Source organism: Mauremys reevesii, linkage group 24, assembly GCF_016161935.1.
Source record: "Mauremys reevesii isolate NIE-2019 linkage group 24, ASM1616193v1, whole genome shotgun sequence".
NCBI classification, from domain to species: Eukaryota; Metazoa; Chordata; order Testudines; family Geoemydidae; genus Mauremys; species Mauremys reevesii.
In genome coordinates this window covers 14739874-14800821 of record NC_052646.1, presented here as the reverse complement: position 1 = coordinate 14800821, position 60948 = coordinate 14739874, and the positions used below count along the sequence as shown (strand labels likewise).

The 60948-nt window shown below is 58.7% G+C and overlaps 3 protein-coding genes and 2 non-coding genes across 8 annotated transcripts; 1 reads left to right on the top strand and 4 right to left on the bottom strand.

The window, feature by feature from the left end:
- Positions 1-237: 237 nt before the first annotated feature.
- LOC120390043 (retroviral integration site protein Fli-1 homolog) lies at positions 238-15380 on the bottom strand. 4 transcript variants are annotated; one of them, XM_039512275.1, is made up of 9 exons: positions 15235-15380; positions 5736-5935; positions 5059-5207; positions 4497-4700; positions 3809-3892; positions 3378-3440; positions 3147-3206; positions 2655-2702; positions 238-2196 (listed from the first exon to the last, which is right to left on the bottom strand). In XM_039512275.1, the coding sequence occupies exons 1-9, from the start codon at positions 15250-15252 to the stop codon at positions 1682-1684; spliced, it is 1341 nt and encodes a 446-aa protein (XP_039368209.1). In that variant the 5' UTR covers positions 15253-15380; the 3' UTR covers positions 238-1681. The 4 variants fall into 4 exon arrangements, with proteins under 4 accessions (XP_039368209.1, XP_039368211.1, XP_039368210.1 ...); XM_039512277.1 differs by lacking the exon at positions 15235-15380 and adding an exon at positions 14727-15030; XM_039512276.1 differs by lacking the exon at positions 2655-2702.
- Positions 15381-19991: 4611 nt separating this feature from the next.
- On the top strand, positions 19992-20182 carry LOC120390776. The gene has a single exon (XR_005591139.1). It is a non-coding gene; the product is annotated as a U2 spliceosomal RNA (small nuclear RNA).
- A 3099-nt stretch (positions 20183-23281) lies between these two features.
- LOC120390773 lies at positions 23282-23472 on the bottom strand. The gene has a single exon (XR_005591136.1). It is a non-coding gene; the product is annotated as a U2 spliceosomal RNA (small nuclear RNA).
- A 4823-nt stretch (positions 23473-28295) lies between these two features.
- On the bottom strand, positions 28296-37545 carry LOC120390040 (HAUS augmin-like complex subunit 5). The gene is made up of 19 exons (XM_039512265.1): positions 37322-37545; positions 36745-36807; positions 36451-36483; positions 36144-36168; positions 35493-35625; positions 34814-34973; positions 34410-34485; positions 33843-33922; positions 33694-33754; positions 33231-33358; positions 32894-32972; positions 32485-32630; positions 31935-32097; positions 31475-31555; positions 30940-31085; positions 29957-30071; positions 29600-29735; positions 29265-29397; positions 28296-28886 (listed from the first exon to the last, which is right to left on the bottom strand). The coding sequence occupies exons 1-19, from the start codon at positions 37417-37419 to the stop codon at positions 28760-28762; spliced, it is 1983 nt and encodes a 660-aa protein (XP_039368199.1). The 5' UTR covers positions 37420-37545; the 3' UTR covers positions 28296-28759.
- A 4759-nt stretch (positions 37546-42304) lies between these two features.
- Positions 42305-54365, bottom strand: LOC120390541 (B-cell receptor CD22-like). The gene is made up of 10 exons (XM_039513270.1): positions 54291-54365; positions 50247-50409; positions 50034-50102; positions 48688-49029; positions 47876-48142; positions 47438-47713; positions 46791-47051; positions 45009-45155; positions 44523-44572; positions 42305-43894 (listed from the first exon to the last, which is right to left on the bottom strand). Exons 2-10 carry the CDS (start codon positions 50269-50271, stop codon positions 43811-43813), a joined length of 1521 nt encoding a protein of 506 aa, XP_039369204.1. The 5' UTR covers positions 50272-50409; positions 54291-54365; the 3' UTR covers positions 42305-43810.
- Between the last annotated feature and the right edge of the window lie 6583 nt (positions 54366-60948).

The window sequence follows — 60948 nt, the reverse complement described above, 5'->3', positions numbered from 1 at the left end:
GAGATTCTCCTGGAGCTTGGGTGTGCAGCAGAGCGAGCCCCTCCTACTCTGCCCCCCCTCCCCACCCTTTGCTAGGCCTCCTCAGCCCCCCCCAACTGCCAGCCCCCCAGGGCCTCCTCAGGCCCCTCCCCACTGCTAGTCCCTTCCCCTACCCCCTGTTAGGCCTCCCCAACATCCCAGAGCCTCGCCTACCTGCCAGCCCCCTCCCCCGGAATCACCCTGCATGCACAAGCAGTGTCACGCGAAACAACACAACCTTTAATACATGGGGTGAGGGAGGAGGCATATTACAGTCGCTGTCAGCCCCACGGAACTGGGGGTGTCACGGATACAATCCCCCACAGAGCAGCGGCGCTACAGTGTATCCGCACACCATTCCCCCAGGGTGGGGGGCTGCTACCATGAGACCCACGGGCCCCGCCTACAGAGGGGAGGTTGGGATGAGGGGATGGATGGGGGAGGCACTAGCTGATTTCCACCCCTCCATAGGCACCCCCCCCCCCCACAACAGCCGGCCTCACCCAACAGGCGCCCCCTAGTGTCTAGAGGTAACAGCTGGCACCAGTTACAACAGGCGTCCACACTCAGTGGGCTCCCCCTGCTGTGTCCAAAGCAACAACCAGCCTCCACTCCTGACAGATGCCCACGCTCACAGCCAGCAGCCTCACCCAAAAGGTGTCTCAGCCCACCCGCCTGCCCCACCCCCCAACAGGCGTCCCACAGTGTTTAACGAGCACCTGTTGTGGGAGCCACGCTGGGAGGGGAGGCATCGGCTCAAGGCAGGATTGGGGGTGGGGGGGTCTTCTGCCTTCTGGGAGGGACAACTGCAGGTTAAAAAACCCTGCACCCTATGGGCTGTCCCCCAGGGCCCTGCCCAGTCCAGAGCACAAGGAGTCTAGCCAGAATGGGGAGCCCCTGGCCCCCCAAAAACCTCAGGTGGGGGGGCACCTCACTATCGGGGGAAGGGAGGAGCGGTCTTTCCAGGCACTGGTTGGGCTGGAGGCAGCAACAGGGCTGGGGACAGGCAGCAGAAGGATCCCACATGGCTCTCCATGTTTGGGGGGATCCCACCTGTGGCTAGTAGGTGTTTAGGGAGCCCCTATGTGCTGTGGCACCCCCTTCCTCCCCATAGCTAGTAGAAGGAGTTCAGGTGGCTGCTGGCAGGCTGGGGCACCCCTGTGGCTAACAGAAGGGGTTCAGGTGGCCAGCAGCAGGCCAAGCGCCCCCTGTGGCTAGCAGAAGGGGTTCAGGTGGCCAGCAGCAGGCCAAGCGCCCCCTGTGGCTAGCAGAAGGGGTTCAGGTGGCCAGCAGCGGGCCAAGTGCCTGCTGTGGCTAGCAGAAGGAGTTTAGGTGGCCAGCAGTGGGCCAAGCACCCCCCAGGGCTAGTAGAAGGAGTTCAGGTGGCCGGCGGGAGGCCAAGTGCCCCCATGGCTAGTAGAAGGAGTCCAGGTGGCCGCTGGCAGGCCAGGCACCCCCCACGGCTAGTAGAAGGAGTCCAGGTGGCCGCCAGCAGGCCGGGCGCCCCCTGTGGCTGGTAGAAGGAGTTCAGGTGGCCACCAGCAGGCCAGGCGCCCCCCGTGGCTAATAGAAGGAGTTCATGTGGCCGGCGGCGGGCCGGGCACCCCCCATGGCTAGTAGAAGGAGTTCAGGTGGCCGCCAGCAGGCTGGGTGCCCCCTGTGGCTAATAGAAGGAGTTCAGGTGGCCGGCAGCGGGCCGGGGCACGGGCGAGCTCTGGTAGAGGTTCCCGGAGCCGGCGTTCCAGTAGGGCGAGGGGGCCCCGAAGAAGCCGGCGGAGGAGACGGGCAGCTGGGCGGCGTGGCTGAGGCCAAAGCCCACCTTCTGCTGGTGGTAGGAAGGCAGGTAGGACAGGTCGGCCGGGTGGTACTTGTAGAGGGGCCCCTCGCCCGGGTGGTTCTGCTGGGCCTGGCTGATGCCCTGGAAGTCGAACTTGTAGGCGTAACGTTTCCCGTGCACCTTGGTCATGATGCTCTTGTCGTAGTAATAGCGCAGGGCCCGGCTCAGCTTGTCATAGTTCATGTTGGGCTTGCTCTTGCGCTCGCCCCAGCGCCGGGCGACCTCGTCCGGGTCCGTCATCTTGAACTCCCCGTTGGTGCCCTCCCACGTGATGCACCCGGCGTTGCTGCTGTCCGACAGCAGCTCCAGCAGGAACTGCCACAGCTGGATCTGGCCGCTGCCTGCCGGGCGGGGAGACGGGTTTGTTACCGGCGGGGCTCTGCTTTGCCCCCTGGTTTGTTATCTTTTCTGGCTGGTTATTGTAGGGTCTGCTGGGTGCACTGGTTTGTTAACGGAGGGGCTCTGCTTTGCCCCAGGAAGGAGGGCCTTGGTTTGTTTTTGTAGGCCCTACTGTGTGCACTGGCTTGTTATCTGAGGGTCTTTCCTGGTTTGTTATTGTAAGGTCTCTAACCCCCTAGATCCCACTCCCCTCCCAGAGCCAGGGCCAGAACGTAGGCATCCTAACTCCCGCCCCTCTCCCTTCCCCCAGCCCCCTGCTGCTCTAACCCCCTAGCTCCCACTCTCCTGCTAGAGCCAGGGACAGAACCCAGGAGTCTTGGCTCCCAGCCCCCCACGTCTCTCGCCATTACCTAGAACCTCACCCCGCCCGTCCCAAGCTGTAAAAGGTGCCCAGACCCACCTGGGTTTGCCAAGCGGCTGCTGGTGGGTCCCAGGACCTGGTATGGATCTGGGGGTTGAAAAGGGAGTCGGGGGGGTTAGTTTTGGGGGGGCGTCAGAGACACCCCCCTTGCTCCCCGCTGGGACCCATTCCACCCCAACCCCCACCATGGAACCCAGGAGTCCTGACTCCCTGTCCCTCATCTAACCTTCTGACCCCCCAGGTCCTTGTGACCATCATTCCCAAATGGACTTCACACCAAATCCTCAGTTGTCCCCAATCCAGTCAGACCCCCCCCCCCCCGGGCCCAACCCAAAACTCTCCATGAGTGGGAGATCTACGCACCCCTAAACCTCGCCCTGTTTGGGGGCCGACGTACCCCTCAAAAGGAATTCAGTGTCCCCCTCCATGGCTTTGTGGCACTCCCTGGCCTAGTGGTGTGGGGCAGGGGGCCATCCATGGGGCAGAGCTACGGAGGCGATCTCCCCCCACTCCCCAAGCAGAGGCACCCACCTGTTACGATCCGTGGGGAGTCACTCGTCCGATTCACCCCCTGGATCTGGGGGGGGGACCCTGGTGGGTGGGGGGAGAAATGTGGGGGGAGAGCATTAGGGGAGGGGAGGGGAAGGAGCCCCGGGATTCACCCCCACGTGGGAACCACGCCCCGGGTTGGATTCGGGGGTTGTTAGCCAGCCATGGGGCGGGGCCCTTCAGGGAGACGCGGGCGGGGGGACATGATGGTACCTTTGGGGCCTCCGCTGAGGGAGCCGCTCCAGCTGCTTCGCCTGATTTCCTCATAGGGGGACTCTGCCAATAGCGGGGGGAGGGAAACAGCCCATTAGTAGTGGCAGGGAGGACCACTGATGGAGGGGACAAGCCCTGCTCTGTGTCTGGTCCCAGACCCCCTCCTTTCTAACCACTAGACCTCACTCCCTGCCCAGAGCTGGGACAGAACCCAGGAGTCCAGGCTCCCAGCCCCCTCCCCTTTCTAACTGCTAGATCCCACTCCTCTTCCACAACTGGGGAGCAAATCCAGCAGTCCTGACTCCCAGCCCCCCCAGCCCCCAACCACTAGTTCCCATTCCCGCCCTCGCTCCCCCCAAGCTGGGATAGAACCCAGGAGTCCTGGCTCCCAGCCCATGGGGGAGGGGCAGGGCTGGTGTTCACAGACTCACCTGTTTTCACTTGCACACGTGGTGGGGGCGCGGGAGGCTGGGGGGTCACAGCTGGGGCAGCCGGGTAGGTGAAGGTCGGGCTGCCTGTTGGGGGAGACAGGAGAACCCTGGTCAGAGCTGGGGGTCTGCCCACAGCTCCACAGGGTGGGGCAGAGGGCCCCACCGATGGGCGGGGCTCCTGCAATAGGGGGCGTGGTTTATGGTGATGGGTGGGGCTCCCAGGGGGTGGGGCTCCCATGTCTGGGTCCTGTGTCTGAGGATGGGGTTCCCAGCCAGGTATGGACATCCCGGTACTATGGGGCTCCCCGTCTGTGGGGAGGCAGGGCTCCCTATCTGTGGGCAGGGCTCCCTGTCAGTGGGTGGGTTCCTTGGTGGGAAGGCGAGACACCCTCTCAGTGGGCGGGGCTCCCTGCCGATGGGTGGGTTCCTTGTTGGCGGAAAGGCGGGGCCCCTTGTTGTGGGTGGGGCACCCTGTTGGTAGGCAGGGCTCCCTATCAATGGGTGGGGCTCCCTGTCAGTGGGTGGGGCACCCTGTCGGTGGGCGGGGCACCCTGTTGGTAGGAAGGGCTCCCTATCGGTGGGTGGGGCTCCCTGTCGGTGGGCGGGGCACTCTGTTGGTAAGCGGGGCTCCCTGTTGGTGGGAGGGGCTCCCTGTCAGTGGGCGGGGCTCCGTGGGGCATGGCCATACTCTGCCGCAGGTAGGCCAGGTGGGACAGCAGCACGTCGGCGTTGTAGGGTGAGGTGAGGCGCAGGAAATCCTCCTTGCCCATCTTGCACAGCTCCTTGCCGTCCACGTGCTGGAACAGGCCCACGTCCACCTCCTCCAGCCCGTACTCCTTCACCGCCCAGTCCAGCCACTGGCGCACGTGGTCCTGGGTCCACACACCAGGGTCTGCAGGAGACAGACAGACACGGGGAGTCCCGCCGGCCCGGACGCCTGGGTTCCCAGAGTACAGCTACCCATAGGGGGGAGTCCCACCGGCCCGAACTCCTGGGTTCCAGAGGAACAGCAACCCACTCTGAGCCTCGCTGGCCCTGGACGCCTGGGTTCTTGGGCTGCAGCTACTTGCCCAGAAACGTGCCATGGTGAGGAGCCCGCCAGCCCGGACGTTTGGGTTCCTGGGAGCCATTTACCAACCCTGCCCCAAACTAGGAAATAAGAGACCCCTGGCACTGGGCCATGGAGCAGGGGAGGGGGCAGGGGCTGCACCACAGCGAAGGGCCATGCGGGGAAGGGAGGGTGCACTCACCTGCTGGGACGATAACCCTCTTCTCCTCGCTGGGGGGGTTGGCTGGGGGGCTGCTCCGCTGGTCGCTGTAGCTGGCTGGGTAGGGGATGGGGTGTGGGTCGCTCCCGGATTTGCTGCGTCTGGATACACTGCAGTCCACGGGGGACTGTCTGCAGGGCGACGGGGGGAGGAGGGGGGGTGAGGACTGGATCTGATCACAAGAGGACTGAGTTTGGCCGGTCTCAGACCCGCTGTGTGGGGGGAGCTCGGGGCTGGGCTAGCAGGGGCTGCGGGTTGGGAGTGAGGGGCACCAGCAGGGTGCGGGGGAGCTCGGGGCTGGGCTAGCAGGGGCTGCGGGTTGGGAGTGAGGGGCACCAGCAGGGCTGTGTGTTCGCCTGTCCCACCCTGCCCTGTGGCGCTGAGGCCGGCTGGGCTCGTAGCGCAGCCCCTGGCGCTGACCGAGGTTTCCTGGGGATGGGACGAGGGAAGTGAGTCATATCCTGCGGGCGCCGGTGGAGCCCAGCTGTGGGCCCAGGGGTGTGGGGGCTGGGTCGTGTCCTTCTGCTGGGCCACGGGCGCAAGATCCTCCCCCTCTGCAGCCTGGCTCCATGGGCCAGTTCCCACAGCCCCAGTGGCAGGGAGTCCCGCAGGTTAACCCCACTAATCCCTGGTAGCAGGGAGTCCCGCAGCCACCTGACCTGGAGCAGTTGACATTCTCATTCTCCCTCTTCACAGAGTGCCCCCTGCTGGTCTGACTGGACCAGTCCGGCTCCCCCAGCGCCGGCCTCTCCTTGCCGTTGTACTCCTCGGCAGGGGGCACCTCTGTCTTCATGAGGTGGGGAGGGCCGTAGGGGGGGTCGAATATGGACTGGTCCTCACTCACCACAGAAAGTGCCTCCTGCAGGGGGGGGACATGGTGGGGTTAGAGGGCCCCACCCTGCTCCCTGCAGCATGGCGCCCCCTGCTGAGCCCCCACCCTGCTCCCTGCAGCCCGGCGCCCGCTGCTGAGCCCCCCACCCCGCTCCCTGCAGCCCGGCGCCCCCTGCTGAGCCCCCACCCTGCTCCCTGCAGCACAGCGCCCCCTGCTGAGCCCCCACCCTGCTCCCTGCAGCACAGCGCCCCCTGCTGGCCCACCCCACCCCTCCCTGCAGCCCAGCGCCCCCTGCTGAGCCCCCACCCTGCTCCCTGCAGCCCAGCGCCCCTGCTGAGCCCACCCCACCCTGCTCCCTGCAGCACGGCGCCCCCTACTGAGCCCCCACCCTGCTTCCTGCAGCACCGCGCCCCCTGCTGAGCCCCACCCTGCTCCCTGCAGCCCGGCGCCCCCTACTGAGCCCCCACCCTGCTCCCTGCAGCATGGCGCCCCCTGCTGAGCCCCCACCCTGCTCCCTGCAGCCCGGCGCCCGCTGCTGAGCCCCCCACCCCGCTCCCTGCAGCCCGGCGCCCCCTGCTGAGCCCCCACCCTGCGCCCAGCAGCCCCGCGCCTCCGGCTGAGCCCCCACCCCGCGCCCTGCTGCCCGGCGCCCCCTGCTGAGCCCCCCCCCCCTGCTCCCTGCAGCACGGCACCACCTGCTGAGCCCCCACCCTGCTCCCTGCAGCACGGCACCACCTGCTGAGCCCCCCCCCTGCTCCCTGCAGCACGGCACCACCTGCTGAGCCCCCACCCTGCTCCCTGCAGCACGGCGCCCCCTTCTGAGCCCCCACTCTGCTCCCTGCAGCACAGCGCCTCCTGCTGAGCCCCTCACCCCGCTACCTGCAGGATGGTGTCCCCTGCTGAGGCCCCCCACCCCACTCCCTGCAACCCAGCGCCCCTTGCTGAACCCCCCACCTTGCTTCCTGCAGCAGAGCACCCCCTGCTGAGCCCCCACCCCCCCCGTCCTGCAGCACAGCGCCCCCTGCTGAGCCCCCACCCTGCTCCCTGCAGCACAGCGCCCCCTGCTGAGCCCCCACCCTGCTTCCTGCAGCACGGCACCCCCTGCTGAGCCCCCGCCCTGCTGCCTGCAGCACAGCGCCCCCTGCTGAGCCCCCACCCTGCTCCCCACAGCATGGCTATGCTGCGCTGGGGCATCAGGGCCAGCCCTGACTGCCAGGGTGCCCTGGTGTTATTCTGCCCCCAGCAGGGTGGTGTCTGTCCCCGGCCGTTAGTCCTGGGGGGAGGGGACGTTTCCTGTTTGCCGGCACCCGAGTGTGGTTGCCGCAGGTGACAGTTCAGTGGCCCTGTGCAGCTTCCTGCCTGGCCTGGCCCTGCCTGGGCTGCAAACCCCACCCCCACCCCAGGCCCGGGCCGAAGGAACCTCCTCTGCCCTGGGGCAGCTGCAGCTGAGCTCGGCTGTGTGACACACCAAGGCCAGCTACAGTTACATGGACACACATGCTGCACTCACACACACGCCAATGCACAGCTGGACACCCGCACTGCACAGCCTGACGCATGCACCGAAACAATCCCAGAGACAATCACACACAGACACAGACACACACACACTGACACACATACAATCCCAGACACACACACACAATCCCAGACACAGAGAAACACACACAGAGAAACAATCACACACACACCCCGAAACCCAGAGAGACAATCACACACACATACACACAAAATCCCAGACACACACACATACAATCACACACAGTGACAATCCCCCCCCAACACCCCCCCCCCACACACATGCACTTGTGCAGGCCTAGACAGCTATAACTGGTCCGTACACATATCATAGAATCCTAGAATCTCAGGGTTGGAAGGGACCTCAGGAGGTAGCTAGTCCAATCCCCAGCTCAAAGCAGGACCAAGCCCCAACATTTGCCAATATCCAGGCTGACACACTTGCACAGTGCATGCAAAACCATGTCCAAGATGTACAGTCGGCCACATCCAATGCGCTTGTGAAAATGTACAGAGACACACACATACATAAGGCACCCTAATGCGTGTGGGGGTACAGTTGGCTGCACCTGCTGGCTATGTCCCATTGTATCTATTTGACTGATGGAGAAACTGAGACATGGGGTGGGGGGAGGTAACTTGCCCAAAGTCACCTAGACTGTGGCAGATTCGGGAACAGGACCCAGGAGTCCCAGGTCCCAGCCCCCTCCACAACCCACTGCCCTCCCAGAGATGGGGATAGCTAGAACCCAGGAGTCCTGGCTTCCAGCCCCCTCGCTAAGCACAAGACCCCACTCCCTTCCCCAAGCTGGGGATAGAACCCAGGAGTCCTGGCTCCCAGCCTCCCCCCACTCGGCAGGGGGTTTGAGCAGGGCTGTGACATTGGGATTCCTGGGCAGTCAGAAGTGGAGACAGCCCAGGCAGGGAGGGGCTCTGCCAAGGGAGGAGAAGGATGAAGGCTGGCCCGAGGTCAGAGAAGGAGTCTGCAGGTAGCCCCCGGGGAAAGCAGAAGTACAGGCAAAAAACACAGGCAGGGAAAGTGCTAATGCCCATGGAGGTACAGACAGGGCATCACAGGGACAGGCAGAGGTGCAGCAGCAAACAGGGAGGGCATCTCAGGCTCGAGCATAAAATACAAGCAGAGAGTCACAGCTAAAGGCAGGGAATCACAGGCAGAGCAGCAGTGGTACAGGCAGAAGGCACAGGCCAGGAGTCACAGCTACAGGCAGGGAATCAGAGGCAGAGCAGCAGTGGTACAGGCAGAAGGCACAGGCCGGGAGTCACAGCTACAGGCAGGGAATCACAGGCAGAGCAGCAGTGGTACAGGCAGAAGGCACAGGCCGGGAGTCACAGCTACAGGCAGGGAATCACAGGCAGAGCAGCAGTGGTACAGGCAGGAGGCACAGGCAGGGAATCACAGCTACAGGCAGAAAAGAGCAGGCAGGGAGTCCTGGGTACAGGCAGGGAAGCAGAGGAGTGGAGGTCCCACACAGGTTCATAGCTCAAACTCCCCACTCCCCCTGCCTTGGGTTATATGCACCATCTGTAGCTAGCAAAGCCCCAAGCTGCAAGGTCCCCACCCCACACACCCCACTTGCAGCACCCCCTGCTGGAGGATGATAGAACTGGGCCTGCAAGCTCCCCCCTGTTTGCAGCGCCCCCTGTTGGCAAGGGCAGTGGGAGCTGCAGGAATCTCAGTATGACCCAGGCACCAGGGGGACCCCTCCCAAGCCCAGCCTGACTGACCTGACCCCACCTCCCCTGCTAAGTGCACCCCTTCTGCGGGGCTGGGGGGGCTCAGAGCTGAGCTGCCGCTAGGTTTCCCCCCCTCCCCCCCCCGCACACACGGCTGCACACTGGGTGTGGGCTCTTTGCACAGAAAGCAGAAGTCTCCGGGGAGCTGGGCTGATCTCTCTTTGCAGCTGGAGCTGCTGCTCTAGAGATGTTATCGGGCGCCCAAGCATGGGGGTGGGGGGGGCTGGCTGCGGTTACTCCCTTGCCGTGCCTGCCCGCCCCCGAGGCTGCTGCTCTGCACAGGGCTTGCATGCAGCATTCCTTCTTGCAAAGGCGGGGAGGAGCCCTGAGGGGCAAGGGGGGGCTCCAGGGAAGGGAGGAGCACCCCCCCCAGAGGAGGCACGATGGAGGGTACGCCACGCGGGGCGAGGTGCGCGGCACCGACGAGGTTGCATGAGCTGCACAAGGCCCACGCGCTGTGGCGTGGACGTGCCAGCATGGCACCAGATGCGGTGCCCAAGGGTGGTGCCAGCTTAATGTCAGCCCTGCAGTGCTGAACAGAGGGGCTGCAGTACATTGCAGGGTGGCATCCCATGTGGCACAAGCCATTCATGGTGCCACGGAGGGGCCACCGCTGATTCCTGAGCTGCGCAGGAATCCAGAAGGCCACCGGGGCACATGGTACCATGCAGCTGGCCCATGGGGCACAGGCCGCATGGCATGGCATGTGCATGAATGGCATAAAGCACACGTAGGGGGCTCCATGCAAGGCCTGCTTGCATACCAGCTGGCACAGGGCACAGCAGAGGTGCCGGAGTGGCACACAAAGGGCAGGTGGGGTACGTTGCACAAGCTTTGATGCCCATCTGGGGTGAGGCGGCCTGAGGACGCAGATGCCCATGTGTGGAACCATCTGCCTGTGCCCAAAGCAGGGGCCATGTCGTGCAGCACGGAGCATGACGGAGGGGCCCCATATTGTGCACACACAAGCAGTGGAATCTTGGCCCCCGCACTGCATGACGGATGTGCCATGTGCCCCACAAGCCCTTGTGTCACCATCAGTGTGTGCACAAAGACAGCCCTCCCAGCAACAGAGGCGCCATGCACATCATAACCTGTGTGTACCCAAGCAGTGCAAACTCCACGTGCACCACAACCAATGCAAATGTGGCCCCATTGCACGAGGGATGTGCCAGCTGCATCACAGTTAGTGTATGCCCAAGGATGTACCGCATGTATCACAAGCGGAACGTGCACAATCCATGCAATTGCACACTGATTGCAAGGCCATACCACATGCATCACAATCAGAGCATTGCATGATCAGCGCAATTGTCAACCATTGCACGATGGATGTGCCAGTTGCTTCACAATCAGAGCATGCACGAGTGTACTTGCACAGTCATTGCACGGCAGCTGTGCCATGTGCATCAAAATCAGAACATGCACCATCAGTGCAATTGCACACCCAGTGCATGATGGGTGTGGCACGCACATCACAATCAGAACATGCACAAGCAGTGCAATTGCATAAGAGCTGTGCTGCGTGCATCACAAATGCAGCATGCACAATCAGTGCAATTGCACACCGATTGACCGATGCATGAGCAACCCTAATAATCTATGATTCTATGATTCTATAAGCTGCATGCTTTACATTCAGAGCATGTACAATCAGTGCAACTGCACGACAGCTGCGCTACAGTCAGCGCATGATGACCAGTGCAATCACAGCCCCGTGGCACCAGGTAGATGCAATGTTGGAAACCTCACGCACAATGGAGGGTCTCATGTGACTCAAACCACCGGGGAAGAGGCACTGTGGTGCCTGGTGAGGGGTGCAAATACCTTGTGGGCTACACACCGTGCCCATGTAATTAAGGGAGACACAAGCACGGCAAGGGGACACGGGTTACCCTGTACCATGTGTGCCCGGGAGTGGGGAGCCAGGTACCACACCCTGAGCAGCGGGCACAAGCCAACTGGCTCGGCACAAGGTGCTGGGGACGCTTTGCATCACCACCCTAACCCCGTACAGCATGGAGTGACCGGATGCTATAGATCCATCCCCATATGAACCCCTCTATCCATCTCTATGGGCTGGATCGGCCCAGGGCTCTGATATGGGGGGCAGGGAGGGGATGGGATACCTGAGTAGATGGGCCCATGGGTCTGATCCAGGGCAAGATACCAGGGTAGATGGGCCTGTGGGTCTGACCCGGGGCGGGATACCGGGGTAGAGGGGCCCACGGATGTGACCCAGGGCGGGATACTGGGGTAGAGGGGCCCGTGGGTCTGACCCAGGGGAGGACACTGGGATAGATGGGCCCAGGGATCTAATTGGGGTGGGATACCAGGGTAGATGGGCCCGTGGGTCTGACCCAGGGCGGGATACTGGGGTAGATGGGCCCAGGGGTCTGATTGGGGTGGGATACCAGGGTAGATGGGCCCGTGGCTGTGACCCAAGGCGGAATACTGGGGTAGAGGGGCCCGTGGATGTGACCCAGGGGAGGACACTGGGATTGGGATAGATGGGCCCCGGGGTCTGATTGAGGCAGGATACCGGGGTAGATGGGCCCAGGGGTCTGATTGGGGTGGGATACCGGAGTAGAGGGGCCCGTGGATGTGACCCAGGGCGGGATACCGGGGTAGAGGGGCCCAGGGGTCTGATTGGGGCGGGATACCGGGGTAGAGGGGCCCGTGGATGTGACCCAGGGCGGGATACCGGGGTAGAGGGGCCCGTGGGTCTGATCTGGCAGGGGGTGGGGGTGGGGCTGTGTGCAGTGCGCAGGGCTGTGTTGGGCAGCAGCACAGGAAGCTGAGGCAGGAAGCCTGAGGCTACGAAGCCGGAAGCCTCTTGGGCTCCTGATAAGGCCACCTGATGGGGAGTGAGGCTCTGAGCTGCGCTGGCCTGGGCTGCTTTAAATAGCTTCCCATCCGGCCAGACAATGGGCTGGGGGCTGGGGCACCGGTTTGCACCGGGGGGGGCACCCTCCTGCACACACAGCTATTCACTCCCCTCTAGCTCCCACCCAGAGCCAGGGCAGAACCCAGGAATCCTGGCTCCCAACTCGCCCTCCCCCTGCTCCAACCAGTAGACCCCACTCCCCTCCCACAGCCATCGAGATAACCCAGGATCCTGGCTCCCAGGCCCCTGCTCCAGGACACTGTGTGGGAGGAAGGCAGGTCTTGTGGGGAAGGTGCTGAATTCAGGCCACCGGGTTCTATGCCCAGCTCTCCCACAGATTCCCTAGCAACCTTGTGCCTGTTGCTGCATCACTCTGTGCCTCAGTTTCTCCCCATACACTGAGAATGACCCTCCCTTTGTGGCTGTACGGAGTACACAGCAGGCCGCACCCTCCTGCAAATGAAACACCCAACCTTTTCACACGTTGCTGTCACCTGGAAACTAAAATACAGCGAGATGTAGGGTGTAACCCCCCTCCCACGCACACACACACACAGAGGCAGATGCAGAGAGCCAGAGAGAGGGAGGGAGACAGGCAGATATATACACACACAGACACAAAGACAGACAGATACATATAGGCAGACACAGACACACACAGGCAGATACCCCCCTCTCCCCGCATCACCCCCAGAACCATGGAACAGCCCAGGCAGCCAAGGAGAAGGGATTCCGTGTAAGAAGGGAGTGGCACAGACTGTGCGGTTTCCATTTCAGATCCACCCCACCCCACCCCCGTGTGATAAGCGGGTTTTGCCCTGATAACAGCCCAGACGCTGAATCTGGACTTTGGAAGAAACTGGCAGAGATGTCAAAAGTTGCGTGAAAGCAAATCATGTCTGCTGGGAGCTGGCTGGATCGGGAGAACTTGTGTGCTGTCAGTTAGCAATCTGTAGTCTGCTCTGGGGAGGTCGCGTATTGGGGGAGGACGGCTGGGACCCAGGACTCCTGGGTTCTATCCCTGACTTGGGGAGCAGAGGAGGGACTGGGTTGCCAACCCTCCAGGATTGGCTGGGAGTCTCCAGGAATTAAAGATTAATCTTTAATTAGAGATATCATGTGATGAAATCTCCAGGATTACAGCCAACCAAAATTGGCAACCCTACCCTGGGTTCTATCCCCAGCTTGCGGGGAGGAGTGTGTGTCTTGTGGTTATAGCGGGGGCTGGGAGTCAAAACTCCTGGGTTCTATCCCCCACCCTGGGAGGAGGGGTCTAGTGGTTAGAATGAGCAGGGGGCTGGGAGCCAGGACTCCTGGGTTCTGTCCCCAGCCCTGGGAGTGGGGGTCCAATGGGTTAGAACAGGGGGGCTGGGAGCCAGGACTAATCCCTGACCTACCATGTCATCTTGGCTGCTTCTCTGGGCCTCAGTTACTACTCCTGCCCTTTATCTGTTCAGAGCGTGAGCTCCTTGGGCAGGGCCTGTCTCTCGCTGCGTCTGGGCAGCACCTGGCACAACAGGGCCCTGATCTCAGCCAGGCAGGGCCTGTCTCTGTCTCCCTGCCTGTCAGTGCAGCACCCGGGTCAGAAAGAGTGAATTGGGCACATTTGCCTCGGCATATGCAGGCTCCAGGCCGATCCCCAGGAAACCACCCCAGCAAAGCCCCGCAGCACCCTGCAAATCAGACAATTCCCCTGCGCGCAGCCAAGATGCTGCTGGCCAAGGAGATGACGGGCCCCCACTGTCATTGCCAAGGCTTCTAATTCCCCTCAGCCCCGTCGCGGCCTGGCTGGTTAAAACACCCTCTCGCCGGACGGTGCTTAAAGTGGCCGGAGAACCAGGTCCGGGGGATCTAGCATCCCCTGGGTGCAGCAGCTTTTGTCCAACAGGCCCAGACCTTCCCAGGCATTTCAGTGCCTCACTGCCACTGATTTCCAGGAATGACGGTGGATCAATATTAATAGACCTGGTGATTTCCTTGCTGGCTCTGTGGGACCCCCCCGGCTTTTGCTCCCTACTATATAAACCAGCTTTAAACCCAATCTCTCCCTACTGAGGAACAAATGTAGGATCCGAGCACAATCCCAAAGAACTAGAATCCTGGAGACCATCAAAGTGGCTCTGAGCCCTAGAAATGCCTGCCCTGCCCCTCGGGTAAAGATGCAACGCCGCCTCCAAAATCCAACGGGGGGCTCGGCCACGGATCTTGTTCCCTTGATACCAATGGGTTTTCGGTTTGATGCAGTGCACAAAATTCCCAGCTTCCCAGGCCAGCCACGGGCCTGTCAGCGGAGCATATGGGTAACACATAACACGCTCGTGGGGTGTGCTTAATCCACTCGGTGATCGGGAAGGGAACCTGCCCCGAAATCTGTGTGAGAGGAGAACCCGCCTGGCTCGGAAGAGAGTGAGTGAAAACAATAACCAGCGAGAGAGAGAGAAAAGAATGTGAAAGGCAGTGATAGAAATAAAGGGAGAGAAAAAATGGTAGAACACGAAGGAAAGAAAGAAAAAGCATGAAAGGTAGAAGGGAAAAAAAGCAAAAGAAAGCAAGAACATGCAAGCTAGAGAAAGAAAGGAACAAAAAAGAATGAATGAACGAACATGAGTGCTAGAGAAAGCTAGAATGGGACAGTGACAGAAAGAAGGACAGACTGACCTGTTAAGCAAGGTTGCACCCCAGAATCTCCATGTTGGGGGCACTGGTCCCCCCATTTCCATCCTGGCCTGAGATCCTTTCTGCCTTGCTTTGGGGGGACCATCCATAGGTGCCCCATGGCACCCCCATGTTCCATGGAGGGGGCGAGCCCCCCACTTCCCCCCTTCGGGATGCAGGCTCTCCCCGATCCTGACCCACTTCCCACACGCTCCTGGGAACAGGGGCAGGGGGAGGCGTGTGCCTGTGCGGGGCTCTGGCTGAGCAGCGCCGTGGGTGTCTCTCTCTGGGGCGGTTTGGTTTGGGTTATTTAAGCTCAGCGACATCGACCGCCACGAACGGGAAGGAAGAGGAAATTTTTTGTACCAGAAGGAAAGAGCGGAGGGGAGGGGGGGGGCGTTTGTGGAGCCGGGGCGCGCACCAGAGAGAGGAACTGAACGCAGCCCAGCGTGAGCCCAGCACCAGCTGGAACCAAGACACCCACACCTGGAGGAGCATCTCCAGAACCTACCTTGATGGTGCCGTCCATCGCTGCTCCCGCACGGAGCTCCCCGCCTAGACCTCCATGGACGAGGAGAGGTGGTGCATTGGCAAAGGGGGCCGGATGAGCGGGGCTGTGTGTGTGTGTGTGTGTGTGTATGTGTGTGTGTATGTGTGTGTGTGCGTCTAATTTTGGGAAGTGAAGTCACTAACCGCCGAGGCTGGTTTCCTATTGGTGTGACCGATTTTTGCAAAGCTTTTTTTCTTTTGGTCTTCTTCTTTTGGCGCTAGGGCTGGGTGGCTTTCTGCGCTGCTGTTGGCGAGGGCAGTGGCACAAGGGGTTCGGGGGGGGGAGAATCAGGGAGCGGGGAGGGGGGAAGGGTGCACGGGGGAGGGTGTCACAGGGATAAGAATCACATTTAGCCCTTGCATGGCAATGGCGGTGCAACGCCTTTTAGTATTCAGGACTATTGATCCATACAACAGCAGCACCGAAAGAGACTGGGCCAGAATCAAGACCCCTGTTGTGCTGGGGGCTGCACAGACACAGAGACAGGCCCTGCCCCAGCTGAGATCAGGGCCCTGTTGGGCCAGGCACTGCCCAGACACAGCGAGAGACAGACCCTGCTCCAAAGAGTTAACAGTTTCCATACCCAAAAAGTGGGAGGAGAAACAGAGGCCCATTGTCACACAGCAGCACTGAAAATAGAACCCAGGAGTCCCTGCTCCTCCTGCTCTAACCAGTAGCCCCCACTCTCCTCCCAGAGCCTGGATAGAACCAAGGTGTCCTGGCTCCTCCTACTCTAACCAGTAACCCCCCAATCCCCTCCCAGAGCCTGGATAGAACCCAGGCGTCCTGGCTCCCAAAAAAGGCGAGAGTGGGGTCTAGTGGTTAGAGGAAGGGAAGCTGGGCATCAGGACTCCTGGGTTCCATTCCCAGCTCTGGGGTTAGTGTGGTCTGGTACGTTAGCACAGCTGGGGCTGGGAGCCAGGACTCCTGGGTTCTTCCCATCCCCCCCTTAACCATCTTGCACAGCAGGAGGGGGCTGGGCAGGAAGTGGTGATGGGGTGAAAACTACCAAGAAATGCAAATCCTCGAAGGAGCCTGTGCCAGGAACCGGGTGGTGCAGAAACCACGGCCCCCTCCCCACCTCTTATCCCCCCTTGGCTGGCTGCGGATCGTGCCCCCTCCGCCCCCAATCTGCCCCCTCTGAGCCCTGGGGGGCAGGGAATAGCCACAGCGCAGGCTGGCCCGGACCCACCCCCAATCCGTCCCCTACAGGCCCTGGGGGGGCAGAGAATAGACAGGGTCCTGGGCACCCCATCCAATTGAAGTGTTAAGTGTCGCAGTGACCCAAGGTGTGTGTATAGGAGGGGGACGGGGCGTGTATACAGATTAGTGTATGTGTTGGTGTATGTCTCGGGTTCTGCAGGGGCTGTGTCTGTAGGCAGGTGTTTGTGTAGCTGTGGGGGGGTTGTGTGTGTGGCTGTACAGGTGTGTGTGTTTGTGAGGCTGGATTTGTGTGGGTATTTGTGTATGTTTGCAATCGTGTATGTCTGTGTGTGTGCATGCTCTGCTGCCCTCTGCCGGCAGCAGCGACAACCGCTTCTCCATGCGTCACAGCTCCCATACCGTCAACCCCGGTGGCGATTCCACCGTCCTACAAGGGCTGGCTGGCCTGACCTTTCTCCCAACTGCGGAGTGTGGTGGGGCTTCAGCTCACCCCCTGTGGTGCAGGAGTGCGCAGGTGCGGGGCGCTGGGCTCCGATGCACCTGTAGGGGCAGCTCGGGTGGGGTGGGGCAGGGCCTGTGGTTTCCGTTCTGCATTGCCTGGTGCTGGGCCGTTGCACAATCCCCAGCCACGCCGCACAGTGTGCCCCGAGAGAGAGTGGGGGGCCAAGCAGATGCTCCAGCACCAGTGGGGAGAGGCCATGTGGTTGGGGGGAGGGAAGGCCTTGGGCTGCACTGGGGGCGTGCAGAGCAGGGGTGACACCCCAAAAACCTGCAGCCAAGGGATGGACAGATGGAGAGGGTGGGGTAGGTGGATAGAGGAGGCAGCCAGCCTAAAATCTAAAAGGGGAGGGGGGGTCTAGTGGTTGGGGGGGGCGTGGTCAGAATTGCTGGGTTCTATCCCCAGCCCTGGGAGGAGAGTGGGGGAGGAGGGGCAAGCCAGGACTCCTGGGTTCTCTCTCTGGCTTTGACTCTCTCTTGTGCAATCCCGCGGCAGTTACCCAACCCGCCAGCGTGTGGGAGCGAGGGGGGGGGGGGCGGGTTGCGACACGGCCCAGAGTCCCGTGCCGCCCCTTTGTTACTCAAGCAGGGGCAGGGTGGGGGATGGCCTGGGAGCCCCGCTAAGAAAGGTGCTTCCGGTGGGTTTGTGTGTGGGTCACGCTGCCCCCTGCTGAATAGACCCGAGTAGATCAGACCCATGGCCCCTCTAGCCCAGTTTCAGCCTGGGTCAGCCCCTGGGAGCCCATCCCCCTCGGTCGCCACAGCTATGTCTATTGGTCTCCTGGAAAGGTCCATTCCCATTGGTAGCTGTCCAGTGGCAGTGAGTTCCACGGGCCTCGGCACATGCTGTGCGGGGCAGGAGGTCCTTGTGTTGGGAGCAGTGGGAGTGAACTGTGTGGGGGGGTCGTGTCTCTGAGCATGATTGTGAATAGTCCGGTGTGGGTGATTGTGTGTGCGGCTGGGGATGTGATTGTCCCTCTCTTTGGGGGGTGGGCGGGTTCGTGTGTGCTCCAGGTGTGTCGTGTGTGAGTGTCTGGGATTGTGCGAGTCCCTTTGTGCATCAGCATGTGTGACTGTCTGGCTGGGTGGAGTTGTGGAGGTGTGTGTGTGTGTGTGTGTGAGAGAGAGAGAGAGAGAGAGAGAGACCTGCTGCAGATACAAAGTCCTGCAAATGCATTTTCTATTGGTTAGCCCAGCAACACACTGATACAAACAGTGTCACACACACACACAGAGCAGGGCTCAGCCCCACCAGCAGGGGGCAGCAGGGATGCACACATCTCCCTAGGGCCAGCTTGGATGATGTCCCATCACGACCCACCATGGGGCTGGTGCCCCCACACGGGGGTGGGCAGTGGCGGGGAGGCAGATGGATTCAGAAGGAAGCGCTTTGGGAAAATCAGTCACGGCCCTTAGCTGAGCTGGGACACAGACAGTTACCCCAGCCGCACCCTGAGAGGGGAGTGGGATCTAGTGCTCAGAGTGGGGTGGGGGCTGGGTGCCAGGACCCCTGGGTTCTATCCCTGGCTCTGGGAGCAGAGGGGGGTCTAGAGGTTAGAGCAGGGGGACTGGGAGCCAGGACTCCTGGGTTCCATAGTGGCAGCTGTTTTTCCCTGCGTCTCCCTCCCTAGAGATCCCAGGCCAGCCCCCTAGAGGAATCAGTGGGGTTGGGGGGTGAGAGGGAGGTTGCTCTGCCACTTCAGAGTCATGATTTGATCCTCTCCCCCCCCCCCCGGCTCTGACATCACAGAAACTTCCCCCTGACACCCCCACGTCAGAAAGTAGGAGCCCCTCCAGCTCCCCACATGCGGAGGAAGCTAGTGGGTTTCTTTTGGGTCTCTGGCAGAGGTGACAGCACCCACCAGACACCCCCTCATGGCTGCAAGGAGACCCCCCCCGCAAACTCCTCTGCTACGAGGGGCCCAGGGGCGCCCAGCCGGGGCCAGGAGGTGAGATGGGGCTGCAGTGGCAGGAATGGGGCAGAACTGGGGGGCTGGTGCCGGGTCGGGGGCTGGCTACACGGGAAAAAACCAGGCTGCTCTGTTCAATATTTCCCACGGTTACCGCTGAATACAGGTGATGGGCATGACTCCCTCCCCCATCCCCCCAGTATCCGAGCCTCTTCCTAATCCGCAGGGTGGGTCTCCTCCCAGGCTGGAGCGCCGCCCGCCCGCCCCATCTCCCGGAGCGGAGAACGGAGGCCCAGAGCGACCGAGTGATGTGCCCGAGGGCACCGGGGAAGCCGGGGGGGCGGGACAGGGGGCTGGGACGGGGATTCTTTCTCTTCAGGAGGTTTCTGCCCCCCTGGCTCGCGGGTCTGGCCTGCCCCCGGGTCACTGGCTGGGGCCGGGGCGGGGCCTGGGGAAGGGGCGGGGCCTTGGAGGAAGGGGCGGGTCCTAGAGGGGGCGGGGCGATGCGGAGCAGGGATTTGGGGGAAGGGGCCAGTGAGGGCGGCGGATCGGGGAGAAAGTGAAGCGCAAGGGGGGAACTCAGGGGAAGGGGCGGGGCAGCGGGAAGGGGCGGGGATTGGGGGAGTGGGCGGAGCGAGGGCGGGGTCTGCAGGGGCAGGTGAGGCGTAAGGGAGCCCCCCCCCCCACTCGTAGGGTCGGGAGATTCCGCAGGCCCCCCGCCCCCAGGCAGCTCCCCTCGCTCCAGCCCGGCTCTCGCTGCCCGGCTCCCTGCGCTGAGGGCAGGCGGCCGGAGCAGCGGCGGAGGGACGCGCCCCGACGGGCTGGTTCCGAGAGCGGCACCCGGCGTCTGTTGCAGGGAGCGGAGTTGACAGCGACGGAAGGCGTCACACGTCAGTGGGCGGGGTTATCCAGATCAGCGGTGCCGGGCGGCAGCCAGGGAGACCACGTAGCTGAACGGAAGCAACCGGGCGGGCGCAGAGAATTCCCTGCGAGCAGAATTCGGTGCGGAGAGTTCGGGATGTGAGTGAGTGTATCGGAGTCACTTCGCGGCAGCGATCGCCACTTAGCTAGGAAGTGCTCAAGCGGCTCCTGGTGAGAAGAAAAGCAGTGGGAGCAGGAGGGTACCGCGGTGTTTCAAGCAAAAGCATCGCTTCTCGGCCTGATGGCTAAGATCAAGCGTAGTATCTGTTCTTATCAGTTTAATATCTGATATGTTCTCGATTTGAGAACTTTATGTTAAATGGATTTTTGGAACAGGGAGTTGGACTAGGAGCTTGCTCCATCCGCTCCACGCATCAGCCTGGTATTGCAGTACTTCCGGGCATGGTGCACCTCCCCCAGGGAGAACATGGTGGTTCAAAAAACAGATCAAAACTTTTTGTGCTTTGTAGATAGAGCTCTGCTCCTTGTTTTTTTTTTCTGGGTCTTTGAGGGCTGTATATTAAATTGATTTTTTTTGGAACAGGAGCTTGCTCCATGCATCAGTCTGGTATTGCAGTACTGCCGGGCACGGTGCATCTCCCTCAGAGACAACATACTGGTTTAAAACAAAAAAAAAAAAAAGCAGATCATCTCCCCCAGAGACAACATACGGGTTTAAAAAAAAAAAACAGATCAAAGTTCACAAAGTTCACAGATCAAAGTTCTTTGTGCTCTGTGCTTTGCTTCTCGGCCTTTTGGCTAAGATCGAGTGTAGTAGAGCGGGCGTGACTCTGTGCACACGATGGGGGGACGAGACCCGTGGACCCCCCCTGTCGGACTCTATCCCCTAAGCCCCGAACCCACCAAACTGTACTCCACCATGTGAGGGTCGTCCCAACCCCATTACTCAGCCTGCTTATTCATGCCCATGACTATCTGTAACCTGTTTGTATGAGTGATGTACCCTCACCGTTTACTTACCTGTGCCTTGAACTGACCCACCGTATACCCCGCATTGGGGACATGACAGACTATGTATATATATGTGCTGCCTAACACCAAAACGTTAACATCCCCCCACAATCTGTATGTAACCCCCAATGACACAATAACTGACGCATCAAACACTTTGTATCGTTTATTATAAACATTCTCTAATAAAATTTAAATGAGTGAGGTACTTGATCTGGGCTCAGAGAGCCGAGAGGCACAGAGCTTTGCAGGGCACGGGGAGTTTTGATCTGTTTTTTTGCTGGCTGTACCTTGAACTCACCCACCGTATATCCTGCATTGGGGACGTTGCAGACTGTATATGTTATGTAAAGCTCTGTGCTTCTCGGCCTTTTGGCTAGGATCACAAGTGTGCTTCTCGGCCTTTAGTATGAGTGATGTACCCTCACTGTTTGCTGGCTGTACCTTGAACTCACCCACCGTTATGTAAAGCTCTGTGCTTCTTGGTCTTTTGGGTAAGATCGAGTGCGACAGACCTTAACTTTGCCATGCGAGGGTCATTCTATCCCTGGTATATGCTGTCCAATACCAAAACGCTAATATCCTAAACTACTAAACTACTCAAGATACTAAACTACTCAAGATAGTTAAGACCAAAGCAGATTGTGAAGAACTTCAAAAAGATCTCACAAAACTAAGTGATTGGGCAACAAAATGGCAAATGAAATTTAATGTGGATAAATGTAAAGTAATGCACATTGGAAAAAATAACCCCAACTATACATACAACATGATGGGGGCTAATTTAGCTACAACGAGTCAGGAAAAAGATCTTGGAGTTATCGTGGATAGTTCTCTGAAGATGTGCACGCAGTGTGCAGAGGCAGTCAAAAAAGCAAACAGGATGTTAGGAATCATTAAAAAGGGGATAGAGAATAAGACTGAGAATATATTATTGCCCTTATATAAATCCATGGTACTCCCACATCTCGAATACTGTGTACAGATGTGGTCTCCTCACCTCAAAAAAGATATTCTAGCACTAGAAAAGGTTCAGAAAAGAGCAACTAAAATGATTAGGGGTTTAGAGAGGGTCCCATATGAGGAAAGATTAAAGAGGCTAGGACTCTTCAGTTTGGAAAAGAGAAGACTAAGGGGGGACATGATAGAGGTATATAAAATCATGAGTGATGTTGAGAAAGTGGATAAGGAAAAGTTATTTACTTATTCCCATAATACAAGAACTAGGGGTCACCAAATGAAATTAATAGGCAGCAGGTTTAAAACAAAATACTAGCATCCCCCTATACTCTGTATGTCACCCCCGATGACCAATAACTGATGTTTCAAACTTTCTGTATCATCTATTCTTAAACATTTTCTAATAAACTTTTAAATCTGTTAAAGGAAATAATTGGGGCACCACTAGGTCCCCTCAATGCAGCAACTCATTTAAAGAAAATGAGATTAAACTGATAATTTCAGGGGGAGGGATAGCTCAGTGAGGGTACATCACTCATACTAAAGGCCGAGAAGCACACTTGTGATCCTAGCCAAAAGGCTGAGAAGCACAGAGCTTTACATAACACTCATCACTCATACTAAAGGCCGAGAAGCACACTTGTGATCCTAGCCAAAAGGCCGAGAAGCACAGAGCTTTACATAACATATACAGTCTGCAACGTCCCCAATGCAGGATATACGGTGGGTGAGTTCAAGGTACAGCCAGCAAAAAAACAGATCAAAACTCCCCGTGCCCTGCAAAGCTCTGTGCCTCTCGGCTCTCTGAGCCCAGATCAAGTACCTCACTCATTTAAATTTTATTAGAGAATGTTTATAATAAACGATACAAAGTGTTTGATGCGTCAGTTATTGTGTCATTGGGGGTTACATACAGATTGTGGGGGGATGTTAACGTTTTGGTGTTAGGCAGCACATATATATACATAGTCTGTCATGTCCCCAATGCGGGGTATACGGTGGGTCAGTTCAAGGCACAGGTAAGTAAACGGTGAGGGTACATCACTCATACAAACAGGTTACAGATAGTCATGGGCATGAATAAGCAGGCTGAGTAATGGGGTTGGGACGACCCTCACATGGTGGAGTACAGTTTGGTGGGTTCGGGGCTTAGGGGATAGAGTCCGACAGGGGGGGTCCACGGGTCTCGTCCCCCCATCGTGTGCACAGAGTCACGCCCGCTCTACTACACTCGATCTTAGCCAAAAGGCCGAGAAGCAAAGCACAGAGCACAAAGAACTTTGATCTGTGAACTTTGTGAACTTTGATCTGTTTTTTTTTTTTAAACCCGTATGTTGTCTCTGGGGGAGATGATCTGCTTTTTTTTTTTTTGTTTTAAACCAGTATGTTGTCTCTGAGGGAGATGCACCGTGCCCGGCAGTACTGCAATACCAGACTGATGCATGGAGCAAGCTCCTGTTCCAAAAAAAATCAATTTAATATACAGCCCTCAAAGACCCAGAAAAAAAAAACAAGGAGCAGAGCTCTATCTACAAAGCACAAAAAGTTTTGATCTGTTTTTTGAACCGCCGTATTCTCCCTGGGAGAGGTGCACCATGCCCGGAAGTACTGCAATACCAGGCTGATGCGTGGAGCAGATGGAGCAAGCTCCTAATCCAACTCCCTGTTCCAAAAATCCATTTAATATAAAGTTCTCAAATCGAGAACATATCAGATATTAAACTGATAAGAACAGATACTACGCTTGATCTTAGCCATCAGGCCGAGAAGCGATGCTTTTGCTTGAAACACCGCGGTACCCTCCTGCTCCCACTGCTTTTTTTCTCACCAGGAGCCGCTTGAGCACTTCCTAGCTAAGTGGCAATCGCTGCCGCGAAGTGACTCCGATACACTCACTCACATCCCGAACTCTCCGCACCGAATTCTGCTCGCAGGGAATTCTCTGCGCCCGCCCGGTTGCTTCCGTTCAGCTACGTGGTCTCCCCGGCTGCCGCTGATCTCCATAACCCCGCCCACTGACGTGTGACGCCTTCCGTCGCTGTCAACTCCGCTCCCTGCAACAGACGCCGGGTGCCGCTCTCGGAACCAGCCCGTCGGGGCGCGTCCCTCCGCCGCTGCTCCGGCCGCCTGCCCTGAGCGCAGGGAGCCGGGCAGCGAGAGCCGGGCTGGAGCGAGGGGAGCTGCCTGGGGGCGGGGGGCCTGCGGAATGTCCAGACCCTAAGAGTGGGGGGGGGGCTCCCTTACGCCTCACCTGCCCTGCAGACCCCGCCCTCGCTCCGCCCACTCCCCAATCCCCGCCCCTTCCCGCTGCCCCGCCCCTTCCCCTGAGTTCCCCCCTTGCGCTTCACTTTCTCCCCGATCCGCCGCCCTCACTGGCCCCTTCCCCCAAATCCCTGCTCCGCATCGCCCCGCCCCCTCTAGGACCCTCCCCTTCCTCCAAGGCCCCGCCCCGGCCCCAGCCAGTGACCCGGGGGCAGGCCAGACCCGCGAGCCAGGGGGGCAGAAACCTCCTGAAGGGAAAGAATCCCGTCCCCGCCCCCTGTCCCGCCCCCCGCGACTTCCCCGGTGCCCTCGGGCACATCACTCGGTCGCTCTGGGCCTCCGTTCTCCGCTCCGGGAGATGGGGCGGGCGGGCGGCGCTCCAGCCTGGGAGGAGACCCACCCTGCGGATTAGGAAGAGGCTCGGATACTGGGGGGATGGGGGAGGGAGTCATGCCCATCACCTGTATTCAGCGGTAACCGTGGGAAATATTGAACAGAGCAGCCTGGTTTTTTCCCGTGTAGCCAGCCCCCGACCCGGCACCAGCCCCCCAGTTCTGCCCCATTCCTGCCACTGCAGCCCCATCTCACCTCCTGGCCCCGGCTGGGCGCCCCTGGGCCCCTCGTAGCAGAGGATTTTGTGTGGGGGGTCTCCTTGCAGCCATGAGGGGGTGTCTGGTGGGTGCTGTCACCTCTGCCAGAGACCCAAAAGAAACCCACTAGCTTCCTCCGCATGTGGGGAGCTGGAGGGGCTCCTACTTTCTGACGTGGGGGTGTCAGGGGGAAGTTTCTGTGATGTCAGAGCCGGGGGGGGGAGGGGATCAAATCATGACTCTGAAGTGGCAGAGCAACCTCCCTCTCACCCCCCAACCCCACTGATTCCTCTAGGGGGCTGGCCTGGGATCCTCTAGGGAGGGAGACGCAGGGAAAAACAGCTGCCACTATGGAACCCAGGAGTCCTGGCTCCCAGTCCCCCTGCTCTAACCTCTAGACCCCCCTCTGCTCCTAGAGCCAGGGATAGAACCCAGGGGTCCTGGCACCCAGCCCCCACCCCACTCTGACCACTAGATCCCATTCCCCTCTCAGGGTGCGGCAGGGGTAACTGTCTGTGTCCCAGCTCAGCTAAGGGCCGTGACTGATTTTCCCAAAGCGCTTCCTTCTGAATCCATCTGCCTCCCCGCCACTGCCCACCCCCGTGTGGGGGCACCAGCCCCATGGTGGGTCGTGATGGGACATCATCCAAGCTGGCCCTAGGGAGATGTGTGCATCCCTGCTGCCCCCTGCTGGTGGGGCTGAGCCCTGCTCTGTGTGTGTGTGTGACACTGTTTGTATCAGTGTGTTGCTGGGCTAACCAATAGAAAATGCATTTGCAGGACTTTGTATCTGCAGCAGGTCTCTCTCTCTCTCTCACACACACACACACACACACACACACACACACACACACACACACACGCTGATGCACAAAGGGACTTGCACAATCCCAGACACTCACACACGACACACCTGGAGCACACACGAACCCGCCCACCCCCCAAAGAGAGGGACAATCACATCCCCTGCCGCACACACAATCACCCGCACCGGACTATTCACAATCATGCTCAGAGACACGACCCCCCCACACAGTTCACTCCCACTGCTCCCAACACAAGGACCTCCTGCCCCGCACAGCATGTGCCGAGGCCCGTGGAACTCACTGCCACTGGACAGCTACCAATGGGAATGGACCTTTCCAGGAGACCAATAGACATAGCTGTGGCGACCGAGGGGGATGGGCTCCCAGGGGCTGACCCAGGCTGAAACTGGGCTAGAGGGGCCATGGGTCTGATCTACTCGGGTCTATTCAGCAAGGGGCAGCGTGACCCACACACAAACCCACCGGAAGCACCTTTCTTAGCGGGGCTCCCAGGCCATCCCCCACCCTGCCCCTGCTTGAGTAACAAAGGGGCGGCACGGGACTCTGGGCCGTGTCGCAACCCGCCCCACCCCCCCCCTCGCTCCCACACGCTGGCGGGTTGGGTAACTGCCGCGGGATTGCACAAGAGAGAGTCAAAGCCAGAGAGAGAACCCAGGAGTCCTGGCTTGCCCCTCCTCCCCCACTCTCCTCCCAGGGCTGGGGATAGAACCCAGCAATTCTGACCACGCCCCCCCCAACCACTAGACCCCCCCCTCCCTTTTTAGATTTTAGGCTGGCTGCCTCCTCTATCCACCTACCCCACCCTCTCCATCTGTCCATCCCTTGGCTGCAGGTTTTTGGGGTGTCACCCCTGCTCTGCACGCCCCCAGTGCAGCCCAAGGCCTTCCCTCCCCCCAACCACATGGCCTCTCCCCCCTGGTGCTGGAGCATCTGCTTGGCCCCCCACTCTCTCTCGGGGCACACTGTGCGGCGTGGCTGGGGATTGTGCAACGGCCCAGCACCAGGCAATGCAGAACGGAAACCACAGGCCCTGCCCCACCCCACCCGAGCTGCCCCTACAGGTGCATCGGAGCCCAGCGCCCCGCACCTGCGCACTCCTGCACCCAGGGGGTGAGCTGAAGCCCCACCACACTCCGCAGTTGGGAGAAAGGTCAGGCCAGCCAGCCCTTGTAGGACGGTGGAATCGCCACCGGGGTTGACGGTATGGGAGCTGTGACGCATGGAGAAGCGGTTGTCGCTGCTGCCGGCAGAGGGCAGCAGAGCATGCACACACACAGACATACACGATTGCAAACATACACAAATACCCGCACAAATCCAGCCTCACAAACACACACACCTGTACAGCCACACACACAACCCCCCCACAGCTACACAAACACCTGCCTACAGACACAGCCCCTGCAGAACCCGAGACATACACCAACACATACACTAATCTGTATACACGCCCCGTCCCCCTCCTATACACACACCTTGGGTCACTGCGACACTTAACACTTCAATTGGATGGGGTGCCCAGGACCCTGTCTATTCTCTGCCCCCCCAGGGCCTGTAGGGGACGGATTGGGGATGGGTCCGGGCCAGCCTGCGCTGTGGCTATTCCCTGCCCCCCAGGGCTCAGAGGGGGCAGATTGGGGGCGAAGGGGGCACGATCCGCAGCCAGCCAAGGGGGGATAAGAGGTGGGGAGGGGGCCGTGGTTTCTGCACCACCCAGTTCCTGGCACAGGCTCCTTCGAGGATTTGCATTTCTTGGTAGTTTTCACCCCATCACCACTTCCTGCCCAGCCCCCTCCTGCTGTGCAAGATGGTTAAGGGGGGGATGGGAAGAACCCAGGAGTCCTGGCTCCCAGCCCCAGCTGTGCTAACGTACCGGACCCCACTAACCCCAGAGCTGGGAATGGAACCCAGGAGTCCTGATGCCCAGCGTCCCTTCCTCTAACCCCTAGACCCCACCACTGCCTGCAAATGCTGTCAGCCAGCAGGAGCCCATATCCCTCCAACCCCCAATCAGGGGACGGTACTCCAGGCCCCCTGTCCGTTTCCAGGGGAAGGGTAGAACCAGTGGTCTCCAACGCGGTACCCGCAGGTGCCATAGCGCCTGCCTACTGACAAGGGAGCGCCCCCCGCCGAGGAGCAGAGCTGCCGAGAAGCATCAGCGGCAAGAAGCTTCTCGATGACCATGCTTCTCGGAGGCATTTCGGTGGCGACGCTTCTCGCTGCCGCTGCTTCTCGGAGGCATTTTGGCAGCTGGTCCCCACCCACACTGAAAGGTTGGGGACCACTGGGTAGAGCACTGGCATCCTCCTTTCTCCCGCAAATCACCCAGGAGGCGGCCGGCTCTGGGATGCTCCCACGGCCCAGGCTGAGGGAGCCAGAGGGACCAACCTGAGAGGGGTCCCCAGCCCCCAGCGATAGGTGGTGTCTACCCCCACTTCCAAGCTGGGTCCTCCCCCTGCAAAGCTTCCCCCCAACTTGATTTCCAAAAGGAAGGGAGAGGGGGTGAGTCTGGGAGCCAGGACTCCTGCATTTAGGCCACTCACCTCTCCCTGTTCCATCCCTCAGTTTCTCCATGGAAGAGGGACAAGGACATTGAAGCCTTTGGAGTTGGGAGGGCAGCTGAGGTGGTTCTGCCAAGCAGGAGATACCCCAGCCAGGGCGGCGAGCTCAGGGGTGGGATCCCTGCCTGCCCCAAGGGGGGCTGCACCGGGTAGGACAGGCCAGCAAGATGCAGGCAGGGCTGTTGCTACCTCAGCACAGGAATAAACCCCTGGGCTCAGGCGCTCGGGACAGGGCCGTGTTTACTGGTCCCTTGGGCATGAGGGAGGGCGGGATGGTCCAGGCAGAACCACAGGCCCAGCCAGCCTGGAGCAGCCAGACAGAGCTGCTGCCTCCTAGCAGGGGACCATTCCTCATGCACCTCAGCCAGCCAGTCCCTGCCCTGGGGCCCAATCAGAGGGGAAAGGTCCCGTGCCCCATTCCCTGCCCACCCGAGCTAACCAGTTCCTGCCCTGGGGGAGAGCGGAGCTGGCGCACCCCATGTCCCAGTCCCTGCCATGGGCCTGAATATGAATTTAGTCAGTTTATTCAGAACATTGTGAATTACAGAACATCACAAAACCCATCTGAGACCCCCCCAACACACACCGGACATCTGCTCCCCCACCTCTGCTCCCACCACCAGCATCTGGTCACCCCCCTTAACACTGACCCTGCGCCCTTTGCACAAGAGGAGACAGCTGGACTGGACTAAGCCCCCCAAATCTCCACCCCATAGAGGCGTGTCGGACCCGCACTCCTTCCCTAACAGGGGTATGGCTACCTACAACTGCACCCCTTTGGGGGCGGGGCTCCCCAGACCCTCCCAGGCAGGAGGGGGCCATCAGGCCCAGCTGTGCTGCTGCTGCTGGAGGGTCTTCAGGGCCAGGGTCCAGCGCTCCAGCCACTGCTGTAAGGTGAGGCCCAGGCGGTGCTCCGCAGGCAGGACAAACTGCCCCGGCTGCTCCCACCTGCAGACAGGGAGGGGTGAGATGGCTCCTTCCGGCCCCGCTCCCCACAGCTCTCCCCTGCACAGACACCCCCCCCTGCACAGACACCCCCCCGCCTCGCCTCGCCTCCCCGACATCCTTCCTCATGGCACATGCCCCCCAGCCCTCCCTAGGTACGCCCATTCTCCAGGGGCACCAGGCCACCCCCTTCCTTCCGACCCCAGCCCCCAACACCCCTAATCAGTCCCTCCTGTGCCCCCACCACTTGGGCAAGCCCCCTTCTTCCTCACAGCCCCCACCCCAGGCAGGGGAGAACCGACCCCCAGCGCAGGAGGGGCAGGGCCTCCCCCCTCCGGAGAACAAAACGTCCCATAAACCAGGTGGGTGGGGCCTCCTCACCAGGCGTCGATGGTGGCCTGCACCTCGGGCCAGCGCTCGATGCGTTGCCTGCACTGCTCCGTCACCAGCTGGATCCGCGGCCCCAGGGCTCCGGCCTGCTCCCGGTCGTGGTCCCGCAGGGCCTGCACCAGGGCTGGGGGAAGAGACATGGGTGAGGCCTGGAGGAGTTACGGCTTGGGGGGCAGGGGAGTGCTGAGTTGCTGAGCGGATGCCATGGTCCTGCCGCCCTCAGGCCAGCTCATGTGCCAGGAGGGTGCCCCTTGCAGACCCTGGGAAGGGTCCTCAGGCTGGGGAGGCGTCCCCCTGTCCGTCTGGAGCCATGGAGGGGATCTCACCTTGCGCGTCGGTCCCCGGGGAGCCCTGGCGCTGCTGCAGGCTGGCCAGCGCCCGGTTCTTGTAGCCCAGCTGGGCACGCAGGGCCAGCAGCTCCTTCTTCAGCTCAGCCATGTGGGGCAGGAGGTGCTCCGGGGCCTGGGGCAGAGACAGACAGAGACAGGGCTGAGAGGAGACAGGGCCTGCCCCCCCCAACAGAGGCTCTAGGGAGGTTTAATGCTGAATAAATTAGGGGGGTGCGCCTGCCCCACCCCCTCCTCCAGGACCCCCCATAGTCTCCCAGAAGAGGGTCTCACTCCCGCCCTGTGGGGAGACATCCTTGCTCCCTGCCCCATTGCTCCACCAAGTGTGCGTCTCACCTTGTAGAGAGGGAAGCCGGAAGCCTGGCACACAGTGAGGAAGGCCCGGTGCTGGGCGAGCGCTGTCCGGTCCAGCCTATGGATGGAGAGCTCGTGGGCCGGGACCTGCTGGGACCTGGAGGTGGGGGACGACCGGGTCAGGGACGCCAAGGATCAGCCCCTGAACTCCCCACCCTCAGGTACCCCCCATCTCACCAGACACCCCCCAGCCCACCCACCCCCCGACACCGCTCCCCAGGAAGGGCTGGTGGGACCCTCTCGTCACAGCCGCCTGCCAGGGTAGTACAGCATTGGTACCCCCGGGAGAGCAGGTACCAGTGTTCCCAGAGTATTAATACCCAGAGAGTATCAATGCTCCTCTCACTGCTATAGGCTACCGATGCTCCTAGAGCATTATCAGCCCAGAAAGTATTAATCCTCCCACCACAGATGTTAGGTACCAATGCTCTCAGAGCATTATTACCCTGGAGGGAGTATTCATGCTCCCACCAGAGTATTAAAGCCCCTGCCCCATTCTCAGGGTATTAGCTTTCCTCCCAGAGAACACTGGGTTTTCACTGGTATTCCCCAGCACCAACGCTCCTGCTCATCTCGATGCCACTATTGCAGCATTAATACCACTGCCCAAGTACTGATGCTCCTCGCAGAGGACCAGCGCCCCCCAGCATGGGGCAGAGGAGCAGAGTATCAGTACTGCTGGGCGGGCACCTACCCCCTCCAACCTGCAGATCTCAGGGCGGGTCTGAGCCCCGTTTCAGTGTGGCACAGGCCAGGGGACGGGGGAGAAGATCCCAGGAATCCTGCATACCCCAAGTCCAGTAGTGGGAGGGGCGGGGGCACAGCCCTCCATCCAAGGTACTCCCCTCTAAGGCCGGGGGCACCCCAGAGAGGACAGTCGGCCCCAGGGCCCTGCTGGCTGTGGGGGAGAGGGCCCGCAGGGTTGGACGGGGCAGATCAGACAGAGCAGGGGGGGGACGACTCACCCCAGGAGGCTGCGGCGCAGGAGGCAGGGGAGGGCGATGGCCCCCAGCTGCCGGACCTCGCGCTCCACCCCCCCGTGCAGCCGCTGCGACTCCAGCGTCACGTCCTGCTCCGGGCCCAGCAGCTTCCTCTGCACGAAGGCCTGGACCTGAGAGACAGTGAGGGGAGACCATGCTGGTACCCCTCAGTCCCAGTCCTGGGCCCCACTCCCCCAGCCCTGCCAGGACCCTTCGATCCCACCCCACAGCCCCCTGCCGTCCCCACTCAGTCCCAACCAGCAGCTCCCTGCCATCCAAACCCTGGGCCCCACTCCTCCAGCCCCACCAGTGCCTCATAGTCCTGCCCCAGCCCTGGGCCTCACTCCCCTGCCCCACCAGTGCACCTCAGTCCTGCCCCAGCCCCATCAGTGCCCTGGGCCTCACTCCCCCAGCCCCGCCAGTGCCCCTCAGTCTCGCCCCACAGCCTCCTTGTATTCCGGCCCTGGACTCCCCCTCCCCCTCCCCCACCATGGGGTGGCAGAGGATGGGGGTGTCTCACCTCAGCCTGGTCCTTGCGGAGCTGGGATTTGATGTAGGAGGTGCCTTTGATCAGTGCCCGGACATGCTGCTGCTTTTCTCGCTGGGTGGATTGGGAGGGGGGGAGGGGGAAATGTGTCAGTCCTGGGGCTGCTTCGAGACAGTGTCCCTGTTCCCCCCGGGCCAGCAAGGCACCCTTATATTCAGCCCTGCAATCCCTCCCTTTCCCCCCAGAAGACACCCCCACCCTCCCTTGCCCCACCATCCCCACACCCCTATATTCCCCCTAACATGCACCCCCTCTACTTCCTTCCCCCCAGGCCAGCCAGGTACCCTGTGGATCCCCCTCCAGGAACCCCCCAGCCACGGGCCCTCTCATCCTCCTGTGTGCCCTGTTGTCCCCGCAGCCCCCAGGCAGGTCCCATGTCCAGAGGTTACCCTGCTCTGACCCCCACACACACACACACCCGCCCCGCACTCACCACCAGGTGCCGGAAGTCCAGGATGCGCTGCCGCTTGCTCTGCAAGGCCTGCAGCTCGGCGTGGCGGGCACTCGCCTCCCGTTCTAGCTCTCGGCAGCCCCGGTGCAGCCCATCCCGCAGCCCCGCCAGCCGTACAGCCCGCAGCTCCAGCTCCAGCACCGCCCTGGGGGCCGGGCGGGACAGGCTGGCTCAGCAGGGGGCAGTCTCTGTAGGTCGGGGGGTGGGGGGACGACCACACGGGCAGGGAATCTTCCCAGCAGGGGGCACTCTCCCAGGGGTGGGTGGTCACTGACTGTGCAGGAGGGACCCTGGGTGGTGGGGATGTCTCCCCAGCAGGGGGTGCTCAACACAGGGCCCCAACAGCGCAGGGGGACCCCTGCGGCAGGAAGTCTCCCCAGCAGGGGGTGCTCTCCAGGGGGCCCTCACAGTGCAGGGGGACCCCAGGGGCAGGAAGTCTCCCAGGAGGGGACGTTCTCCCAGGGGTGGGTGGTCACCAACTGTGCAGGGGTGAGGCCGGGAGCGGGGAGTCTCCCAGGCCTGCGGCAGCTACCTAGCGAGGATGGCGCGCTCCGAGCCGTCCGCCAGCAGCCGGTGCATCTCCTGCACGAGGGAGGCCAGCCGTGCCGTGCCGTGCCGCTCCCGGGCCTGTAGGGGGAGCTGCTGCACCCACAGCTCCTCACACCTGCTCCAGCCTTCCTGCAGCCAGGGGGAGGGAGCAGGTAAGGAGGGGCCAGGGGACACTGCCCCCTCCCCCGGCTATATCCCAGACGCAGATATGGCCCTGAAGTCCCCCCACAGTCCCCGGAACATCCAGCCCCCAGACGGGGCCCCCTCCCTCCCCTGCTATATCCCAGCCCCCGGAACACCCAGATGTGCCCCCCCCCGGCTATATCCTAGCTGCTGCGACTGCCCAGACCCCAGATGTGGCCCTGCCTGCCCCTCCGCATGCCCCCACTCACCTGTATGAGGCCCCGGACCGAGGGCAGGGCTGCTGGCGGCCCCGCCAGGTCTTCCAGGCGGGAGCTCTCGTAGCGGAACCTGCAGGGCAGAGGTACAAGCTGCAGTGACCCATGGCACCAGTGCTGGGGCACCACTGGGGTGACAGCCCCCCAGAGCCCTGACTCTGCCCCCTGCAGTACAAGCTGCCACCACCAGGGGGCCAAAGCCCCACAGCACCCCCTCTCCCGAGCTCTGAGTTCCCCCCCCCCCCCCCCAGTACAGGCCACTACCACTGGGGGGGCAACGGCTCCGTACAGCACCATGCACCCACACTGCCACCCCCTTAGCGGTACCCACTTGAGGGCCTCCACGTCGCGGGGAATGTCAATGCGGCTGGTGAGCTCTTGCATCTGCAGGGTGTTCTCCAGGGCCAGATGCTCCAGGGCTGCCAGGACGTGGTTGGGAGGGTGGGAACCCACGATGTCCTGCGTGGGCAGAGAGGTGGGATGAGCCACAGCGGGGCAGGGACACTGTACCCTCCATCAGGGCTGGCTCCAATACCCCAGTGCGGTGCTAGAGGCGCTGTGCTGTAGGGAGCAGGGCGGTGGGGGTTCCCCCCTAGCAGTCAGGGCTGCCCCAATGCCCAGCACTAAGGGGCGCCAGGCTGCCCCTCCCAGAGGTGGCTGAACCTTAGCACCAGGTGAGGTGTCACAGTGCAGCGTTATGTGCAGCTGTTCCCAGCTCAGAGGTGGCTGCATCTCTGCACCACGCGAGTCGTCCCCAGGGTCCCTACCCCATTGCCCCTTCCTCCCCCCGTTACCTCCACCGTGCTCAGCCAGTGCTGGTAGGATGCGTCCAGCAGCTCCTCGCTTGTCCCGCTGCTGAGAGACACATGGGGCACATGTGAAACAGAGTGGGGGTCAGGGGGGAGAGAGAGAGGGGAGGGCAGAGGAGCTCGCAGGGTCTTACGGGAGGGTCCCAGACGTGCTGTGCTCAAAGAGCGACTTCAGGAAGTGGAAGCGCAGCTGGCAGGCCGTCCGCACATCCCGCTGCAGAGAGACGAACAGACACGTTGACAGGTTACCAGGGTGGGGAGGAGATGACGGCCCTCAAGAAAGCTGCAGATCTCCAGGAATCACTGGTGGAATCACCAGGATCTACTGGATCCTCCCTCCTTATTGGGATCCAGGCACCAGGCTCAGTGAGATCCCTCAGGATCCCAGGACCTGATTGCCAATGGCGCAGACTCCCCCCAGATCCCGGCACCAGGCTCAGTCCGATTCCCTCCTCCTTCCCAACCAAACCCCATCACCAGATCCCATAGTGAGATCACCAGAGCCCCATGCTGGCATTCACAGGGCTCAGATCACCGGGTACCCCTTGTCACTAGATCCTGCCTTGGGATCTCCAGATCCCCCCAAAAGATCCAAGGACTGGGATCCCCAGATCACCATCCCCAACTAGCACAGGGGAGCAGGATTCCCAAATTCCTCTTCCCCTGCCCAGGATCTACTCACTGTCCCCTCCCCAACTCACCAGTACTTCAGGCTCCATGCCAGCAAATCCGAGGTCAGGCACCTTCCCTCCCACCGTCAGCTCCACCTTGGCCTTTCTGCAGAGACCAGAGGAGGCCGTGAAAATGGGGTGGGGGAAAGCACAGTTCAGGACATCCCCCACCCTCACCCCAGCCCAGCCCCCACCCCCAGTGGGACCCTGCCATGGAGCAAAGGATCCTGAGAGATGCTACCCAGGATGGGCAGTCCCCTATCCCTAATGCCAATTGCCATGGGACCCCCTCCCAAGGAGCAAAGGATTCTGGGAGTTACTACCCAGCAGAGATGTCCACTGGGTAGTGCTTCGAGAGAAAAGGATTCTGGGGGATGCGACCGGGACAGTGGGGACCCCACACTAAGGACGGACCCCCTCCCCCCCCCCCACACCTGCTGATGTCCTGCAGCTGCTCCAGCCGCCCCCTCAGCTGTGTTACGCTGCCCTGCAGCTGCTGGCGCTCCTTGGCTGCACGGGCTGCATAGGCCTTGAGCAGCAGGGAGCGGCGCTGGGCATCACGGATCCGCTCCTGGGCTGCCTCCAGGGAGACCTCTGTGGGGTGGGAGGAGAAAGAGCATCAGGGAAACCCCACCCCGAGCCCCAGATGCTAACCGCTAGGCCCCACTCCCCTCCCAGAGCTGGGGATAGAACCCAGGAGTCCTGGCTCCCAGCCTCTCCCCGTCTCCTGCCCCGCTCCCAGAGTAGGAGACAGAACCCAGGTATCCTGAGGTGATTGGTGTGAATCCCACAGGCGATTGTCTGGGGAGGGAGCATGGGGGGAAAAATCAGCAGCCTCATGGGCCACAGGAACCTTGCGGCTGGGGAAGAGACCATGTGGGGAGATGCTGCCCCCAAGGAGGGCAGGGCAGGGCAACAATCCTGCATCCCACGAAGAAGTGGGGGAAAATGGATCTGGGCTGCAGGGGGACGATCCCACTGTGTGTTGGGGGAGAACAGATGGGAGGACCGGGGTGGATTTTGTGCCCTCCAGCCCCAGAGTGATGGGCTGGGGTAGAGCGCTAGGGGCACAGATTATGCTGCCCCCCCAGATCTTTGGGGCTCCCCCCTTACCGTCAGCCATAACCTCGCGCTGGGCCGTCTCCATCTGCAGGTCTAACTGCTGCAGCTCCCCCCGCAGGCGGGCCATGCCCTGGGCCAGCTGCTGGCGCCGCTCCTGCTCCGGTTCTGACCCACTGGGCTTTCCCTTTAGGGAGGGGAAGACACCGATTGGGGGCGGGGCTTCTCCTGGACAGCCCTGCCCCTGAGTGTGCCCCCTGCTAGAGACCCAGGCATCTTGCTCATCCATGGCAGGGCTCCTCACCCCACAGCACCCCAATCCCCCACCCCACTGATCCCACCCCCATTTCCCAGATCCACAGCTCAGCAACAAAGCACCCCACTGTCCCCCACCCCATAGCACCTCTCTGCATCCCAATCCCACCCCAACTCACTTTCCACCCTATCCCACCCCGCAGCAGCACCACCTGATCCTCACCTTGCCCCACAACCCCATCCTCTACCCTGACCCACTCGATCCCACCCCACAGCACTCCGATCCCCTTCCCCGCCCCTCCAAATCCAGATTACCATCCCCTACCCACTGCCCCTACCCACCACACGGCACAGCATGCCACCCACAACACCTATCCCATCCCACTGACATCCCTCACTAACACCTGCGCCATGCCCCATTCAACCAGCAGTCTCCATCGCCCCCCTCACCTCTGCCTCCTCCAGATGCTGGTACCTGAGGCAAGGCCTGAGTAAAGGAGGCTGAACACAAAGAACGACAGAGGCCTGGACGGATGGACAGACAGACCTCAGGGAGAGGTCGGAGCCACCAGGCTGGGGGGATGCCAGCCAAGGGTCAACAAGGAAATTAAACCTTCTCCCCCAGGGGCTGGATGGGCCCAGGGGCTTGATCTAGGGGGCAGGGATGGGGTGGGACACTGGGCTGGATGGACCCCTTGGTGAGAAAGTTGCCCACAGTAACAAGTCCCCAGGGCGGAGGGGGACGAGGAAAGGATACCACAGCAAGTTCCCTCGGATCTTCTTCACATTCCTGTGAGGAAAGAGAGAGGGGTGAATCTACTGCAGAAACAGCAATGGCTCTGGGTGGGGCATGGGATCCAGTGGTTAGAGCAGGGGGGACCAGGAGCCAGGACTCCTGGGTTCTGCCCCTGGCTCTAGGAGGAGACCTGAAAAGCAGAAGGCCCCATGTCCCATTCCCTGGCTCCCTGAGCCAGCTAGTCCCCCGCTCTGGGGCCGGTTGGGAGCCAGTGGCCCGTGGAGGGGGAAAGGCCCCACGCCCCATTCCTCTCACCTCTGGTGGTGCACGTGCCGGGTGACGTATCTCCAGATCTCCGCACACTGGCCTGAGCACATCCTGGGGATACAGAGCGACAGCGTCAGCCTGCGGGGACGTGACTGGAAACCTCTACAAGGAGCATGGGACGCCCGCGGTTCAGGGCCGTATATCCCCTCCCAACCCCGCCCCTTTTCCTCTCCCCCCCACCCCCGGCCTGGCTCATCCAGGTAACCTCACAGGGCTGGGGGGGGGGGACATCTCCGGGGGCTGGCAGGCCCTTTTCTGGGGGAGAGCGGGGGGGGCGGCTCTGGCCCCCCAGCGGGGACAGGTGGGGGCCATGGGACGGGGGGCTGGCAGGGAACCCAGGCGGAAGAGGGGTCCCAGGTGGGGGTATGATGGGGGGGCGGGGGGGTCCCAGGAGGGAGGAGGACCGGGGCGCAGGAAGCGAGGAGAGGGAGGCCGCCCCCCGGAGCGGGGACCCCGAGGGGCAGGGGCGGGGTGGCCGGGGGAGGGAGCCGCAGGAGCCCGGAGAACAGGAGCCGGGGGGGCGGGAGCCGGGGGGATCCCGCGCTGGGGGGCCCGGGGCTCTCACCGGCGGAAGGCCCCGTCGGGGGGCACCTTCGCGGGGGGCAGCCCCATCTCCTGGGCCGCCCAGAGCTTCAGCTCCATCGCGGGGCCGCCCCGCTCCATGCCGGGACCCGAACAGCCGGGCGCGCCAGCCGCTGCCGCAAAGCCCCACGGGAGCTGCGGGGCCTGCCGGGAGCTGTAGTCCGGGGGGCGGGGCCCGTAGTTCTGTGGGGACGGGGCTCGCCGGGAGCTGTAGTCCGGGGGGCGGGGCCTGCTGGGAGCTGCAATTTGCATTTCCCCCCGTTCACGTGGGTCAGTAACAGCGCCACCTGGAGGCTGCTGTCAGAACAAAGATAAGGCGCAGCTCCTGTGCCCTGGAGACTGAATTCCCCCTGGGGTCTTTGCTGAGCCAGTCTGTACCCCAGGGGTTCTGAAACTGGGGTCGTGAGGTTATACATGGGGGGGGGTCACAAGCTGTCAGCCTCCACCCCCAACCCCGCTTCACCCCCAGCCTTACAAAGGTTTGCTGTGTAAAAGGGGGTCACCAGTACAAACGTTTGAGAACCACTGCTGTACCCCATGTTCACGGTCTCCCTGCTAATGCCCACCTCCCCTCTAGGGGGCAGCGGAGAGCTCAGTCCCCATGGCCTGTTCACCCAGCCATGGTGTCAATTTTGTGCTTCAGTTTGCTAGGAACAGGTCTGAGATGCTCACAGCTCACTCCACCCAGCTGCCTGCTGGGGAAAAGCCCCTTCCCCCTCTCCCCATCAGACCCCACACCCCTCTCCAAGTTCTGACTCCCAGTTCCCCTGCTCTGGCCCATTGGACCCTGTAACGATGCTGGTTCTGGCAGGACCCAACTGAGAGTGCCAATTCAGGACCAAGTGCTTAAAGCAGGGCAGTTACAGCCCAAGGCTGGGGTTTTTCTACCTCTAAGGCTACCAAATCAGCCAGACAAATAGGACTTTGGTTTTACCTCACTAGCTAACCACAAGTCACACAAGCAATTCCCTTAGACACTCCAGTTTCCCAGTATCACCACCAGTGCCCTTTGTTATGGGGACAGATGGTTATGAAAAGCAGTACCCCAGTAAAAGAAAAAAGGTTCTCTCGATCCCAAAGGACCAAGCCCCAGACCCAGGTCAATATACAGATCAGATCTTACCCACAAATCATGCTGTTGCCGATCCTTTAGAATCTAAAATCTAAAGGTTTATTCATAAAAGGAAAAAGATAGAGATGAGAGCTAGAATTGGTTAAATTGAATCAATTACGTACAGTAATGGCAAAGCCTTGGTTGAGGATTGTAGCAGTGATAGAATAAATTGCAGGTTCAAATCAAGTCTCTGCAGTACATCCCCAACTGGGATGGGTCATCAGTCCTTTGTGTAGAGCTTCCGTTTGTAACAAAGTCCCTCCAGAGGTAAGAAGCAGGCTTGAAGACAAGATGGAGATGAGGCATCAGCCTTTTATAGTCTTTTCCAGGTGTAACAACATCTCTTTGTTCTTACTGTGGAAAATTACAGCAAAATGGAGTCTGGAGTCACATGGGCAAGTCCCTGCATACTTTGCTGAGTTACAAGGCGTATCTGCCTTCTCTCAATGGGGCAGTTGTATAGCTGATGGTCCTTAATGACAGGTTTCAGAGTAGCAGCCGTGTTAGTCTGTATCCTCAAAAAGAACAGGAGTACTTGTGGCACCTTAGAGACTAACAAATTTATTTGAGCATAAGCTTTCGTGGGCTACAGCCCACTTCTTCGGATGGGCCATCAAGCAGGCTAGGCAGAGCTGACACCAACTTGTCTGGGATGTCTCTCAGAAGCAGAGCATAAGTTTGAAATACAGACAGCATAGAGCCAATATTCATAACTCCAACTACAAAACTGATACACACATATGGGCCTGGGGGGAGAGGCAGGGATTCAGGGGAAGGGGCAGTGTGGGGGTGGGGGTTAGGGGGAATGGGCGGTGAAGGGGCAGGGCCTCGGGGGAAGGGGCAGTGTGGGGGTGGGAATTCAGAGGAAGGAGTGGTGCAGGGGTGAGGCCTTGGTGGAAGAGGTGGTGCAGGGGTGGGGCCTGGGGGGAGAGGCAGTGCAGGGCAGGGATTCGGGGGAAGGGGTGGAGTGAGGGGCAGGCGGGGGAAGGGGGGGGGGGGGTGGTGCCTTGGGGGAAGGGTGGGGTGGGGGTGCAGGGGGGAGGAGAAGGAAGCACAAGCTTGAGAAGAACTCAGGGGGGGGCCCTGGATTAGGAAGAGGAAGGGACACGCTCCAGGAGACACCACAAGATGAGATTCGCTCTGCCTGTTCAGTCATGAAGAAATCTTCAGCTGCTGCTGCTCCTGCATCTACTGCCTCAAAAAAACCAACCGGACCCAACCTGACCCACCACCCCACCCTGCTTCTAGGAAGAAGAACGGACAACTAGCAAGGAAAAAAAAAAAATCAAAACTGGAAAAAACCCCCCTTGCAGGATCTCTTCTTGTGGGACAAGGATGTCACAGAGCAACACCAAACACTCACCAGCTCCTCAGGGAGGCTGAAAGAGAGACCAGAGAGAAGGCCAGGGCCCCCCCCAGCCTGCTGCCTGCTCCCAGCTGAGAGCCAGAACAGGACCTTCCTTCTTGACACTTCACTGATGCTACTTACTGATGCTGATGAGGGGCTGCCTGAGGGGGAACACACTCCCACCACCCACCACTCACACGCCCCAGCCACCCCCAGCCCCCCCCAGCCCCCACCAGACTTCTGCTACTCTGCAGCTGACAGAGAGGAACCACCCAGCAGTAGCCAGTAGTGCAAGAGAGGTCTGCCCTGGGGAGGGAGAGGAGAAGGGGAAGGGGACAGGACCCACCCTCTCCCAATCCCCTCCTCCCTCTCTCCTTCCTCCTCCTTCTTCCTTCAGCTTCGTGAAGCAAGTCCCCCTTGGAGGCAAGCAAAGCAAGCTGATCGCCAGCACAAACGCCTTCAGTGTCACCACCTTGCAGACACAACCCTAATCAAAAAAAGAAAAAATCAATGTCCCCATCATCAACCCAAGGGGCAAGCCCCCATCATGACCGCCACCTCTGCTCTGGCTTCAGCACCCCAGCCAGCATCACCTGATTTTACAGAGGTGCTTCTTTTACTTTTTTCTTTATAATAAAGTTCTGCTTTTAAGAACCTGATTGGTTTTTAGTGTCCTAAAAACCCAAGGGCTGGTCTGTGCCCACTTTGTTAACCTATTTGGTTGGTATATTATTCTCAAGCCTCCCCAGGAAAGGGGGTGAAGGGGCTTGGGGGGATTTTGGGGGAACAGGAACTCCAAGTGGTTCTTTCCCTTGAATCTTTGTCTAACTCACTTGGTGGTGGCAGCAGTACCCATCCAAGGACAAGGAAGGATTTGTGCCTTGGGGAAGTTTTTAATCTAAGCTGATAGAAATAAGCTTAGGGGGTCTTTCATGGAGGTCCCCACATCTGTACCCCAGAGTTCAGAGTGGGGAGGGAACCCTGACAAGAGTAAAACAAATTTATTTTGGGTTTGGATCTCATTGGGAGGTGGGTGTCTGGATGCTGGAGATAGGTAACTTGCTAAGCAGTTTTTAGTTAAAGTCTGTAGCTTTGGGGGTGTGGACACAGACCTGGGTCTGTGTTGCCACAGGCTTGCGTGTCTGGCTCAACAAGGCAGGGTTCTGGAGTCCCAAGCTGGCAGTAAAAAACAGGCTCAGAGGTAATTCCAGCACATCAAGTGACAGTCCCAAGGGGGTCTCTGTGACCGAACCCATCACAGCCCCTTCCTCCGACGTCCCGCCCTTGCCCCGCCCCTTCACCTGAGGCCACGCCCATGTACCACTCCTTTCTCTGAGGCTCCACCCTTGCCTCAGCCCTTCCCCCGAGTTCCCACCATTGTTTGCCTTCTCCTGCCACCCCTTCCCCCAGGCCCTGCCCCCGCCCTGCCTCTTCCCCCCCCGACCCTGCCCTCATGCCACCCATTCACCCTGAGTCCCTGCCCTCACACCGCTTCTTTCGCCCAAGATCCCGCCCCCCGCTTGCTCCTCTCTGCCCCTCCCCCCATCGCTCCCCCTTATGGCAGGTATAAAGTGAGGGGATCTTGGCCCCCTGTCCGGCACCCCTGGGGGGTGGGGGGTGGCAAGGCTCATTGTGAAGAATGGAGGAGTAGCTACTTTCGATGTAAACTGGAGCCTGGGACATGAATGAGTGGGATTGTATTCTGTGATTGGCTGACCGGGGTGGTGCCAGCCCTTTCCCACGGGGGTGGGGTGGGTAAGGGGGGCTAGACAGAAAATTGTGGGGTGCTCCTCCCTCCTCGCCACACTGCCCTGCCTCTCTCTGTGGCCCTGCCTTCTCCTCTCCCTCCCCCCAGACTCTGCCCCCTAGGGAGGCCGGAAGCCGGAGCTGGGTAGGGACCAGCTGCCAAGGCCACCCCCAGCAAGTGTATATTGGCTTCTTTGTGTATGTAATCGCCTATTTATTTCTTTAAGTAGCACCTTGCTTCTTTGGGGGCATTGGGGGGGGGAGGGGCTTCTGCTGCTGCTTTTTTTTTTTTAATTCTCCCAGTTGAGGCATCTGCTAAAAAAAAAAGCTTTGAAAGGCTGCTTGCTGCGTCATTTTTTCGTTTAGCTTTCGAGCCTCGGAGCCCCCTGCCCTCGGCAAACCCTCCCTGTCCAGCAGCAGTCACCCAAGCTGATGCTTTTGTAAAACCACTTTATTATCCAATAACAAATGTTCTTCTGCCCCTCTGAGTTGGCAGCAACAAGGGCCGGGTTCAGTATCCAGGGGTTCCGTTTCAATAACACAATTCAAAACCGGCTCGAGCCCCCACCTAGTGACCTGGGACAATTACATACCACCCCCCCGGGCGCCTCTAGGAGGCAATACTTCCCCACTCGCAAGCACAGAGTCCGAGTGTAGCAAGATCCTTTTAATAAAGGAGGGAAACAACGCGGCATCACCATTGGAGAAACACCACAAACAGGATTATAACACAAACCATAAGCAAAAAAAACCCCACCTCCAAGTACATTTGGTATGTCCTTTCCCCCTTAGGGTCTTACGTCCAATCACCCCAAAGTCCAACAACCCAAAAGTCTCTGTCTCTGGTGAGTGCCACCCCAGAATTCAACAGTTTATCTGCAGAGCTTTACCGCCCCCCCCCAGCCTGGGTGGAAATGGGGGGGGGCACACACAGGGTGGGCCAGGACCAACTGCTCCGCCTCTCCATGGAGTTCTGCTGCAGCCTTCACCACAACTGGCTCCACTCCTCCAGCCGACCCCTGAACCACGTCAGCCTCCCCGCAAACCACTCCGCTCACTGTTCCATGGGCTGCTCCAACATGCTGCAAACTGCTCTGCCAGCTGCTTAGTGATAGATCTTCAGGCTCCCCCACTAGTTAACACAACACTCAGTGATCGCAGCTCAATAAGCTTAGCTCTTTTAGTGATTTCAGCTTATAGTAGAGGAGCCCTACTGCTGGTGCATTATTAGCCCAACATGAATTCAGCTCAGCAGCCTTTAGATGGACTCCTAAAGGATTCAAAATTAGCTCTGCTCTTCAACAGTGGAGAAAGGAGGAAGTGCAATTGATGTTTTAGGTCCTCAAAGGAAGGCCCCCTACCACCAGGTATGCACACACAAATCCCCAACCTCTCTCAATTCATTGGGTCTTGGCACCCATGTCCCTTGTCTAGCAAGTGCTACTTAATGGATAGTGAGACATCTCTGTCCTACCGCAGTCTCATAGCTCCTCATTCACATAATCAGGGTGACAACACTTTATTCCTCCTGCCCCAATAACAAAGAAATTGGGGATCCCAGAGCTGTCAAAATAACCATCCCAGGCTGCCGTGGGCTAAGCTAGGTGGGGTGGGTGTGCCTATGCAAATACCTGAAATTCCTTTCCACACTCCCCATACTTCACCACCAGATGTCGGGGTAGAGCTCATCCTGACTGCTTACACAAGAAACAAAACGAAGGCAATTCCCTGACGAAAACTGTGTTAAAGCTAAGAAAGGGGCTGGAACTGAAAGAAAACAGCAGTGGGGTCGGTAACGACACCCTGCCCATGTCTGGCGCTTTCTGGGCAGAGATCTCCAAGTGCTACACACAGGAAGGCAGGATCATTACCCCTCTTGCACAGACAGGGAAACTGAGGCACGGAGCAGGGCTGTGAGTTGCCCATGGGCAGGCAAACCCCCAGATCACCTCCCTCCCAGTTCTGTTCTCTATCTGCTAGGCTGACCTGCCTCCCGAAAGCCAACACGGCCTGGAAAATCGACGCTACAATTAAACTGCCCCAGAAATGCCCAGTTCCCGTGGCCGAAGTGGGGCCTGCCCTGGGGCTTGGCTCTGCTGCGAGGTGGAAGGAGGGCTGGGAGTCAGGATGCCTGGGTTCTCATGGGTTTCCCCAGCTCATGGAGGAGGGTGAACACTGCCTGGGGCGTTAGCGATGGACTTTTATCGAGATTCGGGTTGTAGCGGCGTGGAGGGGACTGTGGACAGCAGGGATCTCAGCCGTGCTCAGTTACAATAGTCCTTGGGGCTGTTATAATAGTCGCCATCGTCGTCCGAGGGGCAGGGAATCTCCCCGGCACATGGGATTTCCTGCCGGGGACACAGGAAAAGAGACAGATTGTGTGAAAGAGAGGACACTCCCCCAGCAGGAGACCTGTGTGTGATGGCTGCCTGTACCTGCAATAATGGGAGCAGGGCAGGGGAGTGGGATCCAGGACTCCTGGGTTCTCTCCCTGGCTCTGGGAGGAGAGTGGGGTCTAGTGGCTTGGGGAGGGGGAGCAGCTGGGAGCCAGGACTCTTGGGTTCTATCCCCAGCTTTGGGAGAGGAATGGGATCTAGTGGTTAGAGCAGGGGGGGTGGGTCTGTGAGCCTGGACTCCTGGGTTTCATGCCCACCTTTACCACCCTGCAGAGCTGTGAACTGCAGTTACCTGGCGCACTAACAACGAGCATCCCCAACTGTATTTGGGGAGAGATCTCCCAGCCTCTGGACCTTTGTCAGCACAGGATCTGGCTATTGGATGTGAAGGAAAATCTCCCCTCAGCCATTAGCAGGATGGGGTTTATGACGCATGCTCAGGTAGTGCTGATTCTATGCAGCTGGGGGCAGGGTTTCACCCTGCTGGGCAGGGGGGGCACAGGCTGCAGCTGCATACTCAACTCCAGCCAGTATGTGGGGGCAGTGGGGACCCAGGGGTTAACAGATTCCCCCAACTGACCTCATAGAGCGAGTCTCTCTGTGGGACACTGGGGTCCTCTCTGCTGCCCCCTGGGGAAGGAGACACAATTATCCCCTTTCACTGTTTATTTGACTTCTTTAAACATTTCCCCCCAAATTGTTCGTTTCCCCCTTCTGGCAACCCCCGCCGCCCCCCCCCCCCAACAAAGCAGGCTGCTTCTGCCAACCCTCACACACACAGTGCAGGGCTCAGACCCTCCAGCAGGGGGCGGCAGGGACACACACAGAGTGCAGGGCTCAGACCCTCCAGCAGGGGGCGGCAGGGACACACACACAGTGCAGGGCTCAGACCCTCCAGCAGGGGGTGGAGTCTCACACACACACACACACACACACACACACACACACACACACAGCAGTGGGTTGATTTCCTTTACACACCCACACTCCAGGTTTTCCATGATGCAGCCAGAGCCCCCCCTTTTTTCTGCCCCTCCCCCAATTCCCACCCAGGGGGGTCCCTTACCCTGCAGACTTCCTCCCAGTTCTTTCCGTTGGCGGATTCTCCTGGCCAAACAATAAACCCCGAGGTTGCTCAGGAAGAAGAGCAGCAGGACCCCTGCTCCGAAGCCTGCCATGGGGCCAGGGCTCAGCTGGTACCAGTCACTGCCATCTGTGGAGGGGAGGGATGGAGAATAGGGTCATTAGCTCCAGTGTCATGCAGGGTGCAGTGGGGCAGGCACAGGGGAGATGGGGAGGTGGGACCTGGTTGAGGGTGCAGCATAGTCCTAGGAGGGATAATGAAGGCAAGTCTCAGTGGAGGGGGCAGGAAGGAAGCTGGATTTTCAACCAGGAGAATTTTCCTCCCAAGTGTTTATTGGACATTGGAGTTTCTTCCAGGTTCATAAAACCTGCAATCTCCTCATATTACAATAGCATCTAGAAACCTCCGCTGAGATCAGGGCCCCATTGTGCTGAGCGCTGCCTGGACACAGAGACAGAGACAGCTCCTGTCCCTGCTGAGATCACAGACTCAGAGCGAGAGACAGACTCTGCCCCAAGTGAGACCAGAGGCCCCTTGTGCGGACAGCTGCACAGGCCAATGGAAGAAAAAATATGAATGATCACAAAAATGTGTGTGTTTCTGTTTTGCTGGGTCCAAAAAGTTTTGGGAATTTGGTATTTGAAACTTTTGTAAACTTTGAATCGACCCTTTTGTCAAAGATTGAATCAAACGTTTCCTCCAAATTTTCATCCATTGTTTCATCTGCATTTTGATCAAATATGGTTCTGTTCAGCCATCATAATTGTCTGTTTCCCAAAAACCTAAACCATTTTGTTTGCCAACCTCCTCCGGCCCATTTTCTGTTTAAAAGGTTATTTAACTTTAATTGATAATAATTTTCAACAATTGCCCCATGGGTGGTGGGTATCATAGGCCGGGGAAGGCTGTGCCTCCCCAAACAGCCAGGCATGGCCCCACCCATTCTCCTCCCCCAGACTCCCTCCTGCCTGCTTCCAGTTCCCTTCCCGCTCTTCCATGGCTGAGAGGCTGGGGCAGGCAGGCTGGGGCCGGTGCTCGTGAGGCCTGGGGCTGGGGCCGCTGGAGCTGGGGCCATGCAATGCTGCCTGGCGCCGGGGTTGGGGGCACTCTGGGACTGGAGGTGTACGGGGGGAGCAGGCGGCTGCAGGTGGCGGGCAGGGACACACACAGACACAGAGCAGGGCTCAGCTCCTCCAGCAGGAGGCAGCAGGAAAACACCCACCCACCCACCAGGGCTCTGGGCTCCGGCAGGGAAGGGAAGGGGTCGTTCTCGGGCAGCGAGGGAGGGGCCAGGGACTAGGCTCCCCCAACAGGTCGTTCACCCACCACCCATGAATTGCTCTTTGAAAACACTGTAGGTAAAAATGGAGGAGAAAAATGTAATGAAAAGTCTGGCAAAGAGCTAATTTTGAGGGGGGCAAATGACATTTTTCCTGATAATTAAAAATATTACATTTCAACTAAATGTACATTATTTGAACGGGTGTTTCTCGGCCTGATGGCAGGTTGATTTGCAATGTCATTCGGCCGCTAGATGGCTCTGTGTGCTGGACAGAGATACTGGAGCCTGGTCAACAAAGTGGACCCAGCTGGAGCACGAGCTGGGAGCTTGTTTATTTTGGTTGGCCTTGCAGAAGGACGGTGCCGGGGTGGCATGGCCTTGCAGAAGGACTGTGAGGGGTTCAGCTATGGTGCATGGGGGATTCTAAGCCATTCCCTGGCTATGTAATGTGTAATGTGCTATCAAAGGCACCCAGTACTTACACACAACAGTGATGGTGAGTGGCAGGGAGGTGGATTTCCCTAAGGTGTTGTGCACCTCACACTGATACTCTCCCCCATCAGCCACCTGGACACCCGGGAAAGCCAGTTCCGCCTGTGCCCACCCCAGTCGCTCGCCATCCTTGTACCAGGAGAAGCCCAATCCGCCATAGGCGCTGGTGTCCAGCCGGCATGTCAGGGACAGGGGTTCTCCTGTGCTGCGATGAGGGCCTGGGGTGGCCACCACATGCACCACAGGGGGGGCTGCAGAGGAAGCGGAATGAGATATGAGCTAATGATGCCCCCGTGGGACTGCAGCTTGGAGCTTTGGCGCAGCATGGCATGGGGCGGAGCGGCTCCATGGCTCCGCCCCCAGTGCTCTAGCCTCACTCCCATATCCAAGTGATGGTGTAAGGAGGGCCCCTGCCCCCTCCCATTTGTGAACCTGGTTCCACCCCCATGGCTGTGGCCCTGCCCCCTCCCCGGAACGTCAGTGACAGAAAGGTCCCCCAATCTGTGCTCTCCTGCTCCGCCCCCAGGGCTGTGGTCCCGCCCCCATTTGGAATGTAGGTGAGACAAGGACCCCTCCCAACTGCGCTCCTTGGCCCCACCCCCAGGGCTGTGGCCCCACCCTGGCACTGGCTACTCACCAAGGATGGCCACATAGGTGGTGGGGGATATGGCCAGGTAGGCACGCCCTATGTCGGAGACCCACTTCATGCAGGTGTAATTGCCCCCATGAGACAAGGCTGCCCCTTCAATCTGCAGAGAGGAGCTCCCGGGCAGGTGCTCGTAGTTGTGAATCCAGAAGTAGACCTGGTCCAGCGACCCGCTGTCCCCCACGCATCTCAGTGTGAACGAGTCGCCCTCCCTGATCGGGCCTGGGCCGTCTGTGTCCACCAGGACCTTCAGGGGGTGAGGCCGGCCTGAAAAGGCCATTGGAGATGGGTCAGAACCAGCGCCCCCTAGAGGGGAAAGACCCCATGCCCCATTCCCTCCCCCTCTGGGCCAGCCAGTCCTGCACCCTGGGGCCAGATGGGAGCTGGCGCCCACTAGAAAGGGAAGGTCCCATACATAATGCTACTCACCTGTGGCAGGGGGCTGGGACCCTTTGGGGAAGCAGCTATTCCGGTAGCCCCGCACCCGGCACTCCAGCACTGCCCCCCGGTGCTGCCAGATGATGTGCATGCTCAGGCTGCTTTTGCTTTTCCCAGTTTCCTGCAGGATCTGTGTGCCGGCTCTGTCGTACCAATACAGGCCGGAGGAGGCGCAGCGCTCGGAGATGGAGCAGTCCGTGCTGCCGCTCAGGACTCCGGGGAACATAGACATGCTATGTTGGACCCTGCAGGGATGTTCTGTGCAGGGTGGGTGAGGGGGGAGCCAGTCACTGCTGGGGACACGGCCATGGGCACAGCCACCTCCAGTCACCAGCCACTGCCCCTTCTTTGAGAGCTTCCTCAAGACCAGGTGGGGATGTGACCTGTACGAGGCTCCCCTCCCAGAGCTGGGAGAGAACCCAGGAGTCCTGGCTCCCCACCCGCTGCTGCGACCACTAGATCCCACTCCCCTCCCAGAGCTAGGAGAGAACCCAGGAGACCTGGCTTCCAGCCCCCCTGCTGTGACCACTAGATCCCACTCCCCTCCCAGACCTGGGAGAAAACCCAGGAGTCCTGACTCCAGATTAGGCTTCCTCTAACCACCAGACCCCACTGTTTCTTCACAGCTCTGCAGAATGTGGTCATCTGATTTGAGTGAAATGTTATGAGAGGTGTACAGCAACCGTCCTTGGGGATGGCACTAAGGTGCAGCCACCTCTGGGGCAGGGCAGCTGGGGAGCAACTGCACATAACGCCGCACGGGGCCAGGCTGGGTTGTTTCTGCAAGAGGAGCCGGGGATTACCTGACACCGTGAGGCACACGGCTTGGGGACTTCTCCAGCTTTGGCTTTGGGTCTGGAACTCAAAGGAGTAGGCGCCCCCATCTCCGAGCGCCAGCGGGCTGAGGCGCAGGGTGCAGTTGTGCTGCAGGTCCCCCAGGAACTGGGCGCGCTTGGCCCTGTCATAGCCCTGCCCGGCTGTTGCGGTGAGCTGCACAATTCTCTCCTTGTCCCGGCTCCAGGTCACGGCTCTGACGAGCTGCCCCTCGGGGTAGGTGTAAGAGCAAGGGATTGTCACGCATGAGCCGCTCCATCCAGCCAGGGGGCCCACGGGCAGGGTCACCCCCCAGTCCTGGCAGCCAGCACCTGGAAGGGAAGCAGCACCTTGCTAGCTGCAGCACAGCACCCCCTAGTCCTGCCCTGGGGCATCGGGGCCCTGCCAGAGGAGAGCCCCCACCCTGCTCTCTGCAGCACCATATCCCCTAGTCCTGCCCTGGGGCATTGGGGCCAGCCCTCACTGCCAGAGGCGAGCCCCCACCCCGCTCCCTGCAGCACAGCGCCCCCTAGCGCTGCCCTGGGGCACGGGGGCCACACCTGACTGCCAGAGGAGAGCCCCCACCCCGCTCCCTGAAGCACAGCGCCCCCTAGCGCTGCCCTGGGGCACGGGGGCCAGACCTGACTGCCAGAGGAGAGCCCCCACCCCGCTCCCTGCAGCACAGCGCCCCCTAGCGCTGCCCTGGGGCACGGGGGCCAGACCTGACTGCCAGAGGAGAGCCTCCACCCCGCTCCCTGCAGCACAGCGCCCCCTAGCGCTGCCCTGGGGCACGGGGGCCAGACCTGACTGCCAGAGGAGAGCCCCCACCCCGCTCCCTGCAGCACAGCGCCCCCTAGCGCTGCCCTGGGGCACGGGGGCCAGACCTGACTGCCAGAGGAGAGCCCCCACCCCGCTCTCTGCAGCACAGCGCCCCCTAGCGCTGCCCTGGGGCACGGGGGCCAGACCTGACTGCCAGAGGAGAGCCCCCACCCCGCTCTCTGCAGCACAGCGCCCCCTAGCGCTGCCCTGGGGCACGGGGGCCAGACCTGACTGCCAGAGGAGAGCCCCCACCCCGCTCCCTGCAGCACAGCGCCCCCTAGCGCTGCCCTGGGGCATGGGGGCCAGACCTGACTGCCAGAGGCGAGCCCCCACCCCGCTCTCTGCAGCACAGCGCCCCTTAGAGGTTGCAACTGAATCCCAGGCATTCTAGATGCCCCCTGCTGGATTCCAAGCATTGGCAGGTGGAGCCGTCGCCATGGCAGAGTCTCCCAAATTCCTGGCTCCCTCTTCATCCCCATTACTGCCTCCCAGCCCCAGCACAACCAGAACCACTCACCGGTCAGGATGGAGAGGGCCAGCAGCAGCAGGGCCTCCATCTCCTCCAGGGTGAACACTGACGTGGGGCCTACAAGAAAAGGGAACCAGATTTGGGCCCGGGAAAGGTTCCTATGAAAAGGGGTTTAGCACAAAGGGTGTCCCAGAAAGGCTACGAGTTCCATAGCGAGGCTGGGTTGGGGGCTAAGGCAGGAGATCTCGGATCTAATCACACCTGGAGCCCGATGGAGGAGTCGCATATTCAGTCTGTTGATTACTTCAGAATTCCCAGTGATCCCGTGGAGGTTTGACAGGTTCGTGTCCCCACGTCAGGCCCAGGATTATGGAAACTGGGGTTGAGCTGGCAGCCCTGATGGGCCCAGCTGTGACACTCGCACCTGAGGAATTATTAGCACATTTTGCAAAGTCACAAAGGCTCCAGCCCAGCGAGGTAGATAGAGAGACGGCATCGTGTCCCTCTGAACCGGCCCACGCAGAACAACCCAGTATCTTCCTCCTCACCATCACCTTCCTCGTCGTTATCCCGGCCGTCACCCCGGCACCTCCCAAGGGCTACATCGCGCTCTCCTGCTGCCCGCAGGCTGGGATGCGATTTGTACATGACGTTACGCTGGCACCACCCTGCCTAATGCCTGTTCTGTAGGGGTGTCTCCCCTCTTCCTTATGTGTCTCTCCTCCCACTACCAGTGATGGGGGGCCCTTCTCCCATAGGTCATGGCTCCCGGGTGGTCAGACAGCTGCCGATGGTCCCATGCTAAACTATCCGCAAGCTGGTGATAGCTCATGTTCCTGGTGTCGTTGTGGACAAAGCTCCCCCTTAAACGCTCTGGTCCCACATCCCCAAAAGTTAGGGGTCACCGTTAGGCCATTTATCTGTGCCAAAGTTCATAGGCCCCAAGCCTTATGCTAACTGCTGACGCCAGCGTCTCGCAGGAGACAGGCCTGGGGGTTGCTTGCATGACTGTCCCATAAAATAAATGCTAAAGCTAGCTCTCTGGGCTAGCCACAGGGCCCCATGTGACCACGAGCAAGCCACGCCGCTCCATGCCTCAGTTTCCCCACCTGTACAAGGTGGATACAAATCTTACTTTTGTCTCTTTAGACTTCAGACGTTTTGTGGCAAGGACTGTCTCTGGCTGTGTGTGGGCAGCGCCTGGCACAACAGGACCCCAATTTCAGCTGGGGCAGGGACTGTCTCTCGCTATGTGTCTGGGCCGCGCTTGGCACAAAAGGGCTCTGATCTCAGCTGGGTCATTAGACGTGACCGTAACACGTGGTAAATTGTGATAACTGCGTGGTGTTTAGCTTTATCCAGCATCGCAGTTTCCTGCCTCGCCGAGGAGAACTGAGAAGCTCCCCCCCCCAGCTGCTTACTGCTGCGTTCATTGATCTGCCCATCTTAATGTCAGAAGGGACCATGGTGCCCACGCACTCTGCCCAGCCTGGAGACCTCCCCCGAGGGATCCCAGCCTCCAGCCCAGATCTGATGGTCGAGCTAGAGCGGTGCTTTTAGAGACATCTCATCTCCATAGAAAGACTCTGATGGCTGGAAACTCTGCCCTGCGCCTGCGGCAGTGATTCCCAGGGTCAGTTCCCCTCCCTGGGGAAAATCTGCCTCTTATTCCCAGTCTCAGTTTCTCTGGCTCCATCCCCCAGCTGTTGGTTTTCGCTCTGCCCGTTCTGTTGGGTTAATGAGCCCTCTGCTCCCTGAAACCTCCCCCGCACCAGCAGGGAGGTGCTGACAGACCAGGATCTAGTCCCCTCTGAGCCTTCTCCAGGTTAAACTCACTAGAGCGAGCGTCTTCAGTGCTTGGCTCTCAGGCAGCTTTTCCAGCCCTCGGATCATCCCTTTGCTCTTCTCTGACACCTCCCCCATTTCCGGACAGCCTGTTTGGCGTGTGGCCCCCCAGAGCTGGGCACAGTCTCCCCAATGTCATGTCGAGCGGGGATCCCAGCTCCTACTCGCTATTTCCCTGTGTCTCCAGCCCAGGGTCACGCTCACCCTCTTAGCCAGAGCATCGCCCAGGGAGCTCATGGGCCATCTGGCTCCACCAGGACACCTGGGTCCTTCCCAGAGTCGCTGCTGAGCAGGGTCCAGCCCCCCAGCCTGGACATGATGGGCTCACCCAGCATCTCAGGAGGCTGGCTTCCCCGCTGTGATACACAGTTCCTTTAGCTGGGGCCTTCTCTCTCTCCCCTACTGGGGCCAGAGATGTCTCGGAAGATTTGATGTGACGCAACAATTCTAAGAACAGGATCTCCTAGAGAAGGCGGAAGAGGCCAGCGATTATCTGCTGTCTGGAGCTTGCTAGTGGTGAAAGCAGGCCTCCTGGGTTCTTTATCCAGCTTTGGGAAGGGCATGGGGTCTGCAGGTTAGGGCAGTGGCGGGGGCTGGGAGCCAGGACTCCTGGGTTCTCTTTCTGGCTCTGGGAGGGGAGTGGGGTCTTGTGGTTAGAGCAGGGGGGATGGGTAGTCAGGACTTTGGGTTCTATCTCTAGCTTTGGGATGAGAGTGGGGGTCCAATGGATCAGAGCAGGGGGGACTGGGAGTCAGGACTCCTGGGTTCTATTCTTGGCTTGGAGAGAATTGTGGGATCTAATGGTTAGATTGGGGGAGGGGGCAGGGGCTTGTCCCTTGTAGGCGGCTGGGTGGAGTGAACTGTGAGCATCTCAGACCTGTTCCTAACAAACTTGTCTGAAGTACAAAATCCACACCCCAGATGGCGTTAACCAGCCCCTCGCTGGCTGAACAGGCCATAGGGACTGAGCTCTCCTCTGCTCCCTAGAGGGGAGGTAGGCATTAGCGGGGGACGACATGAGTATGGGGTACAGACTGGCTCAGCAAAGACCCCAGGGGGAATTCAGTCTCCATGGCACATGAGCCGCGCCTTATATTTGTTCTGCCAGAAGCCTCCAGGTGGCGCTATTACAATTTGTCCTTAGTGTGCAAGCAACTGTTCAGGCTTTGGAAGAAATTTGTATTTCATTCATTTTTGCATTTTAGTTCTGTCTGGGGTGCTCACTGCCTCAATCCCTCAGTCTATGGAGAGTTATTTGCTCCCTGGGAACCTGGCCTTGGTGGTTTCTGCTGAGAGTCCCCACAGAGAGTTCCCTGGATGCTGTTTGCGACCACGTCTGTCCAGGACTGGTGCAGGTACAACAAAGAAACAAGTTGCACTGAGAATATATCCAGCCGCCATGGTGCTAATTTCTCCTCCTTCGGGTAACTGACCTACTGGATTCTGGATTCTGCTCCCACTTCCCAGAGGGGCAGCGGTTTTCCTGTGTTTGTGCAGCTCCTAGCACACTGGGGTGCTTGCCCGGGCTTGGGGCTCAGCACTACTACAGTGCAAATAATAAACCTACAAGATCTTATATTTAAAAATTCAATTACTCCTTCATCCAAACACCATATAACCCAGTTACCAGCTACACACATGCTGCGCGGGGACGGCTCCCCTGGCACTGAGATGCAGCCTCCTCTGGAGTGGCGCAGCCGGGAAACACCACACATAACGCCAGGCAGGGACGGCTCACCCAGTGCTAAGATGCAGCCATCTCTGGGGTGGAGCAGCTGGGTAAGAGCCACACATAATACCACACAGGGATGATTCACCGGGTGCTGAGATGCAGCCACCTCTGGCACAGGGCAGCCGGGCAACAGTCGCACATAATGTCCCATGGGGGTGGCTCGCCCAGCACTAAGATGCAGCCACCTCTGGGGCGGGGCAACTGATATAACTTAGATAATTTTTTTCATATCTTAGCTCATAGAGCAGAAAAGCAACACCTTCCATTTCAGTTGAAGCTGCTTTGAGACTCTAAACACAGACTCTGTCTCCACCGCCCCCCCCCCCCCGCACACACACAGACACACAACCGCACTCCAAACACAATCATGGAAGTTCATATAATCATAGAATATCAGGCAGGGGCGGCTCTAGGGATTTTGCTGCCCCAAGCACGGCAGGCAGGCTGCCTCCGGCAGTTTGCCTGCGGAGGGTCCGCTGGTCCCGAAGCCGTGGGACCAGTGGACCCTCCGCAGGCAAGCCGTGGAAGGCAACCTGTCTGCTGCCCTTGCGGCACCGGCAGAGCGCCCCCCGCAGCTTGCCGCCCCAAGCACGCGCTTGGCGTGCTGGGGCCTGGAGCCGCCCCTGATATCAGGGTTGGAAGGGACCTCAGGAGGTATCTAGCCCAACCCCCTGCTCAAAGCAGGACCAATTCCCGGGAGTGTGAGATCTCAGGAGCACAGCACTTACCCTGTCCCTGGGGTTGCGTTAGCCTCTGGGAGCCGCGTCCGATCTCAACGCAGACAGTAATCAGGGAGGCAGTGGGCTATGGCAGATAACCCGCTACCGTGTGCTGGGCTGGCGGGGCCGGGACTCAGGGGAGGAAAAGGAACTGTGATAAAGACTTCCTGGCTCTTAATGGCACCAGGCCTGATCTTCACATGTCAAGAAAAGCCAGTGGTGAGAGGCGGGGGGTAGGGGTTGGGCAGACTGGGAACCAGGACTCCTGGTTCCAGTCTCAGCTCTCAGAGCAGAGTGGGGTCTAGTGGTTACAGCAGCGGGATAGGATCCAGGATTCCTGGATTCTATCCCAGCTCTAGGAGGGGAGTGGGGTCTAGTGGTTAGTACGTGCAGGGGTGGGAGTCTGGACTTCTGGGTTCTATCCCTGGTTCTAGGCGGGCAGTGGGGTCTGGTGGTTAGAGCAGAGGGTGGAGCTAGGAGTCAGGATTGGAAGGATTGCAGAGGCTGGTTTGGAAATGTCACAAGTGAGCGCTAGAAGCCGGCCCCCTGGGCAGGGCGGTGGCGGGTGTCCACGGTGAATGAGCGAGGACTAGCTGGGCGAGTTACGAGCGCCTGGCACACGCTGGCTGCTCTGCTTATCCTGCAGCCTCGTGGGTGTCCCCTCTGCCCCGAGCAGCCACGAATGTAAATCTTTGCCAGGCCCAGGGAGAGGGATACCTCAGTGGTTTGAGCATTGGCCTGTTAAACCCAGGGTTGTGAGCTCAGCCCTTGAGGGGGCCCTTTGGGGATCTAGTTGGGGATTGGTCCTGCTTTGAGCAGGGGGTTGGACTAGATGATCTCCTGAGGTCCCTTCCAACCCTGATATTCTATGATTCAGTTCACACCTAGACCCCCTGTTCTGCCTGCTGCTTTGCAGAATGTGGTCTGGTCCTTGGGCCTGCCATTCCAGGCTTCCAGTGCCGCAGGCCTAGTTGACATCTGGCTGTGTTTCTCTCCCCCTGGGAGAAGTTAAGCCCTTCATGCCCAACAGGGAGCTTTACACCCAAGCAAGTGGGGAAACTGAGTCATCAAATGATTACAACCCCGCCCCCGAACATTCTCTACCAATCTCCTCCCTAGGAAGGAGATTTGGGGGCACAGAAGGTTCTTTAACCCGGCTGACAAGGCAGAGCGAGGATGAAGCCAGACAAATCCAGACCAGAAATAAGGAGCAGGTTTTCCCCAGGGATGGAGCAGATTCTGCAGCCCTTGGAGTCTTTGCATTGAGATTGGGCACCTGCCTCCCTCTAAAAACTCTGCTCTAGCTCAGCTATCAGATATGGGCTTGAAATCTATAATGGGCGTGGCGTTGACAGCACACATGCAAGAGGGCAGAGGGGCAGAGTTGGGGGTGTTCTATCTCAACCCGCAGATCTGTGCTGGAGGCAGGGGGTGGTGTAGTCTGGATGCTCATAATGGCCCCTTCTGGCCTTAGAACCTGTAACTCTCTGAGTCTGGCCTTCCAGCCCATCCCCTCTCCCCTCCTGCTTCTAACCACTGGGCTTTATTATCTCCTAAACAGCAAGTCTCTCATCGTTGAGGGGCAGAAAATTCCTCTCAGTTCCGTTCCCTCAACTCTCCAGGGCGGGAGGCTGCAGAAACACGTGAGGAGGGATTATTTTTATTGACCTTGTCCCCACTGTCTCCATGATGAGTGTCAGTGGTGGGATCAGCCCAGACAACCAGCTGCTCTCCCAGCTCTGGGGGTAGTTGAGAGCTGCTCTTAGATCTCACCTCCTGGCAGCTTTCCCTAGTCTGGGCCTACAAATGTCACATTTAGGGAACACCAGGGGCTCTTGGTGTCTGCAAGGTGGATCAGAACAGCTTCAATGGGAAACAAAGTATCAGAGAGTGTTTTTCGGAGCCGACTTAACGCATCCCACCTCAGCAGTGGGAGCACGGGCAGGAAGAGGCAGGGCGGAGCAAGGGCGGGGGCTTGGAGGAAGGGGTCAAATTGGGGCAGGGTGGGGGCAGAGCACAGGGGCTGGCTGTGGGATGGGACTGGTCGCTGGAGCCAGCGCTGCATACGCAGCATGCAGCTGCCTAGGGCACCACAAAATTTGGTGCCCCAAATTACGTGGTGCCCTACGCAGCAGCGTATTCTGCGTATGCCTAAGGACGGCCTGGGGCCCTGATCCCAGCTCGGACAGGGCCTGTCTCCCACAGTGTGTCTGGGCAGTGCCTGGCACAACAGGGCCCTGATCCCAGCTGGGGCAGGAACAGTCTCTCGCTGTGTTTGTGCAAATTCGCCGGGCTGAAGTTTCCACGCTCACAACTCTCACCTAAAGCATTAGAGGAATTCTCAAAAAACAAGCAGCTGAGGCCCCTGCGCCGGCCTCATCTCGAAGTGGAGCACCAGGCGGTGGTGACTTTCTCTGCTCTTCCAGTACTCGTAGCTGAAGGCTGGCCGTCTCCGGTTGCATCTGGTGAGCTTTCTCCTCAGCCGCTATACGCTCCATGTGCCTTCTATGAGCCAGCCATTCTCTCAGCAGCTTCTCTCTTGTTCAGCAGCCCTTTCCTTGGCTTCCTTTTCCGTATCAGCGTCTTTTGCTTTTCCAGCAATTGAAGATGTTAGGCCTGAAAGAAAAGTTGCACAAAACCGTTATGCCCGCCTGACCGAAGTCAGGCTAACAGGGGTTTCTGGGTAGTCTCTGAGTAGAAAAACACCGAGAAGCATACTCACAAAGAGCTGGGGAAAAAGGAGATGAGAAAAGAGCTGCATTCTTGTACCAGATGTGCTGTGCTGAGAACAGTTTGTTTAAAGAACTTCACATTCGAGTTCTTTCAGATGGCATTCACCCAAGAGTTCTGAGAGAACTCAAATGTGAAGTTACGGAACTATTAACTAAGGTTTGTAACCTGTCCTTTAAATCGGCTTCGGTACCCAATGACTGGAAGTTAGCTAATGTAACGCCAATATTTAAAAAGGGCTCTAGGGGTGATCCCGGCAATTACAGACCGGTAAGTCTAACGTCAGTACCGGGCAAATTAGTCGAAACAATAGTTAAGAATAAAATTGTCAGACACATAGAAAAACATAAACGGTTGAGCAATAGTCAACATGGTTTCTGTAAAGGGAAATGGTGTCTTACTAATCTATTAGAGTTCTTTGAAGGGGTCAACAAACATGTGGACAAGGGGGATCCGGTGGACATAGTGTACTTAGATTTCCAGAAAGCCTTTGACAAGGTCCCTCACCAAAGGCTCTTACGTAAATTAAGCTGTCATGGGATAAAAGGGAAGGTCCTTTCATGGACTGAGAACTGGTTAAAGGACAGGGAACAAAGGGTAGGAATTAATGGTAAATTCTCAGAATGGAGAGGGGTAACTAGTGGTGTTCCCCAAGGGTCAGTCCTAGGACCAATCCTATTCAATTTATTCATAAATGATCTGGAGAAAGGGGTAAACAGTGAGGTGGCAAAGTTTGCAGATGATACTAAACTACTCAAGATAGTTAAGACCAAAGCAGATTGTGAAGAACTTCAAAAAGATCTCACAAAACTAAGTGATTGGGCAACAAAATGGCAAATGAAATTTAATGTGGATAAATGTAAAGTAATGCACATTGGAAAAAATAACCCCAACTATACATACAACATGATGGGGGCTAATTTAGCTACAACGAGTCAGGAAAAAGATCTTGGAGTCATCGTGGATAGTTCTCTGAAGATGTCCATGCAGTGTGCAGAGGCGGTCAAAAAAGCAAACAGGATGTTAGGAATCATTAAAAAGGGGATAGAGAATAAGACTGAGAATATATTATTGCCCTTATATAAATCCATGGTACGCCCACATCTCGAATACTGTGTATAGATGTGGTCTCCTCACCTCAAAAAAGATATTCTAGCACTAGAAAAGGTTCAGAAAAGGGCAACTAAAATGATTAGGGGTTTGGAGAGGGTCCCATACGAGGAAAGATTAAAGACGCTAGGACTCTTCAGCTTAGAAAAGAGGAGACTAAGGGGGGATATGATAGAGGTATATAAAATCATGAGTGAAGCTGAGAAAGTGGATAGGAAAAGTTATTTACTTATTCCCATAATACAAGAACTAGAGGTCACCAAATGAAATTAATAGGCAGCAAGTTTAAAACAAATAAAAGGAAGTTCTTCTTCACGCAGCGCACAGTCAACTTGTGGAACTCCTTGCCTGAGGAGGTTGTGAAGGCTAGGACTATAACAATGTTTAAAAGGGGACTGGATAAATTCATGGTGGCTAAATCCATAAATGGCTATTAGCCAGGATGGGTAAGAATGGTGTCCCTAGCCTCTGTTCGTCAGAGGATGGAGATGGATGGCAGGAGAGAGATCACTTGATCATTGCCTGTTAGGTTCATTCCCTCTGGGGCACCTGGCATTGGCCACTGTTGGTAGACAGATACTGGGCTAGATGGACCTTTGGTCTGACCTGGTACGGCCTTTCTTATGTTCTTATGTTATGTTCTTATGTAAAGAACAGATAAGGAGCCTCCCTGTCTTCATTCCCTGGTTCTGTTCTATGTTTGTTCTTAACTCCTCCTGTTTCCTAATTTCTGGTGCTCGTCACCATGCTAATAAGAGGTTGTTAAGATGTCATTAATCACTTAATGCTGTAAAATATAGGGGAATAGGTACACATGTATACTAAAAGTTTCTAGTTGTTAGGAAAAGGGGGTGGGTTGCTTAAGTGAATAATCTGTGACGCGACGGACCTGTCTATATAAACTTATACTAGCTGTAAAGAGGAAGCTGGTCCTCCCTGAAGATGGGCTGCTCTCTATTGTTGTGTGCACCCTTCCATAAAGAGCTTTTGATCAGAGCTTGCTGGTGTTGCCTGTCTCTCCGCGGTCAGACAACGAATCTCGCCAGCTGGATTCGGGTCCCAAACGACAAAGAGCTGCTCATTTCTGTTCATGCTCAAGTTGCAGTTTATTTGCTGCCTGCTGCATTCTAATTGCTGCTGCAGTTTCTGTAGCGTCAGGTAAGGGCCGTGCTCCTGCCTCCTGATCACTGGCCATTAACAGATCTCTCAGTTCTTGATTTGTAGTTTTCTTTTTAAAGCTTATCTCCTTTTCTGAACACACTAATCTTCCAGGGCTTTTCTGTGAAGGCTTTTCTCACCTGATCTTTGCTCACCCATTGCAACTGCTCTTTAACCAACCAAACTCTCAATACCAACATTACAATTTGGATAGCGTGGGGTTCTGATCCAAAGCTTCATTGATCTGGTTCTGTGGATCCTTGCACGACTATGCCACTGTAACAAAGCGGCCTTTGGCGGGACGCTACTGAGAGTATCAATTCAGGACAAATTGCTTAGAGCAGGGCAGTTGCAGCCCAAGGCTGGGTTTCCTTCACTACTAAGGCACAGCAAACCAGCCCAACAGAGAGGATTCGGTCTCACCCCACTGGCTAACCACAAGTCACACAAGCAATTCCCTCAGACACTCCAGTTTCCCAGTATCACCACCAGCGCCACTCCTTATGGGGATGACTGGTTAAGAAAACCAACACCCCAGTAAAAGAAAAGAGTCTCTCCTGATCCCAAAGGACCAAGCCCCAGACCCAGGTCAATATACCAGTCAGATCTTACCCACCAATCACGCTGTTGCCGATCCTTTAGAATCTAAAATCTAAAGGTTTATTTATAAAAAGAAAAAAATATAGATGAGAGTTAAAACGGGTTAAATGGAATCAATTATGTACAACAATTGCAAAGTTTTCAGTTCAAGCTGGATGCGATAACTGCTGGGTTAAACCAATCAAGTCTTCGGAGTACAAACATCCCAGCTTGGATGGGTACTTTGTTCAGAGCTTCAGTTTTAAGCACAGTTTCTCCTTTTATATTTTCTGCTATGTGGAAGGACACCCCTTTGTTTCTGCTGTAGAAAATCACAGCAGCAAGATGGAGTTTGGAGTCACATGGATAAGTCACACGTCCATGCATGACTCAGTTTGTAGGCAGCAGCCATTGCTCACATGCTACTTTAAACGTTCCCAGGAAAGCTCCTCGGATGTGGATTGGAGTCTCCCAAGGTCCATTGTCAGTTAAGTGTTTCTTGATTGGGCACTTACTCAGAATAAGTCCTTTCTCAAGAAGCTGACCAAATGCTTCACTGATGCGACTTAGAATGAGATACAAGTGCATAGCCAATATTCATAATTTCAAATACAAAAATGATACACACATACAGACAGCATCATCATAACGAGCAAATTACAACCTTTTCCTAGACACCTCACTTGACTCCCCTTTGTACAAGATTTGGCACAACTATAGGCCCTTGGTTGCAACAATGATCTATACAGTCACAGTTCATGTCAATAACATCACACTCTCAACATAGGGCAGGGAGCTCTATCCATTCTAATTCCAGTTGGCCTACCCAAAGGAACCCTAACTCCAAGTGCCCTACCCATAGGTACCCTAACCCTAAATCCAGGTGGCCTACCATTATGAACCCTAATCCTAGGGTGGGGAGTCCTAGCCACAGGAACCCTAACTGCAAATGACCTACCCATAGGAACCCTAGCCCTACCCATAGGAACCCTAACCCTAAGATGGGGAGCCCTACCCATAGGAACCATAACCCTAACTCCAAGTGGCCTGTCCATAGGAACCCTCACCCTAAGGCCAGGAGCCCTCCCCA

What these genes read in the sequence shown, in the direction of transcription:
- LOC120390043 (XM_039512275.1), bottom strand. An exon ending in GAGGGTTATCGTCCCAGCAG is followed by an intron (nt 4,701 to 5,058) that starts GTGAGTGCACCC and finishes TGTCTCCTGCAG; the next exon opens with ACCCTGGTGTGTGGACCCAG. An exon ending in CCTGGCCTACCTGCGGCAGA is followed by an intron (nt 3,893 to 4,496) that starts GTATGGCCATGC and finishes CTCCCCCAACAG; the next exon opens with GCAGCCCGACCTTCACCTAC.
- LOC120390040 (XM_039512265.1), bottom strand. Translation starts at nt 37,419, where the DNA reads ATGGAGCGGGGCGGCCCCGCGATGGAGCTGAAGCTCTGGGCGGCCCAG. An exon ending in CCGGCTTCCCTCTCTACAAG is followed by an intron (nt 29,736 to 29,956) that starts GTGAGACGCACA and finishes TCTCTGCCCCAG; the next exon opens with GCCCCGGAGCACCTCCTGCC. An exon ending in CCCGGGGACCGACGCGCAAG is followed by an intron (nt 29,398 to 29,599) that starts GTGAGATCCCCT and finishes CTCTTCCCCCAG; the next exon opens with CCCTGGTGCAGGCCCTGCGG.
- LOC120390541 (XM_039513270.1), bottom strand. Translation starts at nt 50,271, where the DNA reads ATGCGACTCCTCCATCGGGCTCCAG. An exon ending in GTCCCAGCCCCCTGCCACAG is followed by an intron (nt 47,714 to 47,875) that starts GTGAGTAGCATT and finishes TGGCCTTTTCAG; the next exon opens with GCCGGCCTCACCCCCTGAAG. An exon ending in ACTCACCATCACTGTTGTGT is followed by an intron (nt 45,156 to 46,790) that starts GTAAGTACTGGG and finishes TCCCCTCCACAG; the next exon opens with ATGGCAGTGACTGGTACCAG.